This window comes from Homalodisca vitripennis, chromosome 4 (assembly GCF_021130785.1).
Source record: "Homalodisca vitripennis isolate AUS2020 chromosome 4, UT_GWSS_2.1, whole genome shotgun sequence".
NCBI lineage: Eukaryota > Metazoa > Arthropoda > Insecta > Hemiptera > Cicadellidae > Homalodisca > Homalodisca vitripennis.
The window spans coordinates 75,583,417-75,655,505 of NC_060210.1; the positions used below are offsets into that span (position 1 = coordinate 75,583,417).

The window sequence follows — 72,089 nt, forward strand, 5'->3', positions numbered from 1 at the left end:
AACGTTGGTGTTACATTTTATTTCGTAAATGATTGTCCCCGCAAAGTTGTGTACTGCGAATAAAACTGGTTTTGAAGTATTTAATATAATTAAAATTCGTTAATATATGTTTCACAAAAAGAAAAACCGAAAAATATATGCACATTATGATATATACACTTTTTTAATTTTAAATAATCAATTTACTCTAAATTAATTATTTCTGTTTAGATTTACTCTTAATACAGTAAATTATTCTTGGCTCAAAACCCATAGGACTGTTTAATTCCATGCACAGCCTATAGCGTAGACAATTATTATTATTGAGGAATATATATTCATCAAACCTGAATAGAACATTTCAGTAATTTTCCAGGAAATCATAGCACATCCATAATCTCTGTTGATGTCTAAATATTAATCTAGATTATGAAAGAACAATTTTATGAAAGCGCAGAGAGACTTGCTTGTACAAATAAAGTGTGCAAGCAACTATCCATAACTGCTACCAATATTATATCTTTACTACACAAACTGAGACAGGAATCCTTGGATAAAACAAGAACCAGACACAACAACGAACACAAAAACTGGAACACTTGCCATTACTTGTTTAGTTGAAAATTCCAACAAGGATATGTGGATGAAAGGAATTTCTTCTGTTTTATAGTTAGTCGTAAATTTTTTTTGTATTGGTATGGACGTAGTTTCAAGACAGTTTTAAATTTAAATGCTAAATTATAAAAATATTTTCAACGAACTAAAAATATATTGTTTGTGGTTTTCTTGAAAGAATCATTTCGCTAACCTAATTCGATTATTTTGGAGTGCTCAAATTATAATTTTTTTGTTTGTTTATATAATTAGTTTTTGTATATTGTCGATATAATACGATATATACTACTCCAAATGGTCTACTATTGTATGGCTACTAAGACAAGCGCCATGCAAGGTATTTTTTAAAATTTTTATATTATAAACATTAATAATGATGAGGCGTCCATAGGGGAACCTAGATGTAAAATTTCCACAATACAGCCATAATTATGAAACTCTTTTGTAGTTTTACCCGAGAATGGAAGGAACTAAGACTCCAAACGACGATATTTCTCAGATTTTCCTTAAATAATATTTCACAAGTATTGGTATTAAATAAACGCACCTTGTTGGTATTTCATTTAATAAATTCCCATCCGACCAGGAAAAATTCTATTTTGGAACTGTAGTAGTAGGAACATTAATTGTGTCTAAAAATGTTTATATTGTGGACATTACACGTTTAAATCTCAGCAATGTCGGAAGCATCATCTAACTATTTTAATTGTGACCCGAGACATGACGAGTTGTTTTTTACTATCCCAAATTAATCTTAGATTATACAGAAAAATTTCACGATTATGCTTGAATTTTACAGATGCACAACTCTTGTGGAAAATTCTTAAATAACACTACTCACGTCACTAAGTTTTTTTCAAGTTATGCACACCCTTAAAGGAAAAATTAAGCTAGATAAATTTATTTCTATTTTTAATATGTTATCTCGTTCCGGGATGAAACATTTAAAGCGGTAAAATATTTCTAGCAGTACAGTCCAAAAATGCTATATTGAAGTGTCAGACAATACATAGGTACTAATAGTACTTAACAATGATTATAAATTATATGAAAGCTCTAGTTGGTAGGCCTAATGAAATACATCACGTATGCAATGTAAAGTAAAGCCCGTCTTATTTACCAGGCGAAGTTAGGGTTAAGATGCCCTATTTTATATCACGTATGTCAGTAGAGAGAACTAAAATATCACTTTTTATTTGAATCAAGTAAAATTTGCGGCAATCATCGTGTTTAATTGTTTGCGCTGTATCGCATAAATTAATAAATAATGTATACTATGAGTTCGAACAGAGGCTAGTGGTTTAGGTGTGATTAATAATCAGCGAGGACACAGAGAACATTGTACGAGTAACTCACTCTCCAACTGCTCTGTATTATATAAGGTAAGAATAGCGTAAATCTGTGTCACTACCAACTAGTTCACCCACGTCACGTTCTTAATAATCTTGTTTGTGCCGTTGGCTAACCTGTGTCTCTAACTAAACTTAATTGGCTGCTTGTCTTGTACCAGACTTGACCACTTTTCATTTAATAACGTTCATATGTCACATATTCTCTTTTGTAACAAATATTTATTAATTATAAGAGAATACTTTGTGAAAATTTCTAAAACATGGTTATTGTAACTTTTGGGGTATATTTCATATCTTACAGTGAGATTTCTTGTACCTGTCGTTGGTCTGTTAATAAATAAACAACATCCTATAAATCTATGGGACCTTACTGTGACAGGTTTTATTCAATAACATCATGAAAATATTAACAAATATTTGTAAATGTTACTTTTAAAGTGTTTGTTCAAAAAACTCAATTGTAAGCTAAACTGTTGCAAACACAGAAGCTAATGTGCCATGAACTGCACCTAGCTCAGACTTTCTTTCAGCGTTAAGCCTTTCAAATATAAATGTTTTTCACCGCTCGACGCTCACTTGTATCCATTATTATAAAAAAACAAAAGTTGTTCACTTCAACACGTCAATAGCAACGAAATTAAGCGATGGATCGAGCTTAAATTTTGACAGCTGTCTAGCCAATAACGCTGTTATGAACAGTGTTTTCTTCAGTCCTACGAGCACTATCTCTAGGGTTTTCTAAGGGCGTATTAACAACACTCATAGAAAGCGTTTAGTATGATTGACATGAAATAATTTATTATGGTCGGTGTATATTTTTAAACATGTGTTTATGGGATTGTTCATTTCGAGTTGAAATTATGGTCAGGAATTTTGGATGATTTATCCTTGCCAGCCTAGGCTGGCTTTACCCAAACCGAAGCTATTTCTTACATCTGGACAATCAATGTATGCCAAGAAGCTGTAAATATGCTATCCACAAATGTTAAGATATGACGGTAAATGAAGATCTAGAATGATCTATAAATAATGTACTGTCAGCGATAATTGTTGGAGTGGATGGGGCTCCCTAAGAAGTGAAGGTTCTAGCAACCCTAAATGTGAGGGAGAATCCTATACTACCCACTTTGACTGGTTCTGCCAAGGTGACTTGACAGAGTGGTAAATATTCTTTCGTGAAAATGGTCCCACTAGATCTCGAAGAACGCGGCTACAATTTCTCACTATTACAGTCGTTTCGAGAGCCACGCATTATATCTATTAACGTATGTGTAATAGAGCTTCCCTTTGCGTATTGTCATAATGCACAAAATATTATGAAGAGTCCCATTTATTGTCTCCAAATATTGCCCATTTCTCCTAACTACATCTCATTTAAAATAAGCTTATTTATTCATTAAAAATCTAAACTGCTTCTTAATAATTATCGAAATACGATGTTATTAAAACAAGAACACGACCTTACGTAGACTTGTATGTTAAACCAGTAATTTATCATTGACAGGCTCTTAAAACGGCGAATTACAATCTCTTTATCTAGTTGTCTAGATACAACAACACAACTAGTAGGTGATACAACAATAATTTATGTGTCTGACAGTCCGTTTTAGGTGTATCAAAATAGGACAAATATAATTTTAGAAAAAGTTATCGTCACTAGCTATATATATATATATATATATATATATATATATATATATATATATATTATATTATATATATATATTTATGATTGTCTATATATATATATATAGACAATAATAAATATGAAAGTAACAAAAATTGAATAGTTTTTTCAAAGAAATAGCAATAAAAAATAAAAAAGAACCAATATATAATAATAACAATAACAGCACTTATTATATGCATATACCAATATATATATATATATATATATATATATATATATATATATATGTATATATATATACACATATATATATGTTGTACATATTATATAATATATATGTGTATATACATGTATATATATGTATATATATATATATATATGTATATACATATATATATGTCTGCGTATATATATCATTAAGAATAGATAACAATAAAAATGGCCAATACCAGAAACACATATTAAATAACGAGCAATAAAAGCACAATATTCACTAAATAATAGAGTTATTTATTATTGGTTTACTCTGACTATTAAATAAACTAAGTATTATTGTAAACCGACATGACTGTGTCAATTAATCATCTCAAACCAGAAATCCTAACTCAATATGAATATGCTCAAACTTCCCTCCTAATGAAGAAGTTAATTAATTCATCAGTACTGGTGGTCATAGATATAAGTCATTAAAATTAATTAAAATAGCTTTATTAGACTGTAACTATAGAAAGTGCATAGGATTGCTTGCAAGCTGATACCTTGCAGAATACCCAATCTACAATCTACCAACCCACTACATAATATACTGAATAATTGAGCCTGATTTATATTGCAACATTAATCAGGAAAGAGCTTATGGTGATGAAACTGTTCTGCTACTCCAATATAGCCTGTGGTCTGCACGAACCGTTTACAACGTTGTAACATAAATTAATTACAGTACATTAACAATGCCATAGGGCGAGTCACGCCACGCCACATACGGCTGCCATACACAGTGGTATTGAACACACGCTCGCCCAGCTGTACTGTACCTCAGGTATGTCTATGAGATAAACATCGTTTATTATATATTCTACAACATGTATGATTCAATCATATTTAATGTCAGTATTGTATAAGTAGGAGATTACCGTCATGACTACATAAATAGTTACAAACATATATACATTTTCTATAAATGGTTTTTAATAAACGGCATTGTATAACATTGTAGTTTGTAGTGCGAAAAGATAAAAACGAGCTGAAAATTTCAGAGATTGTAGGAGATATGTGGCGTTTTTAATAATTTTTTTTATACTAGTCAAGGCATTGGCAGTGCTTATGAATATAAGTTACATTATGTAACAACCCACATAAATAGGTAGAGTAAAACTGTCAGGATAACTGTTATAGTTAGCCGTCAACTGTCAGGCTTCAGTGTAAAAGCGACGTACCAGGACTGGCTCGTACCTACATTACATTTTATATTCAACTTTACCGAAATGGGCGTGTTCTGGCCTTCAGGTCTGAATTAAACCTGATTAAGTTAGTTCTAATGAGGTCACATTAAATAGAGTTACGTATATACTACTATGTGAGAACAACCACAAAATATTCTGTGAAAAGTCGTTTAGGTGACATCTCAAAACTAAGCTCTCAAAAGCTTTCTCTCTTTACTCTTTATTCTAGACATTCTGTTTCACCATTTCCACTCTGCCAGCAGCGACTTCTGAGAAGTTTAAGTTGGGATGGTATCGTTTGAGTTTCCAAGTTTCATTTTTACTTTCTAAAAGACTTTTTGCATAATTCATTATTATGTCCTAGAATAATAAAGTAAACGGTTCTTTGTAAAAATCTAACTTTATGAAAAGTTTTAAAATACTGCGCACAATAAAATTTTATATTTTTAATTTTAATAAAAGGGCTGGAATTAAAACCGTAAAATATACAATTACATGTAATATTGAGTAAAAGAGTTAGGATGATATTTTTAACTGTAATTTTTAGAGATGAATATTTTTTTTAATTACACACTTAACGGTTATTTGATATACAATCCAATAATTCTCTACAAAAGTTTCCCCTGTGACTAAAGTCCAATACTAAAAAAAGTTATCATATATCAAAAGGATTTATAAAACACTATGCGCTTCATTCTGTTTGTTTTTCGTAAAATGACCATTTTCTCTATGAACTTTTCTTATAGCTCCAATAGTACTCACTTTTTAATAAAAACTATGTTTTTAAGCATCAATTTTTGATCATTTTTAATTTTATAATGTCAAGGCTATTAAACTTTGGTAAATTAACCAAAAATGGTTAAAATTTGACACAATCACTATTTAATATAAGTGCATATTTTGATAAGGAAAATGGCAATATGTCAATGCATTTTTATTTTATGGTGTTAAATAACTATTAATAAACAGATAATAACTCCATTACACATTTGTGTCATGAATAATAATTATGTCTTTTGTTACAATTAGTTGTTAATATACCTTTAACAGTTATTATCTTCAAATATTAACAAAGAATTATTTTTCTCAAATAATGATATAGGTTTAGTCACCAGACAGTACGTAGGAGCCAACCAAGAAGCGGAGTGAGTGGGTCGGGCTGGGTGCAGTGTGAGTTGTACAGAAGCGTGTAGGCAGTATTTATCAAAAACTATTTTATGACTAGTATATTCCAAAATACTTTCCAACCAAAATATAATTTTGTCATTGCTATACTTTTTACGCTAAATATATGTTCTGAGTCGCGTTATAGACAAAAATAAAAAAGGCTTCTCCCCATTCTGAAAGTCATGTTACTCCGGAATCCTCGGGGACGCAGAAGACTTGGTTTATGTGGAGTGCTGGATACTTCAGCTACTTGTCATTCTGAATAAGACAAAAACAAAACACTGACAAAAAGGATGTTGCTGCTCTGTTGTGAAGTGTACCTTGTATAAGGCTCATGCAAAGTTTGTTATAAATTCTGCGCTCAAGAGTTGTACAACGACTAAGGTTCAATCAAATAAAGCCCGCATATTTATTTTATTGTTGCCAGTAACAAAACGAAAATCCCAAGGAAAGTGGTGACAATATAAAAGGAATATTATAATAAAGGCGGAGAATTAGAGAAGTAGAGAGTTAGGTGAACCTCGGAAGAAGTTTGGCACGGGTGAACAGACTGCCTGAACCCTCTCATATTGTAGCTTAATTCTGTAGCTCTTGTGGTCTTACAGTTCCCACCTACAGACATTCTACTACGGATAACTTAAATGATGATTCTTGTAACATTAAATAGAAATCGTTGCGATATAGTTTTGTTTATCAAAACATCAACCCATAATGTTACCGCGTGCTCTACGTTCTCTCTTGTTAATTAATTCTCCTGGCTAGACAGTTAATCATTTTTAGGTTCTGGCTTTTTAATTAATTATTCCTAATTTGCTGAATTTTTAATTAGGTATCCTTTGCGTACTAGTTTATTAGTGATTATCTATCTGTTAGGAACTGGGGTTTTATTTAACCCTCCTTTAGTACTGTCTTATTGTTTAATTATCCTCCAATTACTGGATTTTAATTATGTTTCCTGTACGTAATGGTTCGCAGGGGATTTATCCTTTATGAATCAGTCGATAATAGACGAAGCAATGTTACTGGGTGAGTGAGTTTCACACTCGACGAATAATTTTTATTTATTACACAGTGTGTAACAAAATCTCTATACAAACTTTAGGATATCGTTCCCTTGACAAAGAAAAGCTAAATACTTCATTCAACCAATAGTCTATCTCTTTTAGTTTACCGTCTATCATTCTGTATGTTGCTAAAAATATAAAAATTAAATTTAAAAAGGTGATTTTTCTCGTAGACTTAAATCTTGAAAACATTATTATTGTATTATCATATCACGTCTGCATGTGGTGGAATAATTCAGGTTTTAAAGCTTAAAACCTTAAAAATTAATTATTTTAAAATTTTTTTTTAAAGAATAATAAAAGGGTGCAACATCGAATTACAAAACTTTCAAACCTATATAATCAAGATCGGTTTATAAACTGTATGTGTGTGTGTGTGTGTGTGTGTGTGTGTGTGTGTGTGTGTGTGTGTGTGTGTGTGTGTGTGTGTGTGTGTGTGTGTGTGTGTGTGTGTGTGTGTGTGTGTGTGTGTGTGTGTGTGTGTGTGTGTGTGTGTGTGTGTGTGTGTGTGTGTGTGTGTGTGTGTGTGTGTAATATAAGCTTTTAATTGTTGCAATGCACGGTTAATGATTCCGTAAACCTGTAAACAATTAATATTTTGTCGAGCATTACATCTGTTAAAAGCTAATATCTAAATAATTTCTTGTCCAATTTTATTATTAATGTATTATCAATATATTGTGATTACAATCAAAATATTTGTGATTACATTTCCAGGTATCCAGCTATAACTAGTTTTCACGGTAGTTTTGTTTTTACGGTATTAAGTTTTAAAATATTCAACCGTCCGCCACTTGATATGATGGTATAATATTGGTTTTTCTGAAGAATTGAGACCGCAATAGAAATAACTGTACCAATTTTAGAGTTTTGTATATTTACTAATTCCTTAAATAAACAACAAAAACTAAAGAATCCATATATACATACAGACGATAAACGAATAGAGATACGATATTAGTTCCCTTCGCCAATGGAACAAAATCCTAAGATTTGTATAGAGAGCTTTGTTAAACTCGGTTATTATTTGTTTTTATGATAACTATGAGGTAGTATAAGTTAAATTTAAAAATTTAAATCTATATACCTTACAACAACTTAAGTATTTTTATTGTTATCATTTAAATATCTATGTAACTTTAACATTATACTGTACAAAAATCAAGAATGGATATTATCACGTTACCAATTATATATATATATATATATATATATATATATTTTTTTTATTAAAAAAATATAAACTAACATTACTTGTTTCTTTTTAAAAGGCCTACGCCATGGCTTGGAGACGATATGGACAGCACTTGGACAGTAGAACATTACATACTTTAGAAGAAAGGTAATGTATGCAATCCTTTTTATTTACTACTACGGAAAATATTACTTCAAGTTATTTGTAACTGTTTTCCAAATATAATAATGTAAATGAGTAATGCCGTATTATATTTTCAGGATACGTTTATTGGAACAGAGAGTTATGGGTTCGTCTGGTATTATAACTCCATCCTCAATTTCCGATAGCGGCAAAGCAGAGAGCGATGTCAGTAGCTACAATAGCAGGTTTGTTAATAACAGAGATATATGGATTCGTCTGGTGTTACACTTCCATCCTCAATTTATGCTAGTAGCAAAGCAGAAAGCGATGTCAGTAGATACAATAGCAGGTTTGTCAATAACAGAGATACATGGGTTCGCCTGGTGTTACACTTCCATCCTCAATTTATGCTAGTAGCAAAGCAGAAAGCTATGTCAGTAGATACAATAGCAGGTTTGTTAATTACAGAGATATATGGGTTCGTCTGGTGTTACACTTCCATCCTCAATTTATGCTAGTGGCAAAGCAGAGAGCAATGTCAGTAGATACAATAGCAGGTTTGTTAATTACAGAGATTAATTAACAATCTCTTAAGTGAGCAAGCAAGTGTAGCAAAGCAGACAGCTATGTCAGTAGATACAATAGCAGGTTTGTTAATTACAGAGATATATGGGTTCGTCTGGTGTTACACTTCCATCCTCAATTTATGCTAGTGGCAAAGCAGAGAGCTATGTCAGTAGATACAATAGCAGGTTTGTCAATAACAGAGATACATGGGTTCGCCTGGTGTTACACTTCCATCCTCAATTTATGCTAGTGGCAAAGCAGAGAGCGATGTCAGTAGATACAATAGCAGGTTTGTTAATTACAGAGATATATGGGTTCGTCTGGTGTTACTCTTCCATCCTCAATTTATGCTAGTGGCAAAGCAGAGAGCGATGTCAGTAGCTGCAATAGCAGGTTTGTTAATTACAGAGATTTTGTAATCTGTTGTATTACAACACATCTGTTGTATTACATAATTGTGTTACTGTCTTGCTAACAACGTAGAAACATCACTCATTTTTTTAGTATTAAAAATATATGTTGGCATCCATACTAGCCCACAGAGCCTGTTTCTACACACAACGGTGGGTCGAAAGAGATATTGTAATGTAATTTTAGTGCTTTATGATGATGTGGGTAAAGTACCTATCACGATATATCATCATATTTCAGGATGGTTTAACAAACTATTGGAAAATATAAATTCTATCAAAACATTTTAAGATGTTAATCAAAATAAACAAGTATTGGTGCTGCTATATATTATGTGACTTGCTTCCGACATAGTTAATTTTAAATACATTTTTTAGTATTTAACATTCGGTTTTACAATGTTGCCATAGCAAAAATGGCAATCAAATCTTATAATGTAATCCAATCAGATCGCATATATTTGTTTACCTTGAATTTGTAGAGTAAACCTAAAATATACATTTTTACGCTGATCAGCAGATTTATATAGATATTTTGCAATAGATTTTTTTTTGTAGATTTATCTTACAGTAAAGGATTAAAACTTATTTATGTTAATAGTTTTATTATACACTCTTCCAATTTCTTGCACTCCAAAAAAATAACCCTGTATTTCATGAATTGGTTTGAAATTTGTAATTATTAAACCATGGTTAGGATGGTCACAACAATACTTTATAGCAAAAAATGTCACATAATATGCTACTGTGTTAATTTAATTAGCGAAATCCTAAATTTTAGAATATTTTTCCACGATCTGTATTTTCATGTTTATTTTGAGGGAAATGATAAAAGGGGCTATAACATTATGATTAACTGAATATAATCCTAAATATGTGCTACTCTGTTATTTCTAAAGTTCATTAATACTACATTTTCGTTTTGTTAGGTTTTTTATGACGATATTTTTAATTATTGTATGGCGGCTATGCATACCTGAGCAAAACACTATGATAATATTATGACAACTTGTGCTAACTTGCTGCATTTAACCTTCAGTAAATATTTAAAATAATTATTTTTGTATGAGTTATATGTCTATGGTTTTAAGAACATTTTAACAAGTTTGCATAGTTTTTTTAAAATTATAAAGTAAATTATATTAAATTGTATTGTGGAAGAAGAAGTGACTGCAGTTCTTAAATTCGTAGTATTTTCTTCTAGTAAGAGTATTTTGTAAACTTTTACATTACTCTACACAATATTTCACTCAAGCATTTGAGTAGATTTGTTCGTACAAAAAATTATTTTACTAACTCGTTAAAAATTTAAAATGTAATGTGAGAACGAAAACCACCAAGCATTTCTAAATTAAACCTAGAGGTTTTCTTATTTCAAATTCTGTTGTAGTAATCCTTTGTTAAACCATTACGTAGTTCTAATTTCTGCCAGATTTTCCTAACTGTTAAGTCTGGTTGTTATTCACTTATCAAGTATCTTCCTAAGCACATCTGGGGATGTTGACGGAATAAATCTTAAATTTGATAAAAATCTATTGTAAGATTAAAACTGCCATAGTTAACCATGGTGCAAGTAAAATGCAGAAGATTTAAAACACTATTTCTTTGTATAAAACCCGGTGTATTGTATTTTTGTAGGGTGGAGACACCAGCTTTGGTGGTACTGAGGCGACACGTAATAGATTTCTGGAACAATATCAGTTTGCCTGGGTTCAAATACGTGGGAGAACCTGGCCGTCACCGCTCGGATAGGTTTGTCTATTACACTACATGTCATTAGAGTATTCTGTCGGAGAGTATAAGTAATAATTAAGACTTATATCTCACTTAAGATTACTGTCTTATGTGGCGGCTCTTTATATCTGATCATAATATGTTTATCATCTTGCCAAGGTTCATTTGGATCGCAGTGCTGTTGCTGAGTCTTTTCGTGAGCTCCAAGTATATTGGGGACGCCTACAAGAAGTGGCAAGGATCTCCAGTGTTGTTGAGTTTCAATGACAGTCTCACCCCCATTTCACTCATCCCCTTCCCCGCCGTCACTTTCTGTCCCGCCAGAAGGGTCAGCACTGAGGTGGATTTGAAGAATTTGCTGCAAAGTTGTGACATGAAAAACGGTTGCAACGAAACAGAGTAAGGGTGTTCGGTTAGGTAATATTAATAATATCTTTAACAAATCCATTCAAATCGAAATTCTCTATAATTAATAGTCGGATGTATTTTCCCAACTGAAGTAGATTATACAAAGTAGTATAGACCTGCTGACTGTTTAGCGCACTTGTGTAACACAGATACTATGCCGGGTAGGGTACGATAAGCGGACCCGGTTTTTTATATCAAAATTGGCAAACGATATTACTTAATCATAACCATCGATATAATCAATCAATACTGATTAAATATTTTGATCCATTAACTTAAATAATCTACATCAACAGCTGTAAACGCTTTCAAATAATACTCGTAATGTAATATTTCAATTATTTATAAGTAACATTTTATTACTAAAAATCAATCAATCAGTCAATTTTAGAACACTAAACGACATTACTTTGAAAGATGATAAGACATGTTTTTTATATCTTCAAAATCGTGAACTCGTACCGAAAAACCCATTATGTGAAATTTGTGGGAAAGAAACAACTGTAACTGTGAGAGGAGCAAATATGGTCTTCATCAGTTTTCCTAATTTTGGTTATAATAATTTGTTTGATCACTGTAAATATTAAATTCATATTTTAATTTAAAACATATGATTATTATTGAGGACTTTTATATCGATTGATAGTGTAGGATTTGAGATGCAAATATTAGGTATCAATTACTACATTCTAGGATATAAAAAACCGAGTCCGCTTAACGTACCCTACCCACTATGCCTTAGACAAGTTTCTGACAGTTTTTTTTATCTTATTAAACGGACTAATTTCATTTTTCATATATAGTCCCACTCCTGACCTTGTATCTAAACATGAACATTTCCTGTCTAATGTCGCAAAGTTCCTCAATAATTTAAAATTAAAATACAATTCCCTTCAACTGAACAGTTTCAGTCTTCCAATTGGATCACAGAATTAAACTTTTTACTATTTGGTTCATCTTCCAGCTAAAAGGTGAGCCTGATATTTTGGCTCCCCGAATCCTTGATACTATGAAAGATATTGGCATTATGAACATTGTCACCAATAATTTGCTTATGCACTTCCAAACTAATCAGAACTAAGCCGATACATTAATATATGATATAAAATTTATTTCGCCAGGAGGGTTAAGCGCGTACAAATATCACCCAATTTAATTATCGAAAAAGGTAAGGACTGGATTCTTTTATGTACAATACATAAAGTTATTTTAAAAGATTTAAAATGATTTCTCAACTATATAACTATTTAATACTCAAAATTATGTACATGGATAACTAGCTGAGGCACGTAAAACTCGTAATACGTGGGTCGTTCAATAGGTTCTTCAAAAAAAGATAGAAACACTTGTTTTTTCACCGAAACTTTTTTTATTTCTCAAAATAATCTTTGAGCTATATACATTTTTCCAATCTTTTTCCTAATTTTGTACGCCGTCCAAAATATACGATTTCGGAGGTTCTTCAAAATAAGTATTTCTTTGCCCAATAGCCTCCTCGTTTGAAAGTATGTTGCAATATGGTGAATACAGTGGATGTTGCAAGGTTTCTTAGTTCAATTCGACAACTTTGGCCGTCGTCTACACGATTGTTGTTATTGTATTTAGCAAACGCAGCATCCCATCTCACGGAAATGTTTTATACGAAGAATTTTTCTTACAAAATTAAGCGATTATACCTTGTTAGGGAGAACCCTTCACTACCCACTTTGACTGACTCTGCCAAGGTCACTTTACAGAGTGTCAAATATTCCTTCGTGGTAGCGGTACCTCTGGATCTAGACAGAACGCGGCTGCAATTTCCCTTAATTATAGTCACCTCGAGAGCCACGCATTAAATCTATGAACTTAGGTGTAATAAACCTTCCCTTGGCTTATTTCCTAATGCACAAAATATTGTCAATAACCCTATTTACTGCCTCCAAATATTGCCCATTTCTCCTAACTACACCTCGTTTAAAATGAGCTTATGTATTCATTAAAAATCAAAACGGGTTTTAATAATAATAGAAATACGATGTTCAGAGAACTGGACTGATGTTATCTTACAATTTTTTTATTTACTAGTAGAGTAGAAGTCTTTGTATACTTGTTTGGAGTGTATGTAACGGGAAAAGGTTCGTATATCATAGTTTATGAGATATTATCCAAAATGTAATGAATAAGTTAAATCAAAATGATTATCTAAGCAATTTAAAGGGGAATCAAACTTTAACAGAATAATTAATACAGACGTTCCTGATTCTTAACTTCCAATAAAATAAATAACCAATTTAATGACGCAGCGTTTTAAATGATCATTTCCTTATCATAATACTCATTTACTAGTTCTTTACAGATTACAAAATATACATTACTTCGGAAATTCAAGATGTCCTTTGATTTTATTTATTAAAAGTTTCACCTTGCAAATGTATTTATGTCCTATTTAATATTCGAGACTGTTTATAAGAAGTAATTTATATATTATTTTTAAGTAAGATTAAACTAAATTTGTATTGTCTCTCTCTCTCTCTCTCTCTAGGACTAAATTATTGTCTGCCGCTAGCCTTCTTTGTCCAAAGTCGAAGTTTTTAAATGTAACTGGAGGAACTGAGAGAAACTATGACAGTTCCGTGGAAGAGGCCATTGAGGAGGTAACAGACTCATTTATCGTTTCTTTGTACTATCTTTTAACTGGCTTTTTTGTACTAAATATTTATTATTTGTACTATATATTTTATAGTTTATATGTAGTTACTTGTAAAGCAATATGAAACAACAAGTTGATAGATTCGTATTTTTTGTGCCATGGATATTAAACAAATTGATTGATTAAAAAAAAGCCTGTTCTCAAAATAACAGATTTAAATTAAATAAACTTGTCCACCTAGGCCCCTTAACCGGGCTCATCGTGTATTGGTAGATTTGATATGAATCTATGAAGATTCATAGCAAGAGTGATAATTTCTACATAGTATAAGGAAGTCAATAATAATAAATAATTTTCACTGCCGGAAATTTGTAGTTATTTGTTCATTGAAAACATTTTGCTGTATTGAAGTAGTGTTTAACTATTCATGTACCGTGTCACCCGCTCTGTTCTCTGTGGTATTATCCTACATTAAACAGACGTTTGTCATGCGCTTCATAACACTTCATTTATTACTGTAACTGAGGTTCTGGCTGAAACTTTACCGAACGATACTTGCTGTATCTAGAGATAATAATAAGGTATGCAATAGAAATTGTTGAACAACCCTGCTCTCAACTTAGTTATACAGTTAAAAGCCGATCGGTTAACATGCATTTTTGTGTTGTTTTGTGGTAAAGTTTTTTTTTTTATATCTTACAATAAGTATATGAAACTCGTAATTAACTCTTACACGAAGGCGTTATAACTTTATTTAACTTGACACTAAGTGCTAGTACGAGAATCTGCAATTCAAGAAATACTAGAGTTTGGTGAATATAAAACTGAATTTGTCACCAAAGATATTTTTTTATAAGATCATAATCTTTAAAATTAAGTCTATGAATTTATCTCACGTGATTTCTATTTGTATAAAATAATCCTCACAAACAAAATACTTTTAGAAATTAAAATAAATTATTAAGCCATACATACAAGCCCAACTGAAACTTTATTCTCGTTAAATATTACAGCATTTTCTCGAAAGCTTTTTTCCTTACTGTGCTCAAAGGGTTAAATAGGATTCATAAACCATTGTAATATCAAGTTCGCACACAAACAAGTAGGGTTTCAGTTTTTTTTTTACAATAAGATATAAATTGTTCATTTTGGCTTGGGATACCGTCCTAACCATTTTAAACCTAACGAAGACTGAGGTCAAATTTGCTGCTGCACCATAGCTGTTCTTTTAAAACAATTATCGGGAACTGGAATCCATGTCACACAGCACAATCTACTCAGTTTTAAATCAAAGTAGAAAACGAACAATATTGATAAGTGGCCAAATGAATTTGTCTGTAAGTTTCCGATGTAGACAAACTATTATTACAATCTTAAAATAAACATTAGCTGTAAAAAAGGGCAATTAAAAAGTCCAATGATCCATGACAAATCTGCCAACAACTTGTGTAGGAATATTTTATTAAGAATCAAAATATTCTTCATTTACAGAAAATACAAATTTGTTAATGAATATATTATATTCATTATGAATTATATTCATTATATTATATTATGAACGTGTAAACTTCCATTAAATGTATTCATGTATTTCCAAGAAAATGAAATATTTCCATAACGACAACATAAACCCTTAATTTTACAAATAGCTTAGTTTTAAAGCATTGTATATAATAAGTGGAATAATTAAATTGTATGATATTACTCTGAAGCTTTTCTTCTGTACATTCAGGTAGCGACGACATGCGGAGAGGTGATAGAATGGTTCAAGTTTAGCCAGGACGACTATTACGAAGTGTTAGGTAACGATTCCCTGTGTGGCCAGTACTTCCAGACTCTGTACGGGGATGGGAGCAGCGTCTGCTTCACATTCAACATGCTGCCAGCCCGCGATATGTTCAACCCTAATGTGTAACTATTTGTTCTATACAACTATATATTCTTTAAAAAAAGCTTTATTTAATTACTAGAATAACTAAATACTGAACTGAATAAATATTGTTGCTTATTGTTTTATATTTATAAAAATAATAAGTGATCTTATTTCTATAAACCTTTTTTTGTTATTTATATCGCCCTTATCTTTTGTTTTTTATTACTTTGAGTAAACATAAATATATATAAACATAAATAAACAGCTTACCTTTGTATAGCAGTCTGCCAGGTGCTGGCGTGCTGATAGTTTATTCTGTGGACACAACGACCTCTTTTGGTAGATAAGCAAAAGTTGATATGACATATGTGTGTCTAAGGAGATTTATATGAAATTGTACAACATGCTGCCTTCGTGATCTTGTTAATAAAATATAATGCACCATAGAAGTATAAAGATACATGGTTGTAAACTGATAATTTAAACAAATTATGCAAATTTATTTACAAGGCAATGACGTAATTGTAAAAAATACCAATTCAACCATCAGCTGACATTCTATTTTATGTCGTTTGATCAACCGTCCTAACATTATGAAGCAAATTACCATTTGTTCATATCTAACTGATGACTGTTTGTTTTATAACTAACTATTCAACTTTACTTGTTATGCAAATTAATAAATACGTTAATTTATTTATTCTGTGTCCACTCGGAAACAGAACAAACTCACACACACTCACACAACTCACAGAACTCAGTTCTGTGTCGGGCATTTGTCAGAACTTATAATACATATTTGTTAGGTTATTGACATAAAAATATTATTGTTTTATATATGTAGATTTCTATAATCCTGGAATTTTCTATATGAATCTCTTTGTTTTCAGGATTCCCCCGGTAATCGACAAAACCGGTTTCGCCACCAAAGCGAGATGGTCGCCCGACTCAATGCTTAAATCGGCTCAGGTGGGGATGTCCATTCCTCGTTACATTGACAGCAACGGGCGCTGGTCCGGCCTTTACATCGGCATGAAAGACTTCACAGCCAATGAGAGTGGTGTTTGTGGAAAGGCAAAATCAGAAGCAAGGGTAAGATATCACGAATTATTATATCTACTGACTGTAATTCAAATCACAGTTCAGATAAAGCTTATATCGGCCCTAAAGCCTCAATTTTATTTTACAACAGTAGTTTAAGTATTCTAGAAAGCAATAATTTTATTACACTATGCACAAAACAATATGCCATAAAAGTTTAAACACTTTTGCTATTTTCTTCTCATTCCTGGTAAGGTCTATCAAAAAATATTGTAGTATGCTTGCAGCATTCACAGGGAGAAAATGAGATAAAGCAAATGTTGCGTCGCATGTTATGTAATCCTTTACGATGTGCCACACAATAAATTAGACAACAAGATGAGTATCTGCTCAACACGTGTTCTGCGGCTCTATACTGAGAGATATTGACTCTCACAACATAGCACGCACTATGGCGTGTGGCTCAGTTAATGTTTTAAACTCATTTGGACATTTTCATTGCTTTGTATGTATTAAACCTGGAGGCTCCAGACAGGTCGACGGGGTTGATAATCCTCTCTTTGGACAGTTTCTGGTGTAATCCTAATGGCTGCAAGGAAAGGTAATGTTCCTAACTCACAGTTGAGCTTTTATGCAGTAGAGAAGGAGAAGAGAACTAACCTCATGCATTCATTCATTCATTCATTTAATTTCAAAAAGATTTTATTTCAAAATATTTACAAACTTCACAAGATATTTATACAAAAAAAAACATCCAACAAAATAAAACCTTTGATCTTGAAATATTTACAAACTTAAAAATAATTAAATAATAATATAATCTTCAAACAAAATAAATGTAAACTTAACAATCAGAAAGAACTTACAAAAAACTCAATAATTGTGAAATAAAGTAGAACATCCAATAGCCAAATCCCGATGAAGGATGCACATCAGATTAAACTATCATAATAAAACAAAACTCAAAGGATTGAACCACATAAATAATATATTAATAAGAAAATAATATAAAATCTACAAAATAAGTCATGGACGTAAAAATAAAAAAGATTAATTGGAATTAACTATAAAAGGAAATAAAAACGAAATAAAATATACACATTTTTCATTATTTCATTCAACATTTCTCAGAAAGCCCTCGCAATTGCCCAACGAAAATAAGAACATTAAAAAAAGATTTTTTAACGATTTAATGGTGCTAAATGATCTAATTTAACGGAAATAAGATAAAACAATCTTGGAGCATTAAATGTAAAAAATGTTTGAAAACAGTTAGATTAGGCTTTGGAACCGAAACAAGCATGAACCACTTGAAGATGTGTTTGAAGGAGGTATTTAATAAGGAATTACCGATGCGTAACTGGTGAAGTTTATAGTGAATACGATTCCTCTAGTTACCTCAATTTCTTAGTTTAACTATTAAATTAGTAACATAACAGATTACTAATCGCGGATGGTAATGTTTACGGACAGTTGTTTTTCCACAACCCGGCCGAGTTACCAGTGTACCAGATCCACGATTCGATAGAGCTTCCCGAACACAAGGAACTGTTCCTGCGGCTACTCCCAGCAGTGGTGACCGCCAGCGAGGAGTTGGACGGCTACACTCCTGTCAACAGACGCTGCTACTTCTCGCACGAGCGTCGCCTGTCACTGTTCTCCACTTACACCCAGCGGAACTGCCAGCTGGAGTGTCGCGCCAACTGCTCCCTCAGTATCTGTGACTGTGTGCCGTTCTACCTTCCGAGTGAGTAGTAGAACAGTACGTTCAAATATGACCTGTTGGCACATCGGCCACAAGAAGAGCCGCCAGCTGGAGTGTCGCGCCAACTGTTCCCTCAGCATCTGCTACTGTGTGCCGTTCTACCTTCCGAGTGAGTAGTAGAACAATACGTTCAAGTATGACCTGTTGGCACATCGGCCACAAGAAGAGCCGCCAGCTGGAGTGTCGCGCCAACTGTTCCCTCAGCATCTGCTACTGTGTGCCGTTCTACCTTCCGAGTGAGTAGTTAGAACAATACGTTTCAAAGTATGACCTGTTGTCACATCGGCCACAAGAAGAGCCGCCAGATGGAGTGTCGCGCCAACTGATTCCCTCCAGCATCTGCTACTGTGTGCCCGTTCTACCTTCCGAGTGTGAGTAGTTAGAACAATGCGTTCAAATATGACCTGGTTGGCACCATCGGCCACAAGAAGAGCCGCCAGCTGGAGTGTCGCGCCAACTGTTCCCTCAGCATCTGCTACTGTGTGCCGTTCTACCTTCGAGTAATGTGAAATGAGTAGTAGAACAATACTACGTTCAAGTATGACCTGTTGGCACATCGGCCACGAGAAGAGCCGCCAGCTGGAGTGTCGCGCCAACTGTTCCCCTCAGCATCTGCTTACTGTGTGCCGTTCTACCTTCCGAGTGAGTAGTAGAAAAACAATACGTTCAAGTTGACCTGTTGGACATCGGCCACAAGAAGAGCCGCCAGATGGAGTGTCGCGCCAAAGCCACCTGTTCCCTCAGCATCTGCTACTGTGTTGCGTTCTACCTTCCGAGTGAGTAGTAGAACAATACGTTCAAATATGACCTGTTGGTACATCGGCCACAAGAAAGAGCCCGCCAGCTGGAGTGTCGCCGCCAACTGTTCCCTCAGCATACTGCTACTGTGTGCCGTTCTACCTTCCGATGTGTGAGTAGTAGAAAACAATACGTTCATGTATCGACAACTGTTGGCACATCGTCACGAGAAGAGCCGCCAGCTGGAAGTGTTCGCGCCAACTGTTCCCTCAGCATCTGCTACTGTGTGCCGTTCTACCTTCCGAGTGGAGTAGTAGAACAATACGTTCAAGATATGACCTGTTGGCATTATCGGCCACAAGAAGAAGCCGCCAGCATGGAGTGTCGCGCAACTGTTCCCTCAGCATTGCTACTGTGTGCCCGTTCTACCTTCCGAGTGAGTAGTAGAACAATGCGTTCAAATATGACCTGTTGGCACATCGGCCACAAGAAGAGCCGCCAGCTGGAGTGTCGCGCCAACTGTTCCCTCGCAGCATCTGCTATGGGTGCCGTTCTACCTTCCGAGTGAGTTAGTAGAACAATACGTTCAAGTTATGACCTGTTGGGACACATCGGCCACAAGGAAGAGCCGCCAGACAGATGGAGTGTCGCGCCAATGTTCCCTCCAGCAAATCTGCTACTGTGTGCCGTTCTACCTTCCGAAGTACGTGACAGTAGTAGAACAATGCGTTCCAAGAATATGACCTGTTGGCACAATCGGCCACAAGAAGAGCCGCCAGCTGGAGTGTCAGCGCCAACTGTTCATCCCTCAGCATTCTGCTTACTGTGTGACGTTCTACCTTCCGAGTGAGTAAGTTGTAGAACAATGCGTTCAAAATATGGACCTGTTGGGCAACATCGGCCACAAGAAGAGCCGCCAGCTGGAGGGTGTCGCGCCAACTGTTCCCTCAGCATTCTGCCTACTGTGTGCGTTCTTACCTTCCGAGTGAGTAGTAGAACAATACGTTCAAGTATGACCTGTTGGCACATCGGCCACGAAGAAGAGCCGCCGCATAGATTGGAGTGTCGCGCCAAACTGTTCCCTCAGCATCTGCTACTGTGTTGCCGTTCTACCTTCCGAGTGAAGTAGTAGAACAATGCGTTCAAGTATGACCTGTTGGCACATCGGCCACAAGAAGAGCCGCCAGCTGGAGTTGTCGCGCCAACTGTTCCCTCAGCATCTGCTACTGTGTGCCGTTCTACCTTCCGCAGTGAGTAGTAGAACAATACGTTCAAGTATGACCTGTTGGCACCATCGGCCACCGAGAAGAGCCGCCAGCTGGAGTGTTCGCGCCAACTGTTCCCTCAGCTATCTGCTACTGTGTGCCGTTCTACCTTCGAGTGAGTAGTTAGAACAATACGTTCAAAGTATGACCTGTTGGGGGGTCTGACACATCGGCCACAAGAAGAGCCGCCAGATGGACCAGTGTCGGCCAACTGTTCCCTCTCAGCATCTGCTACTGTGTGCCTCGTTTCTACCTTCGAGTGAGTAGTAGAACATTACCGTTCAAATTATGACCTGTTGGTGGTCATCGGCCACAAGAAGAGCCGCCAGCTGGAGTGTCGCGCCAAAACTGTTCCCTCAGCATCTGCTACTGTGTGCCGTTCTACCTTCGAGTGAGTAGTAGAACAATACGTTCAAGTATTATGACCTGTTGGCACATCGGACACGAGAAGAGCCGCCAGCTGGAGTGTCGCGCCAACTGTTCCACTCAGCATCTGCTACTGTGTGCCGTTCTAACCTTCCGAGTGAGTAGTAGAACAATACGTTCAAGTATGACTGTTGGCACATCGGCCACAAGAAGAGCGCCAGCTGGAGTGTCGCGCCAACTGTTCCCTCAGCATCTGCTACTGTGTTTTGCCGTTCTACCTTCCGAGTAAGTAGTAGAACAGTACGTTCAAGTATGACCTGTCGGCACATCGGCCACAAAAAGAACTACCAGCTCGAGTGTCGCGCCAACTACTCCCTCAGCATCTACGACTGTGTGCCGTTCTACCTTCCGAGTGAGTGAGTAGTAGAACAATACGTTCAAATATTACCTGTTGGCACATCGGCCACAAGAAAAACTGCCAGCTCGATTGTCGCGCCAACTGCTCCCTCAGCATCTGCGACTGTGTGCCGTTCTACCTTCCGAGTGAGTAGTAGAATAATACGTTCAAAAATGACCCGTTAGCACATCGGCCACATGATGAACTGCCAGCTCGAGTGTCTCGCCAACTGCTCCCTCAGCATCCGTGACTGTGTGCCGTTCTACCTTCCGAGTAGAAATACATTTAAAATACAGTTAATTAGCTTTTTTCTATGTACGTTGCTGGTTAATCAATCCTGACAAATTTTTTTGCGAGTTAAATCAGTGTTTTAATTATAACAAAAAATGTAGCTTTTAGTAATTCGATATTTACATAAGCTTACATTGACTCACATGAATTTTTTTAATACTAATTTAGTAATTTAAGTCAATTACTTTGAAATTCCCTGTATTAGTGGTGCAATACAGAGAGCATTATCAAAGTCATAATATTTACTGTATTTAAATATTTCATAATTAAGTATTTTTATTGAAATTTTTATTATTTTTCAGGAATTGACAACTCAACAAAGATATGTGGAAAAGAGTACAGGACAAGCTGCAGTCCATTCCTCATCACAGGTTAGATAATACCATAGATCGTTTAGTACAATCAAATCTAAAACCTTACATCAATTAATATTGATTCCAAGTTAGGTAGAAATGACGATAAATTGTGCCACATCAAATTACTATAGGTCATATGAAGTTACTGTATAAATTGCTGTATCTTAGTTGTGATATGGATTATTTACAATACTTGCATAATAAAGGAGCTAGAACAAACTTTTACTCATTTCCTTTACAAGTACCATATACTATAAAATTTTAAAATACATTTAAATGATAGTTTAATCAGATTACAAACTAATTCTGTATATAAGAAATATAGAAATGCAATCCTAGATAGTTCTTGTTCAACTAAAATATAATTGGGAGAACAAGGTGCCAAGACGTTGAATCAGATTCGTGATAACATTGATTCGTCCCAGCTTTTACGAGTCAAATTTAATTAAGTAGTCAAGTACTGTCTGATTTCCGGATACTCACCCCATTACTCAGTTTTACTTTCACTGATCAATAGGCCAAGGGTTACTGTTAAGAATATAAAAAGAAAGAGTTTAAAAAATACATCTCACATCAACAACATAAAAGTATTTCTATTCTTTATTAATTTTTACCTCAGAGTTAAAAATTGATATATTTTAATAACAAATTACACAATAATTTTCAATAAAAATAATTCACAATAAATTTATTTTGCAAATACAAAATGTGTTATTTAAAAATGGGCTGTTATTATATTTATTCCACTACTTTTTTATATTATCAATTATCATCCTATATTTGTACTAAATGTATGCTTCAATTATATATAACTTTAGGTATTCTGGAAGGGCGTTTCACCTGGAAAGACATTTTAAAGGACTTCAGAAACCACACTGGCCAGCGGATCCAGCAGAGGTTCGAGGGCTACGAAACTTCAGACAACGAAACTGCCAAGACCTTGACAGATTCTCTTCTAAACTCAACGTACCCGGAGTGTACTTGTGACTGCCCCGCCGCCTGTACAACCCTCGGCTACGAGGTCAAGATAGAAGAGGGCGACCCGCTGCATCCCTCCTTGTAAGATCAGTTATTGACTAAATTTTAATAAAGTGCTAACACTGGGTATCGATATAATTAATGTAGAAAGAACTCCAAATGATTAATCGTCAGACTGCTATCCTCTCAAGCACCATGACCAGTCCGGGAAAACCCTAACCATAGGTCAACTAGGTACATCATTTCGGAAAGAACTGAAATGCCCATACTTTACTAACAAACCTCGATAGAAAACTTAGCTGTTATGACTATCATATAAATTAACGCAACCTATTATTAGAGTATTAGAAAACCCTACAAAACTTATCTAGGGTTCTATCGACGTCTTTACCGAACGTTTAGATTTTACGGATTAGTGCCATTTTTGTTTCAATTTTACTTCACCCATCGACCGTTCGGCCCCAAAATCGAGAGACTTCCTTAGCCTAATCTTAGAACTTATGTACCAAGTTTCAAGACTCTTGGACCTTTCTATCCACAGTTATCTCACAGACGGAGGACAGATGACGTGATTTTAAGGACTTGTCGGGTGTACAGTAAATGACCCAAACCTATGAAAGTTAACTGTGGACAGAACCTAGTCTTATAATATACAAATTATGAACGCAGTATTAAGAAACAAGTTCTTTCTCACACTTCAGGTTTTCACTACACTTCTTTGCAAAATTTCAAACACATATCGTTTTAACTCATAGAAGCTCATTGAAACTGTACTACTTCTTGACTTCAGGGCTTCAAACCTCAGGCCATTAAACGGAGAAACTTTTTTGAAAATGTCTCCTTATATCGGGATATCCCCAGTGTCCATTATTTACAATAAATAAGTTGCCTATGATTCTACCTCCGTTTTATTTCGGAGGAAATCGTAAGGATACGTGGGTAACAGCTAGTAGCATCCAAAATGCTTGGGATTCAATCAAATCACGCATCTGAGGTTTGAGACGAATTACATAAGAACAATATACACGGGATTTGGAAACACTTTACATAATCCATAAGAGGTTCAAAGAAAAAATGTGAATGTGTATTTACAATAAACACTATTTCTAGCTCAGACAACGAAGATTAATAATACATTGAAAGTAGTCAGTTGAATGTATATTTGTTCGTATTAATTTCCCAAAAGTCCCCTATTCTCTCATATGCTTTCCTACCACTCCCCTTTGAATATAAATCCTCATACTTTTAGAAAACCAACTGAAATAAAAGTAATAGAGTAAACTCTTTTTAACCTTTTTTGTGTTTATATAGTATATCTACGAAAGAGATTATAGCTTTCCTTTTATACTTCATGAAAATCCAATAGTTTCATGAGAATTTTTGTAATTAATAAAGTAACATTGCAGTTATCTCATACTTCCCTCTCAGAAACTATCTATAAATATTTGTGACGTAGTTAATTAAAGAAAAAGGCTGTAAATTGATGTTCAATCCTGAGTGAGGGAAAAAGCACGAGGGGGAGAATCGAAGACTTTTGTGAAATTACACGTCGTCATGGACTACCAAATTCGTGTTTTGAACTGTTGATAGTGATTAAACGATATAATGATTTGCCACTAAGGCGAGGATAGGTGTAGAACATCACAGACAAGCCCAATATGTTTCACAAAGACAACCTTTACACCTTCAAACATTGTGCTCAGTATAGGCTTTATCGTTTTCATCTTGTTAATGTGTCCAAATATGCGGACAATGTCTTTGAGGCCAAAAGTCTTAAACAGAAAATTGATACTATGTGAGGTACATAAACTGTAGATACAATACTCGAGATGATCGATAACATTCAGAGTGGGTATTTGCGTCAGCAACGGAGAACTTCATCCATTAGTTGATTTATCAGTTAATGCGCCAAAGGAACATTAGTTATATATTCTCCACATATTCACTAGTAATTTTCCGCTGCTGATTTTCATAAAGGAAAAGGAAAGATGAAAAAACTATCCTGCAACTCAACACGTATTTTTACTATTAATAATTATGACTGAGTTACAGATTCTTTTCCATAGTGTGAGTTAGTTTAATATAATATTATTCTTTTCTTTTGTAAAGACAATTATAATTGTACGCATATAAATATTTTATTGGCAAAAAATCTTTATAATGCAACAGAAAGTACAATACCGAAAAACTATTGCAAATTATTCTTACATTTTACTTCAAGTTTGTTCTGTATAACTTTGGTGATTAATTATACTTGTTCCGCAGGTCCGTTCATTTCACCAGAGCAGCTATATCATTTAAAGACCTAGAAGTAACATCTGTTCTTCGCAAAGAGCTTATTGGGTTGACGGATTTTATTGGTGAGTGATAACTATGCTTTGCTTGTTTATTTCAAGGTGGGTATTTGTGACAGCCCATTTACAGAGAGCTGGCTGTAGACGTTTTTGCCAGTCACTCAACTTTGTAGTCACTGCAATTTTTTTATTTCATCGGCCAACGGTTTTAAATATTGTACTAATAGCTACTAACTGCTTGTAACATTAGGGATGTCTATAAGGTACGGTCAATAACTAAGACCTTTCATAATTTTATTAGGGTATACAACAATATACACCTAAATACAACACGTTTGGTAAACTATTTCACACATATAACAGAAGGTTATTGTATATTTTGTATAAAGCCCAACTGAACAATAGATCGCTTAGGCGTACTTCATTGAACAACATGAAACCACGTTGAATGATTTTACTTTCCAATACCATAAGTGACGGTAGATGGGTAAGAATTTGGGTGATACCTGTTATGGCCACAAAATTAATAATAGCTTACAGAGTGTTATTAATAATAAATAAATTTGCGCACCATATTAAAAAGAGTGGCATGTTTTAAAGTTTGATGTACTTATTTTTTAATGTCTCTATAAACCAAAAATGATTCCCAAATTTAAAGCTTGCTGTCAGATTTTCGAAAATCAAAATGATGGCCTATTTTTAAAAAAGCCTCAGTTTGTTGACTCAGATGTTTGCTTCTTCAATGTATCGTAAATTCTCACTTCCTATAATTAGTATTATGAGTAATAATCATCAACTTGTAAAGGCGTAAATGAGCATTCATCAGATCTATGTCTTTTTGACACATCACAAACCCCTTATGTAATGTTTTTTATTTCGCAATTCGCATACTTATTGTAACCTTTAATTGAGGTTTTCTTATCCTTGCCCATCATTATTATATGTTTCAATGTATTCTAAGGAGACTGCAAAAAGACGCATTCCACCAAAGAGATCTTGTCAATATGGAGGGAATATAGACATCCTTTAATACATATTCATTCCTTCAGTAAATTCGTGTACTGACTAGCTGTTTTAGAATATTGTTTATGCATATGCTTAGTATGAATTGTTGGAGAATTTGGACTTGGTCGAAGTATATATTTACAGTTTAAAGAAGAGGAGGCTATGAAAAGATGCTGAAACAAAATTCTGCAGGTGCGTTAGTATGTGACAAGTAATTGGTACGAGTACGTGAAAGCTTCCGAAACGAAGTTCCTGTTTGGGATGCGCTGATTTAAAAACCCCCAAACCAATTTTACTGAAAACTATTTTTGTTACAAAATAATGTTCAGTGACAAAACATTTCTCAGTAATGTGACTATAAACGGTCTTGTAATAGTCTACTTATTTATCCTGTGGTTTTGGAAAAGTATGGATTTTATTTGATTATCATGTGGGTTTTTACAAGTGTGGGTTTGATTTAAGACCCAGGATGCCATTGAAAATGCCTCTAACCATCTTGTTTGGCAGCTAACAGTGGTGGCGTGCTCGGGGTGTTTACTGGGTTCAGCTTCCTGGCCTTGTGTGAGTTGGCCTACTACTTGACCTTGCGGCTCTGGAGCTCCATCAAGCACGCTTACGACTCACAGGATGAGGACATGGACCCCGGCAGTAGTCCAGACGCCAAGGGAGATCACCTCAAGTGTTGCTTTTGCTGTGGTCCTGTAGTCGAAAATGTTGACTGAAGCAAACCATAATCCAATTGGTGATCCAGCGAAATACACGTACATCGCTTTTATAACTTAACCTATTAAACAAGAATAGCCATAGCTTACATTAAATGTATTGGTGGTTTAACATATGACTCACTAACTAATAGAGTGCATCAACTAACCAGGCGGCGTAATCTGTTAGACAGCATAATAATAAATTATATATTACTTTACATGTTTAGTATAGGCTTCACTTTTCTGACAAATATTTTGTTAATATAAGACCTAATAATATTTAATTTCCGTGTCTATAATTTTATATGTTATGTCAATATGTCTAGATTAGCAATAAAAATGTTCTAAATGAATCTCCGACCTCTTTGTCCTCCTGATCTCATAATAGACCATTCAAAGAGTAATATACTAAATGAGATATGCTGATGTTGTATAAATGCAACCCAATTCTAACATTAGACTACATTTACTTAAACAATTAACATATGAACGTGTTCTTGGTAGATAAGTGTTATAATGTATTGCATACATCAAACTTCCTACTTCGAAGTGCAGTTTTTAGTTTCCTATAAAAGGTGCGTCTTGATTAATTTACATTGAACAGTTATAGTTTAATTTAAAGAATAAAAGGACATTTGATTCTTGACCAACCAAAAGAACTCTGTAGAACGAATTTTGATTTTTTTTTTTTAATAACCGTTTTTTTAACAAGTGGCTTAACGATGAGGGGATTAGAGCGATAAATCCTCTATTCCCACCTCCGAAGATCGTTAAAAATAAAAATACTTTTCCGTATAACAGCAATCTTGTTTGAAATGCAACAAATAAATGTTTTATTTTTAATTAGGCCTATCTAATGTAATTAAAATTATATTTACTGATATTTAACCCATACCCCCGGTGTGGTATGCTCTTCAATCAGATACAGCTCCCCCACCCCACATAACGAGTCCTAGATACGCCAATGTTGTTGATCCTACTACTATGAGGGAACACTAAAGATTTTCCTGTAACTGCATAGTAGACAGTCACCGATAAATGATCTCATTTTCTAATTTTTTTTGTATTCTTTCCAAGAAAATTTATCGAAATTAAAGCTCTTAATTGGCTAAAGGAGTTGAACTTGTAACAGTTGGCTTTGTAATATAAAGCCTAGTAGTCTTATTACAAGTCATGTCAGTAACTACTAAAGTACTTATTTTTATGCGTACTAATATTTATTTTATACTATGTGTGGTGGTCTGATCAACTGATACAACACAATGTCATATGACTGACACATAAATTAACTAATAAGATTGGTACGACTTCTAAAAATGTGTGAAATAGTTTGATTGTGCACCGTTATTGATTACTTATAACACGTGTCTTAGCAGTTTCCATTAAGAACATCAATGAAATTAAGACACTCGGAAATTTTGAGGACATTCATAGTGTACTAAATACTTTATTCTTCTTTATTATCTGAAAATTTCTTCACGTTCCTTTTTGAGTTTTCTAAAGTTAAAAAGTGTGTAATTATCTGATTTTCAATCACTTCCTGACTCAAACTGTGTAAATAGTATACATTTCATTTCATTTGCATTTAATATCAAACATATTACCAACATTATAGTAATACATGATATAGTAAACATGTTAAATTTATTAGCTATTATTACTAATGATTAATGAATTAATAAATCGAAAAAATGTAGTATAAGCTTTAAAAAAAAATAAATAGGACAAAGTATCGTCATTAGTTCTTTTTCTATTGCGGATCTTACAACATTGAACACGGTATATTTTAGCCATTTATTCTCACATATAATATAGCTAATTTGTTGTATATTATTTAAGAAAATATTGTAAAATGTATTGGATAGCTGTAAAAAAAACTTAATAAAACCCAAGAAACGAAAGCGTGATAAAATACCAACTCAGACTTAAACCAAATATCTCAGAAATACACTGAAATTAAATCAATAAAACTATATTGGTATTTAAAATACACCATGAAATAAAATTTATCAGACGAAAGTAAAGGTGGTTTTTGTGAAAATTTAATGCAATAATAGGATAATAGGAGAATTTAGGGCTGTTTTAGTTCTCTTCCACTCAGTCTCGAGATAATATGAAAAATAAACTATACTAACACCATTCCTTTAAAATTATACTACACAAATGTACACTAAGCTATGTGTACTGAAATAAATAACGTTAATACAAAACACATTACAATTAAAACGTAAATATATTCAGAGCATCTAATCAAATTTTCAATCAAATTTAGTACTAATATTGTAAATCAAGTTCAACCATTCACACCACTCGCCCACGTGCACCCCACAGTTAGCACAACCACCACCCACTAGCCTACACGGCTCGCAACCATGCAGTCTCCGACAATCGCCCTGGAGCGAAAATGGCTCTCGTTATTTCTGATATTGTCAGGGAGTGAGTTCCATATACGGCAAGCATGAACAGTGAACGACTTATTAAAAACTGATGAACGGGGGACAGGAATATCAAGTAGAAAAGCTCACCGGCGTAAGCAACGTGTTGTCGGGCAATAAAACAATTTTAAAATGGTGTATTAATTTGATATTATATTGGTAGTTGATTAATAATTGGAGATCTCCTGTTTATTAAAAATGCTTAGGACCTAAACAGTCAACATATTGTACAATTTCATTATGCCGCCGCTGGTAGCAACAACCTGGTAGGCTTGATCACATATACTCAGACCTTTATGCGAATTCTAAATTTACACCATCTTAACATTTCAGAACAGCCCAGATCATTTTGAAAGTGTTGTCTTGAAAACAATGAACAAAGTTTATTTGGAAATAAAAACAACTTGCTAACATTTAAATAACTATGTATTGTGTACTTTAATTCTCTCTATTTGAAATTAAATTCGTACTGTGGTGCTTAAGTTTTGAAAATGTAAGTGAAATCTCACTGTTTCAACCAAAATTTGGTTTTTGAATTATACTTATGCGTTACTAAGGTGTATTTGTTAAAGTATTAACAAGTTATATGTTGTATATTAAGTATGTCTGGTCGGAGTTATATAGTTCACATTTTCGTTAAAGTGGTGCCCGGTTGTTCCTAAGTCATATTTGCACAATGTTTTCATTTTTTATAATCTTAATATAAGCTTTCATGCGTTTACTAATTATAATCATTCATAACACCCAAAGATACTGCCTGCCTTTTATATCATTCAGAGCACCACCGAAGCTTAAATCTATAGTAGAGATTGTGGGTCCCTGCAACCGTTTAGATAATCCTTGGCGCGAGGGGTCTTCTTTATGGCTGGGATAATTGCCATTATTGGTGGCAAACAATATATGGCTCCATATAATTTTCATGTTTAACATCCTTGTTTAAATTTTGTTCAATATTCGGTAATTAAACAAAGATTTATTTAAAACCATAGTTAAACTATAATTTATTGCATTGGAAGGAATATGCGATATATTTATGTTGCGCCAATGAATTTTTTCTCCATTGACGTACTAATGTTCATAAAACTCTAAAAGTGAATGAACTAATAATATTTTCATTAATCATATTATGTTCTATCATATACATTTGTTTCACAGTGTACCAAAGTAAAAATAATTATTAAAAAATCCCTTACGAAGGGCTATTTAAACAACTCATTTTTTCTAGTTAAGGTTCTCAAATTATGTAGCAATGGTTTATGCTAAAGTGAAAATTCATTACGGTGATTCTGAATGTATAATATCATACATGATAGAATGTATAATATCATACATGATAGAATGTATAATATCATACATGATAGAATGTTTAAATATCCTACGTGATAGGAGGTTCCATTTTTAAAAAGTATTGCGCTGGAAGGCTGAAATGAATTTGCAGAACCTTTTTTTGTACCTTAACTGCTAGATGGAAGGAGGAAAACCATACTCTCTAGTTACACAAAATAATAGTAGTATATTCAGTACCTTCTATATAAATTTAAAGCGTCTCACTTATCTAGGTTATGTCACACAGTTTACTATTTCCTCTCTTAGCACTGTCTAATATAACTGTACAAACTTAGAACGTTTGACACAATATTTGAACTCAATGATTGGTGCAATTTGAAGAACTTTTCTGAGTGGCTAATGTGAGACTGGTTGTGGCAGAAATATTTATATGAAATGAATATTTATAGTATCATCAACATAAATGGAAAAGTGAAGAGAAAGTATTGTAGTGATGGAGGAATAAATCAATCGTAGGAAGAGCGCTGATTCCCACAATGTATTCATGTAAACGTTCACGTTTGTGTACTGAGCTAACATATTAACTTTTCTTTATTCATTCATTTACTTAAGAGAAACTATCATTACTAGCCGCTTTTTTGGTGATGTAATGATGAATATTTTTCACCTAACTTATCAAAAAACTTTATTTTTAATTACAATCTTACGTTTTAATGTATTAAGTGTATTTTATTCTATCCTTAGACAAGAGAAATATTATGCTAACAATAATTAAACCTGCATAAAGTTATATAAACATATTTTTAAATCATTCATTCTTTTCGTGGAGTATTGATATATTTAAATTAAAATTATGATTTGTATGAAATTGTTTAGCAACAAGAGTATAACCCCGCAGTTGTAGATGTGCATGGATCCCCTTCTCTCACAAGGCTCTAGGCTTAGATACTCAGTAAACAATAATAGATACATTGTTTGTATTGTCCTCTGCATTAATATCGCACACCATTGCAATTACAAGACCTTTGATAACAATAATATCCAATTATGGGAGGGCATCGTAATGAAATACACATCCAAGACTTGCTCAGGCGGTTGACATTTCGCGTAGTTCGTCTTTAAATTTTGAGTACAGAGTAATGGAAATTATTCTTGACTAAAACTCATACAATAAAGTCAAATCCAACTCAAGAATAGTCTTTATACTTATGGAGATTTACTGTCTTTTATTAATGTCTGAGATTTCCAACTATCCAACAATTTAACCTTTTTACCTATATACACACAAATTTAAAAATCTACTCAAACCGCATTTTTTATAAATTTTGTGTCACCACTGCCGTGGTAATAATGGACACATGTAGTCAATAGACGAGTTCATTTCTTATCTTCATCGGCCTTAAACAATCTTATACAATGTTTAAAAAGATCGTGAATGCTGCATCATGTTGACAAAAGTTGAAGAACATTACACCTAATCAATTCTGTACAGAATACAGCTTGGTGCACGATAAGTTTTCTGGTGCTACTTGCAATTGAATTTTAGAACCACTCAAAGCGGTCGCAGATCAATATAAATAGTTTTAGTCTTTTTCCTTTGTCGGGATATTCTACACATTTTGGGGTCTTGCAATGTCTTAGTGCTCATTATTTTAACTTATATTTGTGAGAAATTGTGAAATGTGATTATTCAAATTAGCTGAACGGCAAATGTCACAATATATTATCTTAAACATCTAACAACTAAATTTTATTTACATAAATACGTGTTAAAACTACGATAGTAACACATTTATTGTATTTTAACGGTTATTAAACCTTCTTAAATTGTTTATTCGCCTCTATAAGACATTTATTACACATGCTTGCAAAGACATGTTCCTCAGACTCACTTCAAGGTCACTAAAGGACCAGATGTAACTCGAGGGATCACAATCTAACTTGAACGGAACGCAAGTTGAACTGTAATTACCGTTTCGCCCTACACACAGGGCTTTCTGTTCCGGAGCCAGTGGCTTTGTTACTGGCGCTTTCAAGTGTATATAAGGACACATACAACTTTAACAGTATACTACAGGACCAGATACAACTGGAGGGATCACAATCTGACTTAAACGGAACGTAACAAGTTGAACAGCAATTACCGTTTCGCCCTACACACAGGGCTTTCTGTTCCGGAGCCAGTGGCGTTGTTATTGGCGCTTTCAAGTGTATATAAGGACACATACAACTTTAACAGTATACTACAGGACCAGATACAACTGGAGGGATCACAATCTGACTTAAACGGAACGTAACAAGTTGAACAGCAATTACCGTTTCGCCCTACACACAATAATACAGCAGTGGCGTTGTTACTGGCGCTTTCAAGTGTATATAAGGACACATACAACTTTAACAGTATACTACAGGACCAGATACAACTGGAGGGATCACAATCTGACTTAAACGGAACGTAACAAGTTGAACAGCAATTACCGTTTCGCCCTACACACAATAATACAGCAGTGGCGTTGTTACTGGCGCTTTCAAGTGTATATAAGCACACATACAACTTTAACAGTATACTACAGGACCAGATACAACTGGAGGGATCACAATCTGACTTAAACGGAACGTAACAAGTTGAACAGCAATTACCGTTTCGCCCTACACACAATAATACAGCAGTGGCGTTGTTACTGGCGCTTTCAAGTGTATATAAGCACACATACAACTTTAACAGTATACTACAGGACCAGATACAACTGGAGGGATCACAATCTGACTTAAACGGAACGTAACAAGTTGAACAGCAATTACCGTTTCGCCCTACACACAATAATACAGCAGTGGCGTTGTTACTGGCGCTTTCAAGTGTATATAAGGACACATACACAACTTTAACAGTATACTACAGGACCAGATACAACTGGAGGGATCACAATCTGACTTAAACGGAACGTAACAAGTTTGAACAGCAATTACCGTTTCGCCCTACACACAATAATACAGCAGTGGCGTTGTTACTGGCGCTTTTCAAGTGTATATAAGGACACATACAACTTTAACAGTATACTACAGGACCAGATACAACTGGAGGGATCACAATCTGACTTAAACGGAACGTAACAAGTTGAACAGCAATTACCGTTTCGCCCTACACACAATAATACAGCAGTGGCGTTGTTACTGGCGCTTTCAAGTGTATATAAGCACACATACAACTTTAACAGTATACTAAGATGTTACATCTCGGATCACAGTACAATAAAAATACAATAAATATATATTTTTAAAAATACAGCAATTACAAATTATAAATGAATACAAAGAGCCCTCACTCAGTATCCTTGAAGAGAGTAAGAAGCCAAGGCTGCGTATTAAACTTCAGTTCTAAAAAAATTCCAGGCTATACCTTTCGATGACTAAATTTTGTCTATGTTTGGGTTGTAAAATATTGTAACAGTCCTATCAAATAATATTATTTTTATATCTCAGCAAGCAACCGCGAACACCGTACCCTTCTAGTTTATTTAAGAGAATGGAATGGTCGAAAGCTTGGCTGTGATTGCAAGAAAAACCAACGGTGTGATCCCCAGCATCAACAGAAGTAAGAATCCTCCTCAAAGCAAACGCAGTAGCATCTAATTTATTTACACCTGAGCGAAAACCAAACTGATATGGGTTATTATTTTCAAATACAACAAAATAAACAAGCCTATTGTAAATAATCTTTCCATAAGCATTATAGAAAACTGGTGTAATAAAATATATCTCAATGACTTTAAATCTTAATTCCTATCGATGAGAGACACTGAACCTACTTTAAAATCCGTGGAGAAAACTCCGTCAGAAATGCAAACATTAATAGGAAGTTTAGACGGGAACGAGCACGCTGGCAAATTTTGTGATGAACTAGTGTTCATAGGGTATGTACTAGAATGATGGAATTGCATGTTATGTTTCAGAGAGTCAATTTTTTTAATAAAGAGCTTCAAACATGTTCAATAAGTGAAAATCACCTTACCGTATCGGATAAGTTTTCAGAAATGAAGGAATCACTGAAAACATGTGCAAATTCCTGAGGATATATTTAATGCAACGACCCTCGAACACAATTTGACTTATTTCACTACCAAGAGACTTATTTGCAGTTATAAAGCTGTTAGTGACTTCCCAAGTCACTATCACCGGGCTTTTGCTCTGAACAATATCCTGTTCCATCTGCCTTGACTTCGTTTTCCTAATGAGCAAACGATTTCATCCTCTCGAGAATGCTAAGTCCTCCTTCAAAGAAGATGGGTCTTCTGATTACAAGGTGTAAGCATCTCGCAACTTTCTACGGCTCGCATTGACTTCAGTTGTTAACCACTTAGGACACCAACATTTTTTGTTGGTTTTTTACAATGGAAAAATAGGAACTGAAAAACTAATGATCTTGTCCATAAATTCAGAAAACATTTCATTGGCTGATGTTTTGGATAGGAAATCAATCCATATTTTTGCAAGGAGATCTATGAACCTTTGTTTTTTGTTTGTTCTCTGAACTAAAGATTCGGATAGATGTGCTCGAGCTCTTTTGTTGCACAGATCGAGCTTACTTAGCGGATGTTACTCGAGCTTAACCGGACACAATCGAGCTTATGCGGAACTTAAGTTGAATTGCAATTTTATTACCGTTCTGGAGAACACAGGGCGTTCTGTTCCAGAATCAGTAGCAAAGCTAATGGCACTTTAATTGTGTTGGCACCGCACAACTTCTACCTCTGTTCCGTATACTTACCTGAAGGATACTACAAGATTAGATGTTACTCGGAGGATCACAATACAGCTTATACGGACCGCATGTTGTACTGCATTTACTGTTTCCTTCTAAACACTGGTGAACACAGAGCGTTCTGTTCCGGAGTCAGCAACAAAGCTAATGGCACTTTAATTGTGTTGGCACCGCACAACTTCTACTTCTGTTCCTTATACTTACTTGAAGGATACTACAAGATTAGATGTTACTCGGAGGATCACAATAAAGCTTATACGGACCCAGGGCCTAGTAACAAGGGCTGAGCCATTTCTTTGATCTCAGCGCGGTGCCGCCACGGCTGGCGGAGTGGTGGGAGGGGGGTGCCGTGACGTCGCTGGCCTGATCAGGCCAGATACCGCCACCGCGCCTGCACCGCGTTGCAACTTGCAGGGACTGGCCGTGTTGGCGTTGAACATGTGTTACATTGGTGCAGCACTGTCGTTTACACGCTGCTGCACATGCCGAAGTGATTTAATTGAGGTTGATCCTCAGTGATTTGATGTGGATTTAGTCTATTTATGCAGTGTCAAAATGAGTTGTTGTGCTGTGGCTACTTGTCCAAATAACTCTAAAAAGACTAAAGGAAGTGAACAGCGAGTAGTGTACTATAAGTTTCCAAAAGACAGTGAGACTTGTAAAATTTGGTTATCAAAGCGTAAAAGAGGAGACGCGGTAAATTGTAAGAATGCCTATGCGTGTAGTGATCATTTTGCACCATCTGACTACATTGATGACATGAAAAATCGCTTACTATGGCTCAGAAATTGTTATTAAAGCCCTTTGTTGTTCCGTCAATAAAAATTCCCACTATCAGTAATGACGATGACGATGTACGCAATGAACGGATAGAAAAACGACGTGTTCGTAAAAACGCAATTGAACGATTAGACAGTTTAAGTCCAAAAAACCTCGAATTGAGCCGCTAAATACAGACCGATTAGACGAAAGTAACCTGGTACAACCGAGTTCTGTTTGCGAAAAATGCGAGAATCTGTTAGACGAAAACAACAATCTGAAATCTTCCATTGATGTTTTAGAACAAAAAATAACTAATCTGAGAAGAGAGCATGATATATTGTATAAAATCCATTGCGAAAAAAAGGAAAATGCATTCTAAAACTTTAAGAAGGCATGCAAAAGCTGTCAAGACCCTGAGGACAAAACTAATGTTTGCAAGCAAGCCATACACGTATATGCCAGAGTGAGAACTTTTATTAGATTAAGGAACGTTGATAGTAACTTAGAATTCAAGAGGAAACAGCTTAAAAAAGCTAAGAAGTGGATTCAATAAAAAAAAGACTGAAGAACAGTGTAGAACTAGATAAATAAGTGATGTAACTATTAAGTGGTATCAATCTATTAACATGCTTAATTGTAGTTTTAGGTATTGACGTCTTAAACAAAACAGTAAACAAATAATGCTGTAAAATGAACGAACTAATTTCATTTGGACTTGCAATCTTTTCGTCATCGGTTCTACTAGACATTTACTTTGCCTAAGTTAAGTCACAAAATATTTTCAAACATATCCATAAAATTATTTAAATAGTTATTAACCAATAAGATGTGTGCAAATTGAAAAAAAGTAGATTCGACGGATGTTATTTCTTTCTAAAATTATTCTATTATTCATTTGTATAGAAAAGCCTAAGGGAATATTAATAATATTTTATTCCAATTCTTCCAATGAAACTTAAAGATAAACTAATTTACTATAACTTTGCCAAAAAATTATTGTTTTTAACCAAAAAAATAAGGCTTATAAACTTTCAATGTATTGCATTTCGGAGTTCAAACACGCCTTTTTGTGGTTGTACAATTTTCAAATCGATATAAACGGAAATATATTTATACTGCTAGTTTCAGCAGATCACACAGTTTAAGAATATATAAGGATGTCCTTAATTATATTGTTCTACTGATGTGTAATAGCGTGTAAACCGTAACGCTCCCATAGTGGCAAGCAGGTAGACGCGGCAGACGTCAGGTTCGTGACGTATGCGGTCACGTGACCAGGGGGTCACGCCGGCAGGCAAAATGGTCCAGCCCTTGATACTAGGCCCTGATACGGACCGCACATTGTACTGCAATTACTGTTTACCTTTAAACACTGGTGAACATAGAGCGTTCTGTTCCGGAGTCAGCAACAAAGCTAATGGCACTTTAATTGTGTTAGCACACGCACAACTTCTACTTCTGTTCCTTGTACTTACTTGAAGGATACTACAAGATTAGTTGTTACTCGGAGGATCACAATAAAGCTTATACGGACCGCATATTGTACTGCAATTACTGTTTCCCTCTAAACACTGGAGAACACAGGGCTTTCTGTTCCGGAGCCAGTGGCTTTGCTGCTGGCGCTTTCAAGAATGTGTGAGCACGTGAGCACACAACCTTATCGCATAATATTTATTTGTTTAAAATAACATAGATATTCCTTAATTCTAGTACTACACTTCCTATAACTAGTTTTAATTTAAATTGACGCAGGTTTCTAGAGGAAACGGCTGAATTCAACCCCTCATTTCAAATATAATCGTATTATAATACTGATCGCGAGAGAAAAGAAGAGACCTGGATTCTGGCCTATCTGAAATTTGCAGGCGCTACTACTAGTATGTTGCCGCGCCTTGTTTCATAATTCCATTATTGTTTCACTGTTCCATTGCTATGATAAACAATTCGCAGGGTTGGCTGTGGGGCAAAGCGCCTGAAATTACCGCGCGGCAACACACTAGTACACAGCTGTGCGCCGGCACGGGCCAGGTCTCTTCTTTTCTCTCGCCATCAGTAGTTCATGTCTCTCCTCGTTTAACCAATGCAATACCTTAATGTCCCACAATTCAGAATTAACTTGTGAGATATTTAGTAAAATCGATTTTGAATGATACAGCCCGTATACAAGTAATACTATAATTATTAGCCTAGATATTTAGACTTTTTTATTTGTTACGCTCCAATTTTTTTTTTAACTATATTAACTACTCGATTACACTGTTTCACTGACTTTTTTCGGTCATCATCTTTTAATAGGGTTATTCGACATAAATGCTTTTGTTTTCATTGCTTGATGGTTGACAGCAGGTTTATATTTAATTCAACTCATGAGGCGCGGTGTTTGAGCGCACCGCGATATCAAACATTCCATTTGACCGTGTTGGGTCTCAAAAATATATAAAATATTTCCATACAGCATGATCAGTGAGTGAGTGTATCTTTACAGATTACAGGTATTTACAATACCTCTAGATTGGGTGTTACTTTACAAAGTGGTGTTAAGTAAGTGCTAAAAAGTTAAACAATTTAAATATAAACTAAAATCTTTCTTATTATTAAAGATGTAGCCTCGGAAATGTTTGATAAATATATTTTTTTATTTCGTACAATGTGCATTTCAAATTATAAGAATTCATTATCACCTGATGATGTTAAAAAGGTTTATTATTGTATATATAAAATCTTTCAGTTTAACAGAATTATAATCGAAATGGAAATTCTTTAATGCAAAATGTATTATTGTTCTATTTAACAAATGGAAAATATGCTGGAATTTTATTTATCTATTTTATTCAAATCCTGTTAAAATTGCGAATTTCAGTATTCGTTTCAAGCTATTGTTCGTCGGTACCTATAACTATCGTTTGTCAAACTAAAAAATGAACTATGCAGCAAAGGTTTTACCATTCGGTCGTTTAAATCATAAGCACATTAAAACCATTAATCTTAAAACCAACGGTTTCTTTTTAACCAAAGTCGTAATCGATGGCTATACAAACTCTGACATTTTCGATATAGATAAGTATAAATATGTTCCATTATTCTTTGTATAAGATACTAAAATATTTTATGCATACAGAAAAAAATAACAATATTATTCGATTTGCTACTAAACAAACTCATTAATTATCTATGTTTTAATAACACTCCTTAAAGCTCAGTAAAATAAGAAGACAGAAGTTCACCACGTTGAAAATAAAATAAATATCTAAAATATAAAAATGCCTGCAAGTGAAGGAGACACTATTTGTTTCATTCGGTTCTGCAGTTTTTGTGTGATTGAGCAAATAAAGGACGTGAAGACTGGCATCATAAATTGTTATTATTTACAACGACCATATTAAAGTTTAAAACAAAGGCCTAAGTTTAATATTCTGTTGTAACTGCTTTTATGGCCGCAATTTAACATTAAAATCACCTCCACAAAACACGGACTTAAATAACTGTATAATATAGAGAGTACAATAACATTAGCATACGAATAAGCGGAGTTTCCCTCTGAATGCGGACTGTTTTTGCCACATGTAATCAGAACTGCGGTGTTTTGTACTCAAGATACGACATAACCCTGCAGCATGAATATTTCGTTGGCAGAATCTCTTGTTAGCCACAAAACAGACTAACAGCGATAGCGCTATTCACCTTTACAGCCGTCAGCGTTGTACCGTTTCATTGTTTTAAAACATTAGATGACCCCTAAAAACACCCCCAATTTGTTAAAACTATAAATGCTATATTTACATTTCTAAGAACGAAATGGGATCTGTCTCATTGACATTCTCGCGTAAAATGTAAATTACTGAACCAAATACTAAGACGAATTTTATGGAATTAATTCCAAATATAGTTCAGGTGTATTTTCAATATTACAATAGTTCTGGAAAAACAAATAGTATGTACTTTAAATTGTAACATGAATCGAAAAGTTCGAGTTACCATCGGAAATGGTTGAAGTACAACTAGAATGATACCTTAAAGCTATATTTGTTTATGGAGAAGTTTGTGTATTTTAATCCCAATACCGACTTGAGACTAAACCAGCAAAGTGATATAAGCTCAATGTCAACTCGATTATGACACAAACTCTTGCATGTTAAGCTGATGGAAGTTCAATAATGCCGTATCGAGTCCAGGCTATAAAATATTGTTGACGAAACTGGTATACTTCTAATGCCAACTCGAGTCTCATGACAAAATATCGCATGTTAAGCTGATGGGAGTTTCAATAATGCCTACTTAAGTATAGATTAGAAACTTTTTTGAGACGCAGATCTAAGACCAATGCCCACTTGATGTTGACAAGAAATTCTAGAAGGGGCTGGTGTAATTCCGATTCTAACCAGAAGATGAAGAAAATGTTTTAGTGAAGCTGATGTAAACCTAATGCCGATTTAAGGCTGAAGAGATAATGAACTGTTGAAAAAGGTATTAATAAACTATTTACCTTATAACTCCATTGAAGTTGGAAATGAATATGGCTGGCTATTACCATAGCCAGCATACTTGGTTTATTATACTCTATCTAAAACGTTCAAAACATTCTCTCCGTCTAAGGAATGTTTATAATAATGCATGAGAAATGTGGGAGTGTTTTATTGTATTGTGATCCAATCATTTTATTTTGCAAAAAGGTTTATCATTAATTTCTCAATTAATGGTGACAACTAAATCACGTGCTATAGTATTAGTGGCTATATAACCCCACTTAATATTTACCAGTTGTAGGTCATAAAAAAGAATGCCGTCTCCCATAGACCACAATATATTACTCGCTTCAAAAACCAGCATTCAAATGCCACAAACAAATCACCAAGTACGGTCACAAAGTCACACTCAGGATTAAACCATGGATTCAGTTACAAATATAAATTACGTATACGTGTCTTTTGACATGGCAACCAACCTAACAACATAGTTATAAATAGTCCTCTGGTACTGTTTATTTATTTCTCTTCCAACAGTAGACCCAATGTACTGTCGTGTAATGATAAAAGATCTATCATTAGACGACAATCGATCTATCGAATTTGACTAATCTAGGATTTAAAAAGATCACTATTAGAGACTAGATTTGGAACGTTGAATCAGATCGCTCATCTTAAAATTATATAGACAAGCAAATGGATATTAATGTTCCTTTCTTCGTTCTCCTATAAAGCGAGTAAAGACATATTCCGAGCTGAAGTTATAAAACAAATGATCCCAATCAAAACGGACAGTCGCAGTAACGACTAGAATAGGATTTACACATTACTAATTTGAAGTTTTTTTAACGATTTCGTTGTAAAAAATCATTTTTACTCCTGATGAAGATTCACAAACTAAATATATCTGGAAGTAAGGACTGAGTAAAATCACGTTTTTCTGTAGTTGTAAATATATTTTATTTATAATAAAATAGTAAAAACTAGTTGCTAAATTGTGTTAAACTTGAAATACAAAAGGGTGTTTGTCGAGTGCATTTCGACTAACATCAAGATCCAATAAAAATCAATTAATTAGCCATTTATATTATGCTCGTATACCACTAAAAATTGGCGTGATCTCAATTATTTCTTTAATGTTCACTGCGATAAATATTAATATCTTCCTAACATGACACTCAATTTAAATTAAACTGTGTATCTGAGGGAGAAGTGTTTCCACAGGCGAGATTCTCTGAACAGTCAGTAGACTAGGACAATGACAAAATGTCTCATTTTTCACCACCATGAAATCCTGCTTTGCTGTTGGCAGTTGAAAATCACACTCCATTTACCTTTCCTGTTAGCCTTATTCATTGTTGAGTCTTATCTTAAGAAGTTTAAATTATTAAATTTGATGTTCCCACTTATCTCTAAAGGTTTGTTCAGAAAAATGTGCATTTTATTCTACATACGACTCGTACAATTTCTTATTTTCAAGTTACATACGAGAATTCACATCTCGTATACGGTGTTAGATACAAGTTCAATTTAGTTTTAATTTATTATAATACACAAAACATTACAATGTAATGAAAAAATCCAACGAAATTTAAAAATTCCTTGGTAATAATTAAATTTATTAAAAGAATAAAATCAAACTATATCGCTATTCAACAGTATAAGTCCAATATGTGTGTTATTTAGCAATCAACTGAGTACAAGTGTTAATAATATAATAAGAGCAACAACAGTATTATTTCCTCATAAGAGTAAATTACAAAATTACTACCATTTGTCTGAATTACTTCTTTGAATTTCAGTTCATTGTTTTACATTATAACGGATGACTGTTCAGTTGAGCTGTTGAACTGTAATGTATTACCTTCTAATAATTATAATATTGATTGTAAAACCAATTAATTTGATGACATTAAATATTAATTGTATATGAACTGTGTGTATAAAATATTGAGTATGTATAAATATAGCGTTCCCTCGCTGCCAACTAGATATACTCAACTTAATTAGTTATTTATATAATGCTCGTATACCACTAAAATAGTCCAGGATTCAACTAAAATATCAATTTGCATTTTATGAACACACAACTACAACTTTCCTTTAGAAATAAACAGATCGTCAAGTTCGGAATAGCGTCATTGCGCTCCCCGGAACTACACTCCTGATGTTTCTGATGTCATTTAGACGTCTCACGTTCAGGTCTGGACATGAACAATAACATCAACTACACTCCTGATGTTTCTGATGTCATTTAGACGTCTCACGTTCAGGCCTGGACATGAACAATAACATCAACTACACTCCTGATGTTTCTGATGTCATTTAGACGTCTCACGTTCAGGTCTGGACATGAACAATAACATCAACTACACTCCTGATGTTTCTGATGTCATTTAGACGTCTCACGTTCAGGTCTGGACATGAACAATAACATCAACTACACTCCTGATGTTTCTGATGTCATTTAGACGTCTCACGTTCAGGCCTGGACATGAGCATAACAGCAACTACACCCCCTTCCCCGTAGAGTTTATGGAGGTAATTGGGTATGCAGTGAAAACAATTATAATTGAGTTCTCATTCTGTAGTAATTTTATGGAAATATTATTTATAATATGTAACAGTTAATTAATAGTTATTAACATACGCAGCAGTGAAATGCCAGCATATGCATCCGACCATATCAGAATTTCATAAACAATTGTCATTAACTACTATAGTTTACTTCACTTTTCACGAAAAATCGTTTGGATTAAATTGATTCCGCGTCTTGCTGTCAGATGGTTTATTTGACATCAGGGATGGGTCGACTTCAATACTATGTTCTTAATAGTATCGAGGTATCGACGATTCTCGATACCGTGGTTTTTTCAGTCGACTCCAACACCAATATCCTCAAAGTATTTTATTACAACAGTACAAATAAAAAGTGCTTCAATATGCTTTACAAGTATAAATCGGCAATACAACGACTAGTGATATGTTGAAGCTGAATCTCGAATCCAAATAAGACTACTAGGACAGACAGCTGATCGATCGGATGTACGCAAATTAGAAATTACTAAAACGTATAATTGAATTCGAAAAATGTCTCAGTTTTGGAAATTCAATGATTTTTGCTTACAGTTTGTATTTTTGATGTTTATTTTCTCCGATCACCGTAAGTTTGTTTTTTGTAAGATTTTGAGTATGACAACACCTAAGTATATAAGCGAATTAAGAACTTGTTCTTGTACAAGGTACGTTTTTTTCAACCTCCGACCTCACGTCCTGATGGTCAGACACGTGGCAGGTCCTTGGTGTGAGCAGTAATCGATTGTACATATTTCTCGCAACATTTATCGCTCCCGAGTGAGTTCAAGTAGCTAGTTTGCTCGGGGCTGTAGTTACATAAACATGGCCGCCTCTATTAATTCTCCCGCCAAATGTAAATTAAGTTTTATTCGTTTCCTGCAAACAGAAGCTAGTAGTGCGGCCGAAATTAATTGGCGCGACCTACCGCGTAATTGTATGAATAGTTTGTGTGCGTACTTAAATTTAGTATTTTTTTGTTTGCCAGTGAATATTGATGAGTAAATAGTTTTATTCCACGATAAATGACAACGACGAGAACATTCGTTGGTGGTTGGAAGTACGTTCTACGCAGTGAACGTGACTTTTATAAGCAAGGTAATGAGTCCGACACTGACGTTGATTCTAAGCATCGTGAAGACAAAAACACAGAGCACTCTGACGATGAAGAACCCGTAGACCATTCGGGAAGAAGGTATGAACAAACACATCCTTCCAATTTTTTCAGGACGCTAACTCTACGTTGCTCTACGTTGATTTTTTTTCTTGATAGCATATCAGATATTGTTCGTTATATGAACTAAGAAATGCGTGTAAACTTTGAACGCGAGAGAGACTGAAAGGATAACGACTTTATTAAGATAAATGCACATTTGGTCTCTTGTACGAAATAGGACAGAAAAAGGCAAGATGAGACTTGCACGCAGAAGACTTTTTAGCCACTGGGATAGTACAGCTCATAAGATCTTCGGGGCAACTAACTACATGAATGTCATAAAGGAGGTTTAAAAGACTTGTGTGAGCAATACGGTATGACGATAACTCTACCCGAGAACAAGAAGAAAGTAGACGATACTGCTTAAATACATGAAATATTTACTTTAAAAAATAAATTACATGAAAAGCGAAAATGAAAAGGAAGGTAGAGAGGAATAGGCACTTTTGTTTTCTTTTATTATTAGTTCATGGTAGATGAACTCCTTAAAACCAAACTGTGGATTCGCATTGGTTTATTACAAATATCTAATCTGTTTCATGCTTTTGGTTTTTGTTTTCTTTTTAGTTCATTTTTTAGAATTGGCAACCAAAGCGGCCTAATCTCGACTGATGGTTGACTGGTTGGTTGGTCTGCCAATTTAATGTATGTTGCCTCTATTAATTTCCTTTAAAAAAAATGTGGTTCCCGATTTATTACATTGGCTTCATCCGAATTCATATGATGGTCTTGGGACCAACAGTGGTGTACAATTTTTGACTTTTCTGTGAGATCCTTTCCTTACCTTTAATGATCTTTTTGTATCGCCTATGTATTCCCTATTGCAACTACATTTTACACTCTAAACGCAGTTTTTGGAATCCTGTGTGCCATTTTTTGGTTTTGCTTTTACGAGACTTTGTCTAATAGTATTGTGTTTTGAACGCGGTTCAAATGTTGTACTTTTTACCTACTCTTCTAATTTTTTCCGATAGTCCCGGCACATAAGGGGTTGAAATAAACACAAATGTATCACTATTTTGTTTTTCTGATTCAGGAATGATTCTTCTGTTTCGTTTGGACTTATTTATTACTAATTGAAGGTATCCATTGCGTCTACGATCCGATTCAACTTTCTTAAATATATCTTTTAATTCATTTTTGTCTGAGCATAAGCTCTTTGCTCTATCAAATAACGAGTAGGCCACTCCTTCTTTGACAGATTTTTGATGGTTTGATTGATAATTTAAATATTTTCCTGTGTATGTTTTCTTTCGAAAAACAGTTGTCTTAAGGACAACCCTATCTTTTAATATACACACATCCAAAAAAGGAAGCTTGTTTTGGACTTCCACTTCCATTGTGAAGCGGATGGAAGGAGAAATACTGTTAATGTGATTCAAAAACTCATTCAATTCAGTGTCTCCATGAGGAAAAATAACAAAGGTATCACCCACATACCTCCACCAAATCTTCGGTTTGAACTGAGCTGAAGTCAAAGCTTTTTGCTCAAATTCCTCCATAGGAGACAGTGGAGAACCCATAGCCATCCCCTCATCTTGACAGTAAATTTGATCCTCTAACTCAAAATAATTGCATTGAGTGCATAGTTCTAACAGTTCCATAATTACTGGCACAGGAAGTTTAGTTCTTTCCTTTAATGATTGGTCTTCTTTGAGACGTGATTCCATGATTCCGAGAGTTTCAGGAACTGGTACATTTGTGAATAGACATTCAACGTCAAAACTTACTAGCTTGTCAGTTTCAGTCAACTTCAGGGATTTTGGCTTATCTACAAAATCTCTGGAATTTTTTATAAAAGAGTCAGTTTTTCCCACCAATGGCGTTAAAATGTCCAAGAGGACTTTAGACAATTTCCTGCAAGGTGAATCACGAGAACTAATGATGGGCCGGAGAGGGATGGTAGGTTTGTGGATTTTAGGATGGCCATACATATGGGGATTTTAGAATGGTGAAGAGTTAATTTAGATCTAAATTTATCTGAAAAATATGCTTTGTGTTTTCTTAAGGTATTTGATATTTTGCGTTCAAATGAATCAGTCGGGTCTGTAAGAGTTAATAATAACCTAATATCCACGACTACTTTCTATTTGTTTCAATGCAAACAATAATCATCAATACATGTTTTGAAGATAAAAGGAGTAGATAAGGTTATCTTTTTGGATCTGAGTGACATTTAGAGGTGGGTGGGTGCGCTAGAGGTTAGCTGAAAGGGGGTGTACGTAATTCAAGAGTGGCCTAGGACACAGAGGTGTTCATTCGGGCCTGTGTATATGCGAAATACTGTACACCCATTGAATAAAATGAAAAAGACAGCCTTATAGGCAAATAGTTTTGGCTTAATTACATCACATTTCAGCCAAACGTTATTGGACGGATACATTTTCATCTCCTATAGGTAGTTTCATACACCTGTCAAGTATACGCTCAGTAACAAAATCTTGTAAGACAGAGTGCCACCTAAAATTTAGTCACAGTTGCACTTTAGTGAATTCATCACCACATATTTACTACATTTTTTAATTTTTGTCCATGCTTCTATACCTATATGTTTTTTTGACACCTAATGAAGAGGACAGATTCCAATTCTCAAAACTCGTATATGTTTTAACAATATACGTGATGAACAAAAAGTAAGAACTCTGTGGTTGTACATTAGTGGTTGACATTCTCATCAGGCAAGTGAGACCCAGATTTAAATCTTAGCGGAGCAAGTACTCTTTGTTTGTTAATCTTTATTGATATTATCTTTATATATATATATATATATAATCCTGGTGATTTTGGTGAGGGAAAACTTAGAAAACTAGTGTAATCAAAAGACTAACAAATTATAAAAATGTAACATTTATTTCATCAGTGATTGTCAATAAATAAATACAATGGAGACCATATTATTTTAATTACGTAAGAAAAATAATGTATATGCAAACACGTGTTGGGCATACGTGAACAACTTTTAAAATACGAGGGTTATTTGTAAAGTCGAAATTCGGATGCACTCCATATACTAGCTAAATTGTGCGTTGAAAGACACCATTTTGCATTAGTCTGTTTACAGTGTGAGTACAAAATATTTAAGACAACACTGACTTTGAAATAAGTTCAGTGATTCTGTTTTTGGCAGCAAGGACAGTTTGAAATCAACTGATAAGTGTATGGTTCCAATATGATGAGTGAAAGCAAAGTGTGCAAGTTGGTGAGACCTTTCAAGGATAAAAGGGAAAATGTCCATGATGAACTGTGTGTGACAGGTGATCATCAGTGATCACAGAAGATTTGGTCAATGCCATAAACAAAAAGATTTGTGAAAAACACAAATATACATCTTAACTTAGCGCCTTCAAATAGTGTTTGGCTATATAACAAACGTAACTGTCTCGTATTTGCCGTTTCCAATATGCAGGCGCTTTTGAAACTGTGATCTTCTAAATTTAATTGGTGGACCACCCTGAACACTGGGTTATGAAAAATAGATAGTAGCCGATTCTCAGACCAACGGAATATGCATATAAAAATTGGTAAAGCCGTTTCGGAGGAGTAAGGTAACTAACATTGTGACACGAGAATTTTATATAAAAGATAATAGCTCATTTTTTTATGTTTTTGGACCAAAACTATAAGGAAGGTGGTCAACTTTAAGACAACATTGTTACAGGGGACAAACATGGCTCTCTTACTTGATCCCAACGTTTAAAGTTTTAAATATAGTAAATGTACAATATTAGATTTAAATTCAATTAAAGGCTTACTCTAGTGGCATAAATCAAGGATATCTTCATTGTTATTATTTATGTTAGGATTATTCACTTATAATAATTATTTATAAAAACGTGTTTTTGCAATTTAACATCTCCAATTACTGTTTAGTAACAATATTGGTAAAATATGTCGTGATATGAGTAAAAACCCTTTTAAAACAAAAAAGGAAAATCATAGATATTGCAACATTGGCTCGCACTGGGGAACCCTCAGCCGTCCGATTCAACTGAACCTTTGGGATTTGGTGTTATGAAATATATTAAAACACCAAAGGCAACATTAACCTATGGTCTTAACTATTTTGTGAAAGATAAAATATACCGTAAACAATTTTTACAAGAGCAAATAAAATAGAAATTTAAACAGTTGTAGCTAGGTCAATTCTCAATGTACACTGTCCTAGGAACCAATGTAAAAATTTGAATTACGCTGGTGGTTTAAAATATGTACTGACCTTGACAGCGATGAGCTAAAATATGAATATTAATGTTCCTCACATAACAAGTTTTTGTAAAAATCATACAAACAAAGTAGGGGTGGGGATTCTTTCTTGTAAACACATGTGACACGCTATTTAGTAAGGCCGTAACCTGTGCAGTGTACAGATAATTATATCAACACCTGCCTGTAAGTATTGTTATTGTATATTTCAAGTACTTCTGACAATTAAAAATCCTGGTTGTGAAATAGCGCTGTGATCCGTTTTCTGAATACAAATGACGTGAAAGTAACTGGCAATATTATAATGATTACTGTAATGTGTGATAAAACACAATTAATGAAGGGATGGTAATAATGAATCAGGGCATTTAAAGATGAGCTAGTGAATATTCATGATGAGGAGTGAAGAGGGCAACTATCTGTCATTACTGAGGACTTGATGCAGGAAGTTCTGTAGATGAAAAAGTTAGGAAAATAAATGCTTTGCAATATTATTATTATCAAATAAATTATCTAAATTTTCTTTTATGAAATTGTTGCCAAATCCTTGAAGTATCAAAAATTGCATACAGCAGAAGTGCTTGTGTTACATGTTTAGTAAGAAAATGGTTTTGCTTCATGACAATACCCGTCCACATGCAGCTCACTGAACCCAGCATCTCATCGCATTGGTTGTGAGCCACATACATCTGATCTAGAACCTTGTGTCTAAGACTTATTCATGCAGTTGCAAAATGGCAGTAATAAGGTGGACAGCCCACAATGATTTGATAACAATGCAATTCCAATGATAGTTGTACAATACAGTAAGTATCTTATTATTTGTGGGAATTACATTAGAAACTTTCAAGTGAAATGAAAGTTTAATTTTAATTGGAACTATACCTGAGGCTCAGCAGTTTCATAATTCAAAATTCTGTCTTCAAGCGCAGAGAAATCATGAAATGTTACAAACTCCACAAATGTTATATGTAATTTAGACCGATCATAATTTTACAGTTGAACATATGAATATAAATAAATCAACATATAAGAAAAATATTAATGACACTTATAAGTAACTGGCAAGATGTGAGACCTCCTTTTCCCCTCCTTCCAAATTAACATTAGCTAGTTCCTGAAATATTCAAAGAAGGTTAAATTTTAACTGATGCAATGACTATAGAAATATTTAAACTACTACCTAACCTTACACTCCTTGGTAACTGTACATTACAAGGAATCAACTATAATACTGTAAAAACCAGCCTTAAAATATTAATTATAAGTACTTGGAATATCCGTGAATCGGTGATTAGAGGAATAACATATGTCATTTAGTAATTCTTTCAATATTCAATTATAGAATAAATTATTATTAGTTTTATTTAATAACGTACAATTCGAATTTGTGTAGCAAGTTTCAATTCTCTACCAGGAGACTAGCATGTCATACCAGCTGTGGTGCGGCACTCACCATGGTTGCATAGAAAACCCACTAAAATTCAACTTAATATTGCTACTGTTCAGGTTACAAACAGTTAGTCTCAAATGTAAGTTGTAATTTTATGTGTTATAACATTTTATGATGAGAACATATAGATCAATTCAAAACAAAAGCATCATCATTTCTAGCTTAGAGAATTAAGTACTTATGTTGTTTCTCAAATTCCGATTCCAATATAATAATAACTGTCAGCTATATAGGATTGTTTATACAAAGAGTATATCACGACAAATTATATCTATCTTAATTATTAATATAGTAAAACAGTACTAATGGAGGTGGCTTGTCCGAACACATGACCTACAACTAGAAGGAACAAACAAACTTATAACATCCCAATAGAATATAACAAAGCAAGTTGCATACCTTACACTATTATCATTGGTTTATTCTCTGTCAGTATGGAGTGTGTGTCATACCATCTAACTTGTTTGATAATTCAGTTTCAAATTGTACATTATTATTATGAACGTAAATACAACAATACCATTCTAGAGACATTTTTAATTTTTCAAAGCTTACTAATGTAATTTCATGCTAAGTCCTTTTTAGACTCAGAGTTACAAAATATTTTATTTCTGTAAAACTTAAGTTCTTTTATACTATTTCTTATATCATCTAGAGCTCGATGTTTTGAAATCGATTTCTTGTTTGGTTGTTCATTATAGGTTTCAGGATACCAGCGCCTATAACAATAAATTAAGCATTACTCAGTATCACAAATATTTCTCTCCTCCAATGCTAAGTGAATGAAAAAAACTTACATAAACTTATACTTTAGAATATTTGTTTAAAAATACATTCATCCATAATGTCCTATTAGAATCTGAAAAATATTATTTTACTGACACAGTACAGGAAAAATAAGATTACAGATTGTCAGAAGTTTTTGTAAAAATATGATTTTTTGATTGTGTAAAATAAATGTAATTAAAATAATCTAACTGCATATACAATGTAGTATCTATCTTCAAGTCATTTCTAAATATTATTGATTAAATCAATCATCCACTGTCTAAATCATCAACTGCCTAAATTTTGTTATCCTATACCATATTTCTGTTTACTTATTATTCTAAGAAATTATGTTATCTCATATAGGTGTTCGCTCTATATTGAGTTTGCAGCAGTTCCCTGGATAATGTACTTAGATTTGAATACACATGAGACAAAAAAAATTAAAACTAGTCAAGTGGATCTAAAAATTTAAATAAAACAGAAAGCATTTAATTTTTTGTCTTGTAACAACACTTAGAATATGATACTGCTAAATCTTACAAATTTAAGATCTTTATGAAGGCAACTTCTACACAAGATTTCCATAAAGCAATTTTTATAACCAGACAAATATAAACTGAACACACAAAAAATATAAAATTCAATGGTATATTTTAACAACCAAAACAAATATTTTTGTAACAAAAACCAGTATAAGAATACACTACCACCAAACCAACAGTATTTAATTTAAGGTAATGAAGTATATCCATCGAATACAGCTTGCTACAACATTGATTAAAATTACTTTGTATATTTGTACCTGTTTTATTACAGCACATATTTCTTATTTCATTTCCAAGTTGTTTTTTCATAACTTCCTCCATTTTTTCTAGTTGATCACGCAACATAATATTTATCTTCGTTTTTTATCAATCTTAAACTACTTTTTGGTGTTTTCATCTCGGCTATTTTAGTGTTTTTTTTTTTATTACAATCATACTAATTCTTGGCATTTGCATAGTCTTTTTTTAATTTTCCATTAAAGTAAGACTGTTTGTTAGGTCTATCTGGAATGGAAAGGAGGATTATAACAGGAAAACCAAACCAATGGAAAGGAACTAATTACTATGGCAAAAAAAATTATAATTATTTATAATTGTAAATTATTTCAAATATTATTTTTGCACAACATTGAGATTTTGTTCATAGTAGGGTGATAATAATATAAACTAATAACATAACAAGATAGTACAGATACACACATGCATTGATATATACTAGAGTTTTTTTGGGGGGGAGGGGGACAAAAAACACAAGGGTAAGACAATGTATACTCTAAGGAGATAAAAGCTGCTTTAGTTTTCAAAATAAATTTTCATTAACTTCAACATTTAAATTGAAACCCAAAAATTTACTATGCATTACATCTCGAGAGCAGCTGAATCAATTCGGCTGATTTATTTTTTAAATATATCTGTTAAGTCAAAGGAGGTTTTGATGAAGAAAACAATAGAAAAAGTTTCCTGGAATACTTAAGAATTTGGTAATAATAACTATAATATTTAGATATGTAATCCAAAGTTAACCCTTTGCGCTCGAAAGGCCAGCAGCACTGGCCACACCAATGTTGCAGACAACTTGCGTTAGTTTTAGGTAGTTTTGTCCTCGCAACTTGTATGACTGGTACGAATGGCTCCACAACTCTCATTGACAGCTCGGTGGCCATATTTGTTGTTTACCTCCCCAGATCGGAATTATTTTTCAATTTCCTCCACGTTATTTGGATAGTAATTTAATAAATTGTTTAATGAAGAAATGAAAAATAATTTAACATTGATTTTTAATTAATCTGTCTAATACAAAGATAAACATACATTTGGGAAATGTAACTCTCATATGTATATCGTTAACAAAGATATGTAAATAAAATGTTATAAAGTAGGCCTTCACAGTTATGTTACACTCAGACATGAACTATTTTACTTTTTTCCCAGTCTTTACATTTTTTTACAGAATAAAACTTTTAAAAATACATACCTATGTGTAGTCAAAAATAGTTAGCACATGTCTGCTAGTAAAACTTTCTAGGTTTCTATTCCTTCAATCAGTTCAGTGTATAGGCCCACAACACGTCATTCGTCTTATTTGCACATTAAAAGTTTGGAGAAGAATTATAGGCTAATTTAAGATTTACTGCTTCAATTAAAAATTACCTTAAAATAAAGTTGCTCAATAGGTTTAAGCACTCACCATTCATTAAAAAAACAAAGAGAATATTAGAAAATAACTGCTATGTTTAGTGGCCAGTGGTGCTGGCCTTACGAGCTATAGTTATAAAAGGACCTTTGCACTGCTTCTGGTGTTACAGGATATTTTGGGTGGGTAAGGTTTGGGGTAAAGGCCACCTCCTGTCAAAAAATATCCATATACAAGGGGTTTATACAAGGGACTAATAGCGAGTGAACACTTGACACTTTTTTATTATTTTTATATAATTAACCAATCAGTCACTAAGAGCGCTGAAAGTTTCAGGAACTCTTCTGTAAAGGTCATTTAAGAAGCATGATTTACCAGTTCCAACAAAAATATAATTCAGAATGCAATTTTATTCTATGGAATGTCAGATATCTATTAACATTTTAACCCTCACATCTCTTTAAAACTAACATTTCAACTGGCTTTTTGTGCAATAAAACTAGTGAGTAGAGTTCTAGCAAGGCCTATTACTCAGAGGGCTGATAAAGTTCACTTCTGCCTGTCTGTCTGTCTGTCCGTCTGTAGGATATTTTGAAAACTAATTGAGGTATAGATTTGAAATAGTGCATGTAGTTATTTTTCTATAAATGCAACATCAAGTTCTATGATGGTGCATATCGCTCCGTGGGATGTGGCTGAGCATTAGCAAAACTTATCTTTCCACAGTTTATCTCAAGAATGCTGTGAGCTACAGGATTGTAATTTTCATACTACACACATTTCATACTATTTAGTGGGATGGCAATATTCTTCATATGTCTGTCTGTCTTGCTCAGGATATTTTTAGAACAAAATTTGCTATACACTTGAAATTTTGTATAAGGTGTAATTTCTACAAAGGCAAGTTCCGAGTTTGACTATGGTACTGGTATGGTACTATTTAGCTGAACATTAGCAACTACAGTTTTTAATACTTTTTGGTGGTAGTTAGGTCAAGGCAGCATTTCAGACAACAAAATGAACTGTAAGTCTCAAAACAGCAAAACGTATTATGTGGCTTATAGTCCGATGTACCTCTATCTTGCTTAACAGAAACCCCTAATTGTTATAGAAATATTTAAAACCTGTGTTTATTATTCTTTCAAGTTATATAAATTACATTTTAGGATGAATATTCAGAAGTTTTATATTGAGAATACACAATATTTTCATAATACATACCTGCAAAGTTCCTTAACGGTACTAACATCGATGAGGCGGGTAATGCATATGTTGTTCAAAATCGGGCATATATTTTCTAAGAAACAGTCTGTCCATATATACTGTATTACCACCTAGAGGACACAATTCTGAAAATTAAAAATACATATAAGTTCCTAATACTATGACAATCACGAAACAAATATTTTATAATACAAAACGTTCATTATAAATAAAAGATTAGACTCCTTTACACAAAAATATTATTTGAGTAGCAGTCAACATGATAAATTACTATACAATAACTGTCTAGCTAAATACATGAAGCTAACACCTTCACTGAGGCTATATCATTAGTAATCCTGAGTATTCTAATAAGGCAGCACTAGGGCATCTGCAGCAGTCAACATGATAAATTACTATACAATAACTGTCTAGCTAAATACATGAAGCTAACACCTTCACTGAGGCTATATCATTAGTAATCCTGAGTATTCTAATAAGGCAGCACTAGGGCATCTGCAGCAGTCAACATGATAAATTACTATACAATAACTGTCTAGCTAAATACATGAAGCTAACACCTTCACTGAGGCTATATCATTAGTAATCCTGAGTATTCTAATAAGGCAGCACTAGGGCATCTGCAGCAGTCAACATGATAAATTACTATACAATAACTGTCTAGCTAAATACATGAAGCTAACACCTTCACTGAGGCTATATCATTAGTAATCCTGAGTATTCTAATAAGGCAGCACTAGGGCATCTGCAGCAGTCAACATGATAAATTACTATACAGTAACTGTCTAGCTAAATACATGAAGCTAACACCTTCACTGAGGCTATATCATTAGTAATCCTGAGTACCTATTCTAATAAGGCAGCACTAGGGCATCTGCAGCAGTCAACATGTTAAATTACTATACAGTAACTGTCTAGCTAAATACATGAAGCTAACACCTTCACTGAGGCTATATCATTAGTAATCCTGAGTATTCTAATAAGGCAGCACTAGGGCATCTGCAGCAGTCAACATGTTAAATATTGATGATGCAATGAATACACGTGTATTGGGGATGCTCTTGACCAGCAGTATTCAAGAAGACGGATTGAGAGAAATGGTTCTATCCACTGGCGTCCAAGATGCCGTAATTTTATCCAGCTAGATTTTTTCCTTTGTGACTATCTAAAAGATTACATTTATAAGACACAAGTAAACAATGAAAAATAGTTGTATTCCAATTGTGACGATCGTTGTTACAAAAAATTTGGCACTTATGCAAAGAGGAGGAATTTTTAATTTTTCTAGTAATCAATATACCTTATTAGTAGGATTACAGACGTTATATAAAATATTAGGATTCATTATTATAAAACGATGGCAAACATCCGACAAATCATTCATTGTCAACAACAAACTTAAAATAAAAAAACCTTATTTTCATTGTGATTTTTGTTATGTTTCTATATAAACATATCATTTATGTAGCATTGAGTTTTCCTCACAAATTTTAGAACATTGGTAACCGCAATTTTATTGGCAAAACATATATTTATTACTATCAAAATTATCCTGTATACTATAGAATTAATCAAACATTTCCACAAATACTTACGGTAGGGTGTCCATGTCCTAACAAATTCCAGAAGTGCATCCTCTGCCTCTTTCAATGTTATGTTACTGTTTCTGCTTAAATCTGTTAATCCAGACTGTAAAAAAAAAGAACAATTTCATTGTTTTAAATTTACTATTTTAAGACACATTATACAGGAATCTAATAACACATGACTATATATATATATATATATATATATATATATATATATATATATATATATTATATTTTGTATTTAATATACATTTTAGCAGTTACTGTGGCTTTATAAAAAATTTTCTGTTGAATAACAGGGATGCAATAGCAATATAATTTTAAATGGCACCAAACAACTGAGATAAGGGATGTGCCCTGAAAGTTATTCCAGTTTTCTGATCAATTTTAGAATAATTGAACTTTACGTTTAAAGAGCAGTGTTTAGGAGCCCTGAAGAAAGTGAAACAGATTTATTAGTATCAATTAAATAAATAAATCCAAAAAATACATTTTCCTTCCAACACTTCATGACACGATTTAATATCACTAGGTCAATGTGATGGAATAGACGAAAAATACTTAAGCTTGCCTTGTTGTTTTGAGCTAAAACATATATACATAAGCTTGAGAACCCTACTTCAGCTGAAAAGTACCTATTGTTGGCACTTATAATCTACTTCTGGTATAAGAGTACTGAACTGAAGAGTAATGAACTTCCAGTTGTACCCAACTCTTCTATTTAATAGGCAAACATTGGTGTTGCAGACACACATCCAGATAAGAACTTTTCAGACCACTCTACTTTACTATGAAGGCTATCCAGAAAGTAGATTACATTTTGATAGAAACAAAGAACAAGAAAAAAATGTTATTATATAAATTTGAAAGCGATACTAAAATACTATTTTTCAACATAGTCACCAAACAAATCTAGGCACTTATCATAGTGGTGAACTAGTTTTGAAATTCCAACGTTATAAAATTCTGTTACCTGAGAACTTCAATGAGGTATTAATACCCTTCCGCAGTTCCATGTCATCATCAAACTCCAACACTCCATAGACTGTAATTTGGTTTTGAAATTTAAAATTTGGTCTCACCCTCTCTCCTGTAATGATTCGATCAAGCAGCGAGTCATCATCTAATTCTTAAGTATCAAAAAATGTCAATGAAACAGCAATACACTGATTTGGATGGGTTCAGACTTTTAGTAGCCATCTTGCACAAAATTTATGTTAACCTAATTTCTGTTATTGTGATTAGGCAGTCTTGTTTAATCTTCTCATCGATTTTAGAGACCATTTCATCGGTCACAATACTTGGCCATCTACTTCATTCATCATTATGCACATAAGTTCGCCATTTTTAAACCTAATGCACCACTGATGCACTCTATCCTCAGTAATCATAAACTTCACAGAGTTGGTAATAAAACTCAATTGGTTCATTGTGCTTAGCAAACAAAAACCACATTACCGGCCACACTTCACAACTGGTAGGATTTTCAATTGCGTCACACATTTAAAACTGTTACTGTAAAGCAACAAGGAGCGACACTAACCTCCCTTAAACATGACTGGATAGCCACTGAATGTAAAAATGCCCTGACATCAAAATGGCCTTGATAGTTCCACCCCTTGCGGCCACAGAGAGAAATGTAATCTATTTTCTGGATAGCCCTTGTAATAATATTTACAATTAGTAAAAATTCCACAAAAGGAAATGTTGCCCACAGTACTTTGCAATCCACTCAGCTCACTGTCTTTGTTTATAATTGTTATTACTTAATGTGATACAGTACAATGTATGACCCTTGTTTTCTAAACTCTGTTCACTATATCATGTTATTTTCTTGGTTCAGAGTAGGAATGATATCAATTTTTATATAGCTTACCTGATTAGTACAGTATTGTATCACTCATCAATACAAAAAGGACTCGAGCCCCCCAAATGATATTCTGCTAAAAAAATTGCACTTTGTACCTTGTACCTTTTTGAATCCATGAGCTATGGTCATGGAGTACCCCCCCCCCCCCCAGAGGTGGAAACACTGTCTCCAGTGCCACTCAAGACTAATGGGGGATCCGAATACAACCAATAGTTAACCATGATAATAGAGGGTAAGGTTAATCGGATACGTGGTTGGCATGTATCTGACAAGCTTTCCCCCTCTGATCGTGCTCACATCTGTTTTAAAATTGGAGACCTAAAACTCGAAAAAGTTCAGTGCAGAAATCCGAGAAACACTGACTATACAATCAAAGTACATATCTCAAGTCTATAAGTCAGTTCGTTTTTAAGATAACTTTTGGACAGACAGGCAAACAAAAATAAATGACAAAGACCTCGAGGACAGGTCTCAACCTTAGGATAACTTTTAAATGAATAACTCTCGTTCAGAAGTGATCTAGTAAAACAAGTTTTCAATCACTTTACAGGAATTATAGAACTTAAAATTTTTTAAATTTTGCAATTGTGTAATTAGGCTCAAATAAAAATTTTTGCAGTATGAATGCGACAAATGTTTGATTGCATTAGTTGTGTAACTAATACCTATTATAGATACCGGAAGTGACACTATTTTAATGATTTATAACCAGAGGAAATCGTACTTTTTATAATCATAATTTTAGAAAATGTTAATATATTTATTCTTTAAGAAATTAGTTATTTTAAAATAAAACACATGTTTATTCCTTGTCTGAATGTATCTTTCACATAAACCTCGTAAAAAATCTTACCCTTATCTTCAAACATTTTACTTTGAGAGAGTTATAAGATAATACTACATTTTGTATGAAATGTGCCTTGTCAATTATCAATTTGTATAGTTTTTATTATAATTTTGCTGCCTCTACATTTATAGATACATAATTTATTAATTACACTATTTATTCTAACTTGTCTGATTACAATTAGAGTAGTTTTTTCTTTTTCTTTTATGTTACCAAAGAATATTATCATTTTCATTATTCTTTTACTTTATCAAAAAAAGAATAAAAAAATCTAAAGCATGTAGCCCAAATCGCATAAAGCACACTTGTTGTTAAGAGTTGAGGTTCATTCAATTCACTGTAATTTTCACATCTAACGATGTTTTAAATGGTTTAGTTATTTTAAAATTATTAGTATAACATTATATACATACATATATATTCATTCAGAATGTAATTAAATATGTGTGCTCAGCTAAACACAAGCAAGACATAGTGGGATTAGTCTTGTAAAACTATGTGATAGAGCCGAGAAGGGGGACATCAAGAGCAGAATGAAGGAAAAGAGGAACAGATTAAGGGGCTGGAGGGGTAAGGGGACTGCCATTCGTGGGGAAGGGTGAGTGTAATCCTGCTTGTGCATCCATGAGCAGTGCGGCAGGAAGCAAACTGAAAATCCTAAGGTCTTTTTAAGAATTAACACATATTCCATACGAATACGATTTTCACAATTAAAAACTTCAAACTTTAGATATCATTCTCCCAGGGGGAGTAACATTTTTAATTCCGGAATATATCAAATTAATATTTTTTCCATAACATTTTAAACATAGTAGAAAAGTTAACACATATTTTTCAAAATAAAAACTATGTCAATACCTCCGATCATATTTCACGTACATACTGTAACATTTTTCAATCCTCAGATCTTTTCCATTGGGCTTGATTATAAAAAGTCCCAGAACTGCTATTTCAAATGTCTACAATTTCTCGTTGTGTGACCTAAAACATTTTGTTGTTCTTTTTTGTCTTCAGAAGTGAGGATGTAACTATTATATGTAAAAAATTTGATTCAACACAAAATCGATTGTACCAACGAAAGCAGGCAATAAGTTGAATTAATTTTTTTTAAATCATACTTAACGTTATACTTGGATCAAATGTGAGTTGTTTAATTATAATTAGACGTATCCTCTCTCTCCTTATTGGAACATTAGGTTTAGTACTCGTACATACAACTTACGTAAAATAATATATCCAGAAAATATAAAGTATAATTTGAACATATTAAAAACTTCAATTCTATTTAAAATTCTGTGTTCACTAGTAAATACACAATTGAAATTTTACGTAACTGTAATTTCATTAGTAAATTATGTGACCTACAAGATTTCCTGCATGAAACAGATACAAAAAATTAAATTTTCATCAAATAAGTATTAATTTAATATCATTATAATGTATTTACATTTGAAAAATGAGAGTATACTCGTAAAATAAATCACATAATTGAATGTCTATTTATAACATTTTTACATTTACAGACAAAAAATGTATTGCATTTAAAAAAACTACAATAGTAGTTTTAATTTTAAATATTAATCCATCTAAATTTTCTAGATATAAAAGACATACCTCTTTATGAAATTTAAGACTCCATTCATTCATATTGGCCAGTATATCAGGAGGCTGGTGGATGATCAGGTTGGGTCCCTCAGCCACAATATTCAGGTCTTGGTCTGTCACAAGACAGGCTACCTCCAACACATGATGTTTCTCCGGGTCTAGACCTGTCATCTGCCACACACATATTACATGTCATATGATCTGCTATACTGACAATGTCAACTACTGTACTCTGGATAAAGAGAACAATAATTAAAATACTGGTACCCATGAACAGGGCCGTACTCAGATTTGCTGGACTCTGGAAAAGATATTCGGCTGGGCCACGTACAAGTACGGTAGGGCTGGCATGGGCTCCGGTACAATTGTCCAATAAAGCCGGTGTGAGTACGGGTCTGACTACCAAACCAGCATACAACTATCATCACACAAGTGATGTATGGACAGACCAGCACAGTTCTTGTTCACATGACAGTCTCAGAGAACCTTAGTACCTATTGACATGAGGGAATAAGATAATAAGACACACAGCCAACCTAATGCCTCATGTTCTCGGTATCTACCCATGCAAATGGCTCTGCTTTAACCAGCAGTAGATGAATAATTGGGGCAATCATTCACGCTATTCAAATGATAAAAAGTACAAGATTGAAGTTATTTCTACCACATAGGTCTCTTCCAAGGCCTAGATCATTCTTTAACCAATTTTTTACTTAAGAGGAGCTATGATATATGAAGTGTGGCTATTAAATAACGAGACTGACGCTGCTACGGATCAAGGAGGCATGCATCAACCAACATTAATATGCATCAAGTCTCACTTCTGTAAACAACACTGTTAAGTCAGAGCCTACATTCACTTTATTCTTTTTTGTTTCTTTTACCTGATAAAATGGTTAGTGTAAAAGTAGAGCAGCAAATCATTATGAAATTTCACTTTAAACTTGGAAAAACTGCTACTGAACTTACAATTTACTGAAAGAAGTGTATGGCATTGAATGTTCATTGTGGGCAGGAGTTGAGTAGTTTAAGCGTTTAAAGATAGCAGAGAAGACGTTGAAAAGATGATTCGTGTCCAGGTCGCCTTTCAACGTTAAAAACGAATAAATATGTTGAAAGTCAGTAATTTGTTTCGCTCTGACTGTCAATTAAGTATTCATGCAATTGGTGAAACTGTAGGTATTAATAAATAATATGTACAACAAATTTTACATGACAATTTTAACACCTAAATAGTAGGTGCTAAAATGGTAAAATTCTAACGTTTAATCAACAAGAAACTCGCAAAAATTTTTCTAATGACACTCTGTATGCGATTTAAATGACCCAATTTAAAAAAATATTATAATAACATGAGATGAAACATGGTTATTTACTTATGATCAGGAAACAAATCAATGAACTGGAAGAGCCCAACTTCACCGAGTGCCAAAAGAGCTCAAATGAGCAAGTCAATTGTTAAGGCAAAGATGATTTTTTTTTTATTTTTTTTTTAAGGAGAGGCCGATCCCCTTTTAAGCCTTATTCTGTCCGCCCTCATGGGCCACTATATCCATGGGATTGTGTACCTTCACTGGGTTCCTGAAAATTAACAATTAATCAATGCTACTACTTTGAGGTACTTTCTAAACTATGTCAGAGTAAGGAAAAAAACACCCTGAAATGTGGAAGGACAAATCATGGGTTCTCCACCAAGACAATGCGCCAACTCATTCTATGTTTTCTGTCAAGAGATTCCTAGCCAAGTACAGCATCACACTGTTAGAACAACTACCTTATTCACCAGATCTTGCACCATGTGACTTCTACCTGTACCATGATGAACTCTGCATTAAAAGGGGACAAAATTTGAATCTGTGATCACTGTGAAAGGGAAAGCGGTATGTGTTCTCAAGGAGACAGAAGATGACTTCCAGCACTGTTTCCAACCATGAAAAATTCACATGGAGCGTTGTAGGGATAGAGAAGAAGTGTATATTGAAGGTGACAATAATTAATTATGTATAAAATAAAACTTTCTACATCAGTCTCGTTATTTAATAGCCACACCTCGTATATCAAGAATTTATACTATATCTCACAGTACACTGTTCATTAATTCACAACAAAGTGATAACAATTGTAAGTAGGTGTACAGTACACTAAGCGTTTTCACATTTTATCAAAACTCTGCAAATTTCCTATGACTGCCAATTATAGAAAAAGCTACTGTCAGTTTGATGAATAATAATTTATACTTTTTTTACTAGCGTAAAATTAAGGAAGTGAATGTTAATTACTCACCTCCATATCAACCCAGACAATGTTGTTTTCTGTCTTAGTGCTTTCACCATTTACTGATGGTACTGGATGATTATTTAGGCTCATGTTTCTTACACTATTGGTCAATCCAAAACTGTTGGCTTTAGCTAAAAAATTACAAATCAAATTAAAATGACTCATTCTCTGAAAGATTAACAAAAGATACACTAAAAATTAATCATTATCTTAAAAAATACAATAAAATTAAATATTTTATTTTAAAAATGTAAAAACCGATATTACATATTATGTACAGCTATTATATTTCATTGTTTCAGAACTTTGTCGCATGCACTAACAAAAGCCTATGCCTGAGAAAAAGTCACCATAGAATACTTGTTTTGAATTTCAAAAACAAAATAACGTCTTAATAATACCTTTCCATGTAAAAATGTACTGTACCAGTTTTATAATTAGTAACCAAAATGAAAGAGGTATTAAGCTCCTTATTATTGAAAGAAGTCCAGTCAAAAAGAATTATTAAAATTGTTGTATTTCAAGGACAAAGAGTTATGTTTTTAGAAGTAATTGAGCAGGTTACATCTCTACAACCATAAGTTTAACAAATCTCCTTTAATTTCCTATTTCAGTAAAATACGGATATAGTTGTTTCTGGTCTTTGGAATATTGATAAATTTTCAATTCAAAATTAGTAGGCTCTGATTAAATTATCTGGTTCTAAATCAATTTCCTATTTTTTTACTTACACATTTGGAGCATCATTTGATAGTATTGAAATTTACAAAGATTAAATTATAGAAATAAGATAGCATAGATGTTTATTAAGATATATTAATTGTGAAAAACTCTGATAAAAACTTTTGAATTTACTAAAAATAAACGGACATAATACTCGGGGACATTCAATTTTGAGTGCAGTAAAATGTGGTGCCTTAAGTATAATTAAATAGACACTTCATGAAAGTAATTTTAATTGTTTGTACAATTAATAAATTGTACATACAAATACATAGCATAAGAACTTATATTAAGATATTTACTGTTAATCCGAGATCAAAGCAAGTGAAACGATTTTATTCTAAAACAGAAAATTTTAACAACAAACAAACACTCACATATATGTACATATAAAATAACTTTTTTTTACATACGTATGTTACACCACTTTTTATATATTTTTACACATTAAAGTCAGTAACATTTTAAAATTAAATTAGGCAATATTTAAAGAGATCTAATAGATTTTATGGTCAATATTTAAGGAGATACCATGGCATTTTAATGGTAACAAATCTTCAAAATTTGTAGATTTTGTAAAACCAGTTGCCTGTGCCATACAAAAGTTAAGCCATTATACGCCTTAACCCAAAACAAACTTTTGGGTGTAATCCCGGACTATTGGTACATGTCTTGCACGAGTATACGGTTTCTTTCCTCAGGTCTTTTTTGAGACAAATCAAACACCTTGCAACCCCTTTTAGTCTCTTCTGGATGAGGTTCAGTTTTTTGTTGAAGTTTTCAAAGGGTGCTGATCCCTCTCCATGATCCTGGCAGCCCCGTCTGTGCATTGGTTACGCTACCTTGCTGCTTGCAAAGAGGTTCGTCACCAGACGATTTTTGAACTGTCGTGTATCATTGATTTCTTCAAGTTTTGTTTAAGTGTCTCTTTATACAATAGATAGGAATTTATAATTCCTACCTCCAACAGCCACAAAAACGTTTTGCTGTAACACATTTGTATCTGTCACAAAGAGTTATAGGATGATTTTATACCACTCACATTATTCCCACGTGTTTGGTATAGTCTATGACTACATTTGGTGTAGCTGTTTGATTGTTTGGCCACTTACTGGTTACATCAGTCATTTCGGTCTTACTGCCTTTATTATTGGTACTGAGCAAATGAAAAACTCTTTTGTCTCGGCAAGAGACTACCAATATATTATTATTTCTCTGTAAAATGATGTCCCCATTTTTCATTTTTTTAAATTTAGTTTTTAGATTACATGGCATCCCTACCCTAGTTAGCATAACAGTATATGTGAGGAAACTATTTTATTTTAGTAGCTACCTTGGTAGTTCTGGACTAGTATAATATCTTTTGGTATAAATATGTAAGCCAGTTGCAGGATTGGATGGAATTTTCAAAACTACAGACTCACACAGAGTTTTCACTAATGTGTAGTTTTTAGAAGAGTCGAGTTTGGTATTATTTCTTGCTTCAAATTTATGTGGTTTTGAGGATTGTAAATTCTAAAACTTACTGTACATTTGAATGAGATAGTGCTCTCACCCACAGCCTCTATGGCTGCAGGGATTGTAAAATAATTTACACATCTTGCTCATATGGTCGATCAGAGACAATTTTATTTATTTTTGGGAAATACATTATTAAAAAACTTTATACATGATTCCCATTTTGTATTGAAGTATTCTTCAATGAGGTCATTGACATCAAACCTACATTTATAACTAGAGCAAGGAAAAGTTTTAAAATCACATGCTGTTCTCATTCCATTGATTCAGTCTTGAGTTGGGTGAAATATCTGCTCATTTTCTTGTTTGTAATCAATTTGTTTCATATACGCTACAATATATTAAACTATTTCATCATTGAAAAAAGGTTAAAATATTCAAGTTTTTTTGTATCAGAATCAAAAGAAGCAGGTAAGCTGTCACTGGTTTACATTATAAATGGGTATTGTATGGCCTGGATCGTTATTAGTTACTTCAGTCCAGAGAAGGTTTCTCGTACGCCTACTTGTTGATGATGCTTGACCATCATCTGCAGAATTAAATTCCTTCTTACTCAAATTGTGCACAATAATATCCTGTTGCTCATTATCCTAAACTTCATCAACTACATTCGATAATGTAGCATTCATAACTCAAGAACAAAATCGTCAAAGTCCGGGTTGTCTGAATTAGCCATGATAATGTGAATATTATCAAAAAGTATGTCAATATGTACAAACTTTTAGTAACACTCAAAATAATATAACTGTTAAAACTGTAAGAACTTTATAGGGGTACACCCAACAAGCGGGAAACGACAAAGTGCCAAACAAGCTTCAAATGATGACAGTGAGTATACTCGTTATGAGCGAAGAAGGACAGCCAACATGGAACAAAAAAAAAAGACATCTGCTGTCAGTCGGTACTCCTCTGATGTTCAGTTTTGACATTGGAAGCAGATGACAGTAGGCTGCAAAATTACAATTGACGTGCCCTGCCACCTAGAGCATCATATTGAACAACTATAATGACCCTTAATATTTCATTTCAATTCTTGTGAACCAACTCTCTTATGGTGTTCAAAAGGTTAAACATGAACAAGAAATAATGGAGAGGTAAAATCAGATAGAGGTTTTTTAGTTAGATCATTTAAGTGAATCTAATGATGTAGCAACAACATACCTAATATATAGTCTAATAACAAATAGCAGATAGGGACAGATTAGATCCCTTCTCACCAACATACGAGGGGTATTAGAAAAATAAGGTTCCCTATGCCGCCAAGACAGAATGCGATATGTTGGGAGAAATCAGGCAACACTGTCTTACCCATCAGCTGTCCCTCTCTCTATCCATACCACTCACGCCTCGCTATGTCCAACAGTGCCGCCCTAGCTACCTTCGAAGATGGAGCTCCCTATCGTTGTTACCGCCAGATTCGAAATTCGTGCTGAAATAGGTTTTTTAAATGCAGATTTCACCTATTGAAATTCATCGTCAGTTAATCAAAGTTTATGGGGAAAACTGCATATCTGTTCAACACGTTTGGAAATGGTGTAGAGAATTCAGTGAAGACCGCATGGAAATTCACGATGAAAACCGAAGTGGACGGCCTGTCATGACAACCGTCTTTTGGGACAGGAAGGGCATGCTTTTGATCGAATTTTTGCCTCATGGAACAACAGTAAACTCTGACAGATATTCCAACACATTAGGAAAACTGAGACGCGCGATCCATAACTGCCGGAGAGGAAGATTGTCCAGTGATGTAAGGCTTCTCCATAAAAACGCTCGACCTCATGTCTCACGTCAAACTCAAGAACTGCTGACAAATATTTCCTGGACTATTGTGACCCATCCCCCCTACAGCCCAGACCTAGCCCCAAGTGATTATCACTTATTCCCAAAATTAAAGGAACACTTGGGTGGCCAACGCTTCAGTACCGATGATGAAGTCAAAGAAGAGGTTACTCGATTCCTCAAAAGATTGGCGGCAGAATTCTACAACATGGGGATAGAAAAGTTGGAGCATCGTCTACAAAAGTGTTTGGACAGAAACGGTGATTATGAGGAAAAATAGCTTAACTTTTAAGTTTTAAATTGGTGTATAACACTAAGTAGAAATATAGAGCTGTCTATTTTTAAAAATCAGGGGAACCTTATTTTTCTAATACCCCTCGTAGCTCCCTTTTGGGAGACAGAAAACAAGAACCAATTATCACAACAACTTGTCTAAACATCATACTAAAATACTGCAGCTAACCAATAATGCTCACCATTACCAACACAAGGTAAGTTTTGTAGATCTACTAAACAGGCATAATCTTTCAGATAGTCATATGTAAATAAAGAAATACGAAAAACAAATGAGATACTAAGCACTTGAGATTGGTTGAAGTTAGTAACTGTATTTATTATACTTTAAGGCTTTATTGAACGTAAAAGTGAAATGTTGGTTACTGTACAGTATAATAAGTAGACATCAACACAATCGGATGATGATTATCAAATGATATAGAATCTTCAATATTCATGATCATCCAAAGGACTGAAAGCAAAATGTAGGACCAAATCACGTAATAGAAATTTCAAAGAACAATATATAGTTTCAATCTTAGAAATTAATGTGTAAATATTAATATAATTTACAAATTAAAATCCAATACATAACTAACATAATTACAACAAAACAATAACATTTACTTTCCTTATTTATGTTTAAGGATAAATGTGACTGCTTGTGAAATAAAGAAGACACTTAATCCACTTATACTCTTTCCACCATTAGTCAATAACATGATTTTAATTTTGAATTTATTTCCAAACACAGTTTTACTTTGAATAAATTTATAGCGATAATGTTGAATTAAATTAAGTTTTATGCTTTAAAAACGTTAATGTAGAGAAGCTATATTTTTAAATGTAAAAGAAATTAATTTGTTTTTTAATTTGTATAAAATAATTAAAAGTACTCTTGAGCCGTGAAGTATTACGTCATAGGGAAGACATGTGTGATAGCATTTAAAAATGCTTGAATGGATCACTACCAATCATGATAATAATTTCTCTCAATACATATATTCGCAAGATGACCAGCAATGTACTCACTTCTGAGACCATTTTTTTAAAGATTTCTTTGTTTATAAAAACATTTTGAGACAATATATGCATATTCATGGCCATAGTTCTTGTTGATGTCACTAACCTTCTACTACATAAACGAAATCACAACATCTTGTAATGACGCCACTATTCTAAATAGAAAAGCTTACAGTGATTAATTATGAATATCTATAGGTAAAATGTTGTATTCGATAGTAGGTATCGATATTTAAAATCGATAATCATCATTTGATTGTGTTGGTGATCACTTACTTTACTGTAGCCAAAATGTTTAAGACCTGCACTATAATTCATGTAATTAATGGTAAAAATGGAGTAATTAATGAAAGAACAGTTCAGATTTTTAATCATATTTCTCATCAAATTAGACGGTTGAATGTGACTTTTTATCAGAATTAATTTATTACATATCATCAACATTATAATTAATTTATTACAACCTTGATTGTGTATGTAAGCCTCCAGTATTTTACATCAAACGGAAATTATAAGATTAAAGGCCGACCAGGCAAATCACGAATTTGACATTATCAACGTATTCTGCTTATCATCCTGAACAAAACATATATATGGTTTTAGGGGGTGCAAATGACAAATAACATGATTTTAGAGAGTATATACATAAATAGTTAATTTCTTAATGTTTTAATGTTCTGTTTGTGTGCTGTGTCTGGATATCTGTAAATATTATCTGCGGGTGGGACTGATAGCGTATCTGTTATCTGAGCGCTCTGGGGCAGAAGTCAGAGATAACGTGTACTGTAGGTTGGATTGAGTGAGTGCGTGACGATCATGGATCAAGCATCCACAAGTTCGACCAATCGTAGTGAATTGGTGTGTCAGAGTGTTTTGTCGGGCATGTTAAGAGTTTACGTTTCGACCGAGATTATTTAGTTTCTGTACATTCTGTGGAACACACTAATGGTAAGTGTTCTCTATTAATGTCCATTTATATATTTATATTAGGGGTTTATTAAGTTTTTTGCACGGTACATAATTGCCTTTCCATTACAATTCAATTTATATTTCTGATCAGCCCCTCTAGAATTTGATATTTTACTGATAGTTACTATCTCGAGGGATGATTTTCTTTCGTTGACATCTGTGTGGGGCACCTGTGGTGCTGCCAAAACCCGTGCTGATGGCCAGAGGCACTCGTCTCAACTCTATAACAACTAATTAATTTGTAGCTCGAAATTTAAGAAAAATATTGTTCATTTGGATTAAAATTCTGCTCATTTCAGTATTATTTTTCATTTACGTTTGAAAGGTTGGCGCTGCATCTGATGACGTCATCACGAGGTTGAATCATGGTCACAAAAGGTCACGTGATGCCTGATGTAGATGTAGAACATGGAAATATTGCTATAGTCAATAGTCAATAGTCAAGTATTTATTGCGGAGACAAATAGTACATTTGTATAGCAAACGTCAAGTATCTAATAATTTTGACACACATGCTACATCGAACTCTCATTCATACATACATTTTGACACTCACTCTGCTCCATTCATCGCCAATTTTTTACCCACCTCAATTCGAGAGCAAGTCTTCTGATTGTGCGGTCTCCCAGCTATATGCCATAAACTCGTTCACGCTATAAAAAGCGTTGGACACTAAACAGCGTTTCAAACGAGTTTTTAATTTTTTATGCGTAGGTGAATTTTTAATTTCATCTGGCAAGCTGTTGATGAGATGAACTCCTGCCTGTGAGGGCAAACGTTCATGAACTACCGTCCTGTGTCTCATGGTTCGGTAGTTTTCTCTGCCTCTTGTCTCGTATGAGTGAACATCCCGTCCGTTGGTCAAGGTGCATTTGAGCATACAATATGACGTTGTTTCTAAAATGTAGAGACTTGGCAGAGTCAACAGTTGCAATCTTTTGAATACTGGCCTGCACGACTCTCTTAATTTTAATTTTGCAATGATGCGTATCGCTCGTTTTTGAAGCTTAAACGCTCTTAAAAATTGGTTACTTGCACATGCACCCCACAGCACTAGTCCATAGGTGAGATGTGGATAGATCAAGCCATAATAAGCCGTCATCATAACCTGAATAGGGCAGTATTTAGCTAGAGACCTCAGCACATAAATGCCTGAGGCTAATTTGGAGCAAACGTAATCGATATAAAAATTCCATGTCAAACGTTGATCAAGGTAAATTCCAAGGAATTTCGAGGAACAGACCTCTTCTAATATGGCCTCATCCAACACGATGGCCGGGCCATATTCGCAGTCTGTCGAGCGCAAAGAAAAATTTATAACATTGGATTTTGAAGAATTTGTTTTTAGATTGAGGCTATGAAAATGTTGCACACAACTGTTTACTGCAACAAAGGTGTTTTGTTCTAAAACTGATTTTGTTGTTTCATTAAAACAGAGAGTCGTATCATCCGCATACTGCACGATTCTTCCGTGTGGTAGTGATGATTCTATGTCATTGACATAGAGCAGGAACAGAATAGGGCTGAGAATTGATCCTTGAGGGACTCCATAAATAATTTTCATTGAATTAGAAACATGGTTTGAAATTTGGACAACTTGAGATCTGTGGCTTAAAAATGAACTAAGCCAGAAGAGAGGCACGCCTCGAATGCCATGGGACCCCAATTTGTCAAGCAGCGTAAGATGGTCAACACAATTGAACGCTTTAGATAGATCGAGAAACACACTTAACGTGTGATTTTGACTCTCTAGCCCCTCTACAATCATCTCAACAAGACTCACAATTGCGTCTATCGTTAATTTGCCCTTTCTGAATCCAAATGGTTCATTTGAGAGCTGATTGTATTTGTTAAGAAACTGAAGCATTCGTAATAAAAAAAGCTTTTTGAATATTTTGCTTATTACAGGCAAAATCTAGACAGGCCGATAACTATTGATGAGTGTGGGATCGTCTTTTTTGAAAATAGGGATTACTTTTGAGATTTTTAGGAGCGAGGGGAAAACTCCTGTGCGAAATGACAGATTAACTAATACAGTCAAAGGCCTCACAATATGCTTAGAGCATTGCTTGATGAGCCACATTGACATTAAATTAGTATCATTGGACTTTTTCGATGGAAGCTGCTGAATAATTCTATCCACCTCTTCCTCAACGACAGGTGTCAAGACCATTGAGGTTACTGGACTTTGTCTTTGAATGGGTTTTACTTGATGTGATGACGGACGAGGGCCCTGCTCACAGGCTACATTTGCAAAAAATTTGTTAAATTCATTTGCCACCTCAATCTCATCATCCACAATTCGATCCCCAATTTTAATTTGGACTTTTTTCAAATCTTTGACTTTATTGTTAATAATGCCCCAAATGGTTTTTGAAATGTTTTTGGAAGACTTTATCGAATTTAATGTATCATATGATTTTGCAGCTTGAATAACTTTTCTATAAATCTTCTTATAGTTCTGGAAAAAAACTTTAAAGTTATTGTCTTTTGTGTTTCTGTTAATTTCGGAGAAAAATTTAAGTTTTTCTCTCGAAATCAGGATGCCTTTGGTGATCCAATTATTTTTCATGTTTTTATGACAAACTTTGACAGTTTTTGTAGGGCAGCAGAAATTAAGATGAAAATTAAGACAATTGTCGAAAATTTTGAATAGCTGCTCTACAGATTGATAAGAATTTAAAAATTCCCACTTTTCTTTTGCAAGTGAAGCATTGAGGATGGCGATATTTTCTGGCCTTGTGTCTCTTACTGTTTTAACAATTTTGGGCTCGCGTTTGAATTTCTTCCCGCTGATTATAGCTTCTTGACCATAGTGGTCTGAAATCGCTCCGCGCTTGAACAGTTGTTTCATTTTTTATGTTCTAGAACTTCGTTATTTCTCATTTCCACCCCGTCAA

The 72,089-nt window shown here is 33.9% G+C and overlaps 2 protein-coding genes across 2 annotated transcripts in view; one reads left to right on the forward strand and one right to left on the reverse strand.

The window, feature by feature from the left end:
- Nucleotides 1-4,569: 4,569 nt before the first annotated feature.
- Nucleotides 4,570-27,724, forward strand: LOC124361456 (pickpocket protein 28-like). The gene is made up of 13 exons (XM_046815506.1): nt 4,570-4,615; nt 8,521-8,591; nt 8,705-8,812; nt 11,183-11,296; nt 11,438-11,677; nt 14,208-14,319; nt 16,048-16,226; nt 17,079-17,280; nt 18,703-18,976; nt 22,354-22,422; nt 23,226-23,466; nt 25,651-25,745; nt 27,192-27,724. Exons 2-13 carry the CDS (start codon nt 8,530-8,532, stop codon nt 27,404-27,406), a joined length of 1,911 nt encoding a protein of 636 aa, XP_046671462.1. The 5' UTR covers nt 4,570-4,615; nt 8,521-8,529; the 3' UTR covers nt 27,407-27,724.
- Nucleotides 27,725-50,042: 22,318 nt separating this feature from the next.
- Nucleotides 50,043-72,089, reverse strand: part of LOC124359541 (oligoribonuclease, mitochondrial) — a 22,731-nt gene continuing 684 nt past the window's right edge. Inside the window, 6 exon segments of the mRNA XM_046812359.1 lie at nt 50,043-51,259; nt 54,711-54,748; nt 54,750-54,838; nt 56,309-56,402; nt 60,634-60,795; nt 62,908-63,032. Coding sequence (XP_046668315.1) covers nt 51,106-51,259; nt 54,711-54,748; nt 54,750-54,838; nt 56,309-56,402; nt 60,634-60,795; nt 62,908-63,032 — 662 coding nt within the window. The 3' untranslated portion in view covers nt 50,043-51,105.

Coding starts and splice junctions, on each gene's coding strand:
- LOC124361456 (XM_046815506.1), top strand. CDS start 8,530: ATGGCTTGGAGACGATATGGACAGCACTTGGACAGTAGAACATTACAT. Junction 11,297..11,437: donor GGCCGTCACCGCTCGGATAG/GTTTGTCTATTA, acceptor CATCTTGCCAAG/GTTCATTTGGATCGCAGTGC. Junction 11,678..14,207: donor AACGGTTGCAACGAAACAGA/GTAAGGGTGTTC, acceptor CTCTCTCTCTAG/GACTAAATTATTGTCTGCCG.